At 40.8% G+C, this 57,991-nt stretch overlaps 1 protein-coding gene and 1 long non-coding RNA gene across 5 annotated transcripts; both read left to right on the top strand.

Moving 5' to 3' along the window:
• The first annotated feature begins 769 nt into the window (after positions 1-769).
• Positions 770-32,955, top strand: lgi2a (leucine-rich repeat LGI family, member 2a). The gene is made up of 8 exons (XM_023969937.2): positions 770-1,128; positions 6,648-6,719; positions 16,821-16,892; positions 17,096-17,167; positions 20,508-20,579; positions 27,764-27,933; positions 29,715-29,879; positions 31,332-32,955. Exons 1-8 carry the CDS (start codon positions 872-874, stop codon positions 32,147-32,149), a joined length of 1,698 nt encoding a protein of 565 aa, XP_023825705.1. The 5' UTR covers positions 770-871; the 3' UTR covers positions 32,150-32,955.
• A 14,417-nt stretch (positions 32,956-47,372) lies between these two features.
• LOC111981224 (uncharacterized) lies at positions 47,373-50,309 on the top strand. Of its 4 annotated transcripts, none has more exons than XR_002879570.2 (9): positions 47,376-47,492; positions 47,602-47,699; positions 47,956-48,034; positions 48,164-48,539; positions 49,293-49,399; positions 49,497-49,682; positions 49,789-49,883; positions 49,985-50,060; positions 50,222-50,309. It is a non-coding gene; the product is annotated as an uncharacterized lncRNA (long non-coding RNA). The 4 variants fall into 4 exon arrangements; XR_002879568.2 differs by having other exon boundaries at positions 47,381-47,492; positions 47,956-48,268; positions 48,414-48,539; XR_002879569.2 differs by having other exon boundaries at positions 47,373-47,492; positions 47,956-48,552.
• Positions 50,310-57,991: the final 7,682 nt, after the last annotated feature.

Genomic DNA, 57,991 nt, shown 5'->3' on the forward strand with positions numbered 1-57,991 from the left:
TCCAACTTGTGAAATGTAGATGTCTATGATCGGTTCAGATTTGGTCCGGTCCAGACCAACCAAACGTGGTCATGTTTGGAGCGGGGCTTATTAGAACCATACCAGGTAAATTTTACATTTACATTTTGATCATTTAGAGATCTACAGTCAGTGCATTCAATTAAAGTATATAAACAACCACATATCACAGTCATAGCAAGACAAAAACGTTTCTGTAACCTTTACTGAGAATGTTGTAGTTGAAGTGTTCCGTTGTTGTTTTCTCTTGGTCAGCTTTTGAAAAATAAACATAAGTGCATGTGACAGATGGGAGAAATAATACATATTCCACACAGCAATCTTCAGTTGGCTCCATTTTCTCTTTTAAATTGTAATTCAATGTCCAGAAAATACGTATTTTCACATTTAATTTAGAACCCGAAAATTAACCTGATTTCAATGTCCGGAAAACGTTATTTGGCTCAATGGGTAGCAGTTGATCAAATATTGTATTGGCTCTAAGCATGATGTATCTAGTAATATGCATTATTGAAATAAGCACTTCAATGTTTCATCAACTGACTTTTGGCCTGTAAGGTGATGTGAGTAGAACGAACGCTTCATAGGCTAGGAGTATGACATGTTGCCTTCAGTCAATGCTAGACTATAATTGCAATTAGCCTACAAAAATCATACCGGTATTCATTGAAGTTTATTAACAAGCGCACCCTAAATGCAAGCTAAACCTATGCGGCTACACTCGAAAGTCCGCTGTGGAGATAACCGCTCTTTAACCAAACTATCAACAGAGTACTGGGTATAATAAATAATTAAATTGCGCGAAGGGAGCTGCAGCTGAATTGCTGATGTAAGGGGTTCAGTGCAGCATTTCATGTCGCAGAGTGGAAGGAAGCCTTGCAATCTGCCCGGGGTTTATTGCTATCTCACACATGCAAGTCCGACAAAAAATATGCTGTCAATAGTTAAAAACTGCGTGTTATTTTCAGTTGTGTGCTTGTACATAGCTACGCCGATTTCTTTAAAAAGGGTTTCCAGATGTCCTTCAGCATGCAGCTGTTCCAAGGAGTCCATCATTTGTTTTGGATCTTCCTATGTCCCAAGGATCATCCCGAACGACATTAATTCACTGTAAGTAACTTCAGTCATACCTGATTTAGTCTAGGCTACTAATAATTATGTCTTTGCCGCTAATGCAAGTTATGACATATGAACGAACGAGTTATAGTAGGCCTACATATCTGATATTGTATAGGCTAAGATATGTTTGTGGTGACACTCGCACAAGCTTGTTATAAAAAAAAAAATATATATATATATATATATATATATATATATATATATATATATACACATGCAATGACATAGGGGAGACCGGGGCTAACACTTTTGCTTATTTCTGAAAAAACTGAGTTAGATTAATAATATTTTTAAAGGCTACATGTCTCAGCTACCATTGCCCACTGTCACTACGTTTCTAGGACATACCATTCATGTACAATTTAAACCGAAAGTGGTGGAGGTAAAATGTTACATTTAACCCTACAGACTGGGTTAAATGTAACACTGTCTTCAATTGTAAAAATGAAGGGTTATAGAAAAATGTTACGATTGGAAACTGATATTAACATAAAAATACACTAAATGGACAAAAAATGTTTTTTACAGGTTAAGAATGCCATATTGACCAAAAACGGTGTAGCCAGAATTTATTAGCATTCAAATGTATGAATTAGACTTAATATATATTTTTTTATTATCTTATTTGTAGTTGATGTAAAGACGTGACATTTTATACAATTATGTAAATATGTCTAAATACCATAATAAAATATGATGTAGTTTTTGGTAACCTGCGTTTACAACTAACCCTGTTAAAACTAGCTCCCATTTACTAATCTGAGTCTAATCTGAGTTTTGTGAGGAAATACAACAATAATGAACGTCATCAACTATACCAATCAAAATACCTCTTAATACTGATCAAAATTAGGCCATGGCTACGGATATGGTATTTTTGCGTCTGGAAAGCTCTTTTTTAAATGAGGATTCGAATCACGTTCTGCGCATGTGTTATTTTACGTTTTTTCTAATTTAGCTGCTGCTCATACTCCCCCCCCCCCCCCCCCCTTCACGTTTCGCTCTTCTGAACCAAGATGTAGCCTTTGTCTTTGCCTCCTATTTTTCTGAATATCTGAAATAAAAACCCTGCAGCGATTTGAATGAACATTCCAAAACATATATATTATGAACCTTCTCTGTCTGTCTGTCTGTCTGTCTGTTGTAACGGATATTGCAGTTGCACAAGCAGGACGCAGTCCTTACACTTTGGACACATTTTGTATGATTATGTAGGCTAATCTTTATAGTTGCTGCCATATCATGGTTCCTGAAAAATGTGTGTATAAGGACCGGTAAAAAATAATCTGACATTGGGCGAGTTCGTTTTGCATCGCCCATATATACTGATATCGTGTCGATAATAAATAGCTGAATGCATGTCAGCAGCTAAGAAGAGCATGGAACCGCTAGACGGCCTGTTTGTGTCGTATTTACAGTATGCTTGCAATACTGACAACACACTGTACAAACATGTCGATATTGTATTTTGTGTAAAACATTTAAATAGCTGCATGTAGCCTACTCCCCTCCTGAAAAAAATTACATGAAATCGCGCTTATGCCTACTGAGGAACGGAATACAATAGTTTGAACAGTTTTGTGTACAACATGAAATGTGTAAACTACCCCAGTGACCAGACAAAGGCGATCAAGGAGGGGTGAGTGGCGCCAGGGCACTCAGCACAGCAGCTAAGTAATCACCGGAGTGGGCACAAAAAATATCCTGCACATGTACAGCAATATCCGTATTTTGCGGCAAATTGGGATACAGAAACTCTGTATCAGTAACCACTCCAGAGGGTTCCCGAGTGGCGCAGCGGTCTAATGCACTACATATCAGTGCTAGAGGGGTCACTACAGACCCTGGTTCGATTCTAGGCTGTATCACAATCGGCCGTGATTGGGAATCACATAAGGCAGCGCACAATTGGCTCAGTGTCATCCGGAGTAGGCCTTCATTGTAAATAAGAATTTGTTCTTAATTAACTAACTAGTTAAGTAAAGGTTAAATAATCAAAAAACAGGCAGGCAAGAATATTTATTTTAGGGCTCAAATTCTTTTTTTGTCAATACAAAAAGGAAACTGATGGATTTAAATAACACAGTGCCTTCAGAAAGTAGTCATACCCCTTGACTTATTCCACATTTTGTGGACAAAGTGAAAACATGTTTTTAGAAATGTTAGCACATTTATTGAAAGTGAAATATAGAAATATCTAAATTACATATGTATTCACACCCCAGGCTCAATACATCTTAGAATTACCTTCGGCAATGATTACAGCTCAAATCAAATTTTATTTATTTGTCACATACACATGTTTAGCAGATGTTATTGCGGGTGTAGCGAAATGCTTGTGTTTCTAGATACAACAGTGCAGTAATATCTTAAAATTCACAACAATACAGACAAGGCACACAACCTAAAAGTAAAAGAATGGAATTAAGGAATATATAAATATTAGGATGAGCATCTAAAAATAGGTGCCCTTTTTTGCGATGCATTGGAAAACATCCCTGGTCTTTGTGGTTGAATCTGTTTGACACCTCCAGGCTGTGTAAGGGCTATTTGACCAATAAATAAAGTTATTGAGTGCTGCATCAGATGACCTGGCCTCCACAATCACCCGACCTCAACTCAACTGAGATGGTTTGGGATGAGTTGGACCGCAGAGTGACGGAAAAGCAGCCAATAAGTGCTCAGAATATGTGGGAACTCCTTCAAGACTGTTGGAAAAGCATTCCAGGTGAAGCTGGTTGAGAGAATGCCAAGAGTGTGCAAAGCTGTCATCAAGGTGAAGGGTGGCTACTTTGAAGATTGTCAAATATAAAATATGTTTTGATTTGTTAAACACTTTTTTGGTTAATACATGATTCCATGTGTGTTATTTCATAGTTTTGATGTCTTCACTAGTCTTGAAGGAGTTCCCATGTATGCTGAGAACGTGATGGCTGCTTTTCCTTCACTCTACGGTCCAACTCATCCCAAACCATCTCAATTATGATGAGGTCGGGTGATTGTGGAGGCCAGGTCATCTAATGCAGCACTCCATCACTCTCATTCTTGGTCAAATAGCCCTTACACAGCCTGGAGGTGTGTTGGGTCATTGTCCTGTTGAAAAACAAATGATAGTCCCACTAATGCCAAGAGTGTGCAAAGGTGACATCAAGGCAAAGGGTGGCTACTTTGAAAAATCTAAAATATACAATACATTTCGACTTGACACTTTTTTGGTTACTACATGGTTCCACATGTGTTATTTTATAGTTTGATGTCTTCACTATTATTCTACAATGTAGAAAATAGTAAAAATAAAGAAAAACCGTTGAATGAGTAGGTGTGTCCAAACTTTTGACTGGTACTGTATTTATTCAACAGTTTTTAAAATACAAGTACCCCTCAATTAGATCTTTATTTTTTAATTGTACAATGGACATTTCACACAATAAGCTAGGAGTAGCACAAGGTCAGCCTCAGAGTTAAAGGTCTAAATGGCAGTAGGGGATGCAACCAGACCTGGGTGTAAATAGTATTATTCTTGCCTGCCACAATGGAAATCAATGGAATAGTCCCAAAAGTCCCTGTCCATCTAGCACTCCAGTCTCATGTAAACGCTCAAAGTATTGAAAGATTTAAAATACAAGTTAAAGCCAGGTCTGGGTAGGACATAAGCAATTTATGCCATTGTAACGTGTTAAGTAACCTTGCCTGAGACAGTGAGACCTAATCTCGGCAACCCAGAACCAAATCTCAAAAACCAGTGCACCCATACGATTTTTCCTCATACTGTATGCCACAGCCAATCAATCTTCTGTTCCCAAAAACACACTCACAAAGCAGCGTAATCTTCACTCCACAAATGCCATGTGTGTGAAATCGTTGTTAGCGCCAACGGAGAATGCAGTAGCCTAAAGTTGCACACTTCTGTACTGTTCACAGGTTCTGTGAAACCCATGAATAGTCAGGATTCAGGATTTAGCAACAATTTGCCGCATATTATGCAGGGCTTGCAAATTTGACCAATCACGCACTAGTCCTATTATAACATAAAACAGTCAAATCATCCCAATATTACCGTCAGATCACTGCACTACAAAAACAGGGCTCTCAATTTTAACCAATCAACGTACTTTTGCCGCATAAAATGGTTCAATCAGAAGTTTACATACACTAAGTTGACTGTGCCTTTAACTTTATGGCTTTAGAAGCTTCTGATAGGCTAATTGACATAATTTGAGTCAATTGGAGGTGTACCTGTGGATGTATTTCAAGGCCTACCTTCAAACTCAGTGCCTCTTTGCTTGACATCATAGGTAAATCAAAAGAAATAAGCCAAGACCTCAGAAAATAATTGTAGACCTCCACAAGTCTGGTTCATCCTTGGGAGCAATTTCCAAACACCTGAAGGTACCACGTTCATCTGTACAAACAATAGTATGCAAGTATAAACACCATGGGGCCACGCAGCCGTCATACCGCTCAGGAAGGAGACGCGCTCTGACTCCTAGAGATGAACATACTATGGTGCGAAAAGTGCAAATCAATCCCAGAACAACAGCAAAGAACCTCGTGAAGATGCTGGAGGAAACAGGTACAAAAGTTTCTATATCCACAATAAAACGAGTCCTATATCGACATAACCTGAAAGGCCGCTCAGCAAGGTAGAAGCCAGTGCTCCAAAACCGCCATAAAAAAGCCAGACTACGGTTTAAAACTGCACATGGGGACAAAGAATGTACTTTTTGGAGAAATGTTCTCTCGTCTGATGAAACAAAAATAGAACTGTTTGGCCATAATGACCATCGTTATGTTTGGAGGAAAAAGGGGGAGGCTTGCAAGCCGAAGAACACCATCCCAACCGTGAAGCACAGGGGTGGCATCATCATGTTGTGGGGATGCTTTGCTGCAGGAGGGACTGGTGCACTTCACAAAATAGATGGCATCATGAGGGAAGAAAATTATGTGGATATATTGAAGAAACATCTCAAGACATCAGTCAGGAAGTTAAAGATTGGTTGCAAATGGGTTTTCCAAATGGACAACGACCACCAAGCATACTTCCAAAGTTGTGACAAAATGGCTTCAGGACAACAAAGTCAAGGTATTGGAGTGGCCATTACTCTCCTGCACTGTAAAAAAAATATATAAAAAAAATCAGCCCACTGATCATTGCACTGCTACAACTGGTCTGCCTCCTCAGTTTCTCTGAAACTGTACCCTATTTATATATATATATATATATATTTACCTTTATTTAAGTTATGAAAAAATTCTTACTTACAATGACGGCCTACCCCAGCCAAACCCTCCCCTAACCCGGACGACGCTGGGCCAATTGTGCGCCGCCCAATGGGACTCCTTGATCGCAGCCGGTTGTGATACAGCCCGGGATCAAACCCGGGTCGGTAGTGATTCCTCTACCACTGCAATGCAGTGCCTTAGACCCCTGTGCCACTCYGTTCCCTAAACTTAATCTTTTCTACTTTTAATTTGCTCTGTGCTTACTCCATAATCTTACTATCTTTCAGGAGCATTGTCAACGGGTCCTTCTCCGAGATCAAGGAGACCATGTTTGCTCACATGCCATCTCTCCAACTCCTGTGAGTCAATGACACTTGTACTATACATGAATATACAAATGAGACATGACTTCCAGTATGTGTGTCCATGGGAATGGGTAGGGGTTTAACCAGTTGGGAAATTAAGTTGAACTCAACAACAGATGGTCATAAAAAGTCAATTTTAGAAGTGAAAACTCGGAATGTAAACAGTGTCGTTCTTTWAAAAAATTGATGTTTGACCTACAACAACAACGTGTCTGTACACATGACAGTAAGTCACTTTGGATAAAAGCGTCTGCTAAATGGCATATATTATTATATATTATTATAATATTTAAGTTTGCGACTGTAGTTACATTTATTCACATCATAGTTAAGCCCCTGCTAGTGTTGCTGCAGGTAGAAAAGCCTAGGAAATGTTCTGTACTTGACACACGCTTTCTCCAATTAATCAATCAATGTCTGGTTGTGTGTGTGTGTGTTTTGTGGCGGCAGGAGAATCTTTGTTGCATTTCTGAAGATAACTATTTATTTCATGCGATTTAGTGATTCATTTAAGTTTGCTCCTCATTTTAAGCTCAACCCTGTTACGTGAACTGAACTCTTGTTTTAATATAGTAAAACTATACCTTTTTTTATCAAAAGAAAAAATTTAACATTTAGTCAAATCATAGTGTAAAAGCAGGTGATACTCTTTTTGGCCATTTTATTGTGTTTTGTGGTAGAAAACTGAGCACGTTGAGCATAACACATCAACCCTTTTACCCATAGATAGATGGGCTACAGATGTTTTAACAAGTTCAAATGTTTTGTTAAGTTTGCATTTAATTGCACACAACATGCTGCCATTCCTCCTGTCACAAGGGGAGTTATAGCTGATTTTAAGATTAAATTGTCAACCCTGTTACTTTAATTGGCATTTTTCTTAACTTGATCTCTTGAGATGATAAAACATTATTTTTTATTAAGTTGAACATGTGCTCTTATGACAGAATATAAACATTTGGTTAAAAAAATGTTATTTTAACTATAAAATAGTTATTTTTGACAGAATTACACTACCCAAAAAGCACTCTATTTATGGAACGACGCATATCTATTTAGCCGAAACTAAGACATGAATGTTGTTCTTACCATATTCTACCTTACACATGACTTGATATTCACATAGTTTTTGTGTGTTTTTTAATTACCTTAACGTTTGACTTGTCTATTTGAGCATGTAGAGAATGTAAGCTTAGTGGAGTGCTCAGTTCTGAATTTGATGATGAGCTTACCTAGCAAACAGAGGACGTCCTGAGCACATTCGGCGACATTCCCATTAGGTCCCTTAAGAGTTTCGAACGTTGTGTGATGGTCCAAAGGGGAGGTTCTCTGGGGGACCTTTGTCTAGTCCCCTGTAAGTTCCTAGGATGTCACTGAGGACCATATCAGGACCTTTTTAGGACATTRTRAGGATGTTAATTTTACTAGTCCTTAGACATTGCGTGATGGTCCCAAGGGAACTTTCTCTAGGACTTTTCTTGGGGCATTGTGTCTTTGTTCCCTGGAGGTTTTGTCTAGTTCCTGGTTTGTCCCGGGGATGTCCCCGAGAACATTTTTAGAACATTCTTGGGAAGTTGTGCCCGGTTTGTCCCAGGGACCCAGGGATGTTTTTTAAGACGTTCTTAGTACGTTGTGTCATGGTCCCCTGAAGCTCCCCTGATTGTCCTAGGTGTCCCAAACCATGATACACTATATATACAGAAGTATGTGGACACACCTTGAAATTAGTGGATTCGGCTACTTCAGCCACACCCGTTGCTGACAGGTATATAAAATCGAGCACACAGCAATGCAATCTCCATAGACAAACATTGGCAGTAGAATTGCCCATACTGAAGAGCTCAGTGACTTTCAACTTGGCACCGTCATAAGATGCAACCTGTCCAACAGTGCATCAAATTTCTGCCCTGCTAGAGCTGCCCCAGTCAACTGTAAGTGCTGTTATTGTGAAACGTCTAGGAGCAACAACGACTCAGCCGCAAAGTGMCAGGCCACACAAGCACACATAATGGGACTGCCAAATCTGTCCTTGGTTGCAACACACTCTACAGAGTTCCAAACTGCCCCTGGAAGAACTGGTCGTCGGGAGCTTCGGCCGAGCAGCCGCACACAAGCCTTAGATCACCATGCACAATGTCAAGCGTCGGCTGGAGTGGTGTAAAGCTTGCCGCCATTGGACTCTGGAGCAGTGGAAATGTGTTCTTTGGAGTGATGAATCACACTTCACCATCTGGAAGTCTGACGGACAAATCTGGGTTTGGCGGATGCCAGGAGAACGCTACCTGCCCAAATGCATAGTGTCAACTGTAAAGTTTGGTGGAGGAGGAATAATGGTCTGGGGCTGTCTTTCATGGTTCGGGCTAGGCTCCTTAGTTCCAGTGAAGGGAAATCTTAACGCTACAGCATACAATGACATTCTAGATGATTCTGTGCTTCCAACTTTGTGGCAAATGTTTCGGGAAGGCCCTTTCCTGTTTCAGCATGACAATGCCCCCGTGCACAAAACGAGGTCCATACAGAAATGGTTTGTCGAGATCGGTGTGGAAGAGCTTGACTGGCCTTCACAGAGCCCTGAACTCAACTCCATCGAACACTTTTGGGATGAATTGGGACGCCGACTGCGAGCCAGGTCTAATCACCCAAAATCAGTGCCTGACCTCACTAATGGTATTGTGGCTGAATGGAAGCAAGTCCCTGCAGCAATTTCCCAACATCTAGTGGAAAGCCTTCCCAGAAGAGTGGAGGCTGTTGCAGCAGCAAAGGGGGGACCAACTCCATAATAACGCCCATGATTTTGGTATGAGGTGTTCGACAAGCAGTTGTCCACATACTAGATACATACATGTAGTGTAAATAAAGTAAAGAAAAATGTATCAGGGTTTTAAGGTAAGTTGTATGCTATTCAGCTAAAATAGTGTAAATTCTTTAAACAATGACAATGTATTGCATTTGACATGATCATTTAGTACTGACTTTCCAATGTGACCCCACCTGTGATTTGAATTCACAACCTCTGGATTTGGAGTATGCTTTTTCTTTCTGCTGTGCCACAGTTTGTAGAATTTCAGAAGTGCCCTACACATGTGTTACCTATAGTGCCATCTGCACTGCTATTTTAATTATCAGTTAATCTGACTATTCTTTCATTGATTTAATTTATTTGAGGTTGGTTTTTTAGTATAGTTGTCTAATGTTGGTGGGGCATATTATTCTGTTTTAATGTTACTCCTGAATCACTATGATAAATATAATGGGTTTTGTTGAGTGTTATTTATAATTTTTTTTACCCCCTTTTTCTCCCCAATTGCCATCTTCTCTCATCGCTGCAACTCCCCAACGGGCTCGTGAGAGGCGAAGGTCAAGTCATGAATCCTCCGAAACATGACCCGCCAAAACCTTCTTAACACCTGCTCGCTTAACCCAGAAGCCAGCTGCAACAATGTGTCGGAGGAAACACTGTTCAACTGACTACCGAAGTCAGCCTGCTAGGCGCCTGGGCCGCCACAAGGACTCGCGAGATGAGCCAAGTAATGCCCCCCCCCCCGGCAAAACCCTGCCCTAACCCGGTCACGGCCTGTTGTGGGATCGAACCCCAGGTTGTAATGTCGCCGCAACACTGTGATGCAGTGCCTTAGACTGCTGCGCCACTCAGGAGGCTGTTGAGTGTATTTGTAATTGAGCTTAGATTTAATTTGAAGTGAAAAGTGTAGGAATAGGCCTACAGGCAATGTTCTCTCAAAATTTTTGGGGCACTGAGAAAATGCCAGGTCTGCTGAGCGCAAACTTGAACATTGTAGAAATTCTGTGCAACTTCCAGCGCGCGTTTACTATGAGCACTGTACCCGCTTTAAGTTACAGTTTCAACAGTGGCCAAGTAGGCTACTGTGGCCATTTGATCATAATGTAGGCCTGCCAGAGTGGCCTACTGTCAAAAACAATGGAGAAAATTGCATCCCATTACATTTTAACATGAAAATAGCTGTTAGATCATTCAACCTACAGTAGCAGCAAATGTGTGGTGTTCAATGTAGGTCTACATTCCATGAAACTTTAGAAAAAAAACATGCAGGGCTTGACATTAACCTGTTTATCCACTTGTCTTTAAGACAAAAAGATGACTGAAAATGTTGTGCAAGAAACAACTTTACAAAATACAGTTAATTATTATTCCCATACCATTATTACAGAGAATCAGACAAATTATGCTACCCTCTGCCTACTGGCTACTTAGATTATTCAAGGCTGTCTCAAAATACAACATTGCCATTTTAAGACATAAAGAAAAGCTCTTTACCTTACTCGCTTTTCAAAGATATCTAGAAATGCACACATTTTGTGCTCTTGTAGGAAGCAACCACTACCCATTGTTGACTAGAAATGAGCTATGACTGTGCTAATGAATCACTAACTAGCAAAGAATATGAACAAATGTGCACAAGTGACAACATGCAGCTCTTGCTTTGATCTCAAAACAAGCGCATCTACAAGTGACCGTCAAAGTGAATGGCACAGATCCATATATGGCAATGGCTATTTGCATATACAGTGCATTCGGAAAGTATTCAGACCGCTTCACCTTTTCCACATTTTGTTACGTTACAGCCTTATTCTAAAATAGATTAAAACACTTTTTTTCTTCATCAATCTACACTATAATGACAAAGCAAAAACAGATTTTTTGAAGTTTATAAAAATATATTTAAAAAAATAACAGATTTACATAAGTATTCAGACCCTTTACTCAGTACTTTGTTGGCGAAGCACCTTTGGCAGCAATTACAGCTTTGAGTCTTCTTGGGTTTGACGATACACTTGGCACACCTGTATTTGGGGAATTTCTCCCACTCTTCTCTGCAGATCCTCTCAAGCTCAGCAGAGGGAGCACCCCCCTATCCACATCGACAGGACAGTAATGGAGAAGGTGGAAAGTTTTAACTTACATTTAACATTTACATGTAAGTCATTTAGCAGACGCTCTTATCCAGAGCGACTTACAAATTGGAAAGTTCATACATATTCATCCTGGTCCCCCCGTGGGAATTGAACCCACAACCCTGACGTTGCAAGCGCCATGCTCTACCAACTGAGCCACACGGGACCACTTCCTCCGCGTACACATCACGGACAAACTGGAATGGTCCACCCACACAGACAGCGTGGTGAAGAAGGCGCAACAGCGCCTCTTCAACCTCAGGAGGCTGAAGAAATTCGGCTTGTCACCAAAATCACTGACAAACCTTTACAGATGCACAATCGAGAGCATCCTGTCGGGCTGTATCACCGCCTGGTACGGCAACTGCTCCGCCCACAACTGTAAGGCTCTCCAGAGGGTAGTGAGGTCTGCACAACGCATCACCGGGGACAAACTACCTGCTCTCCAGGACACCTACACCACCTGATGTCACATGAAGGCCAAAAAGATCATCAAGGACAACAACCACCCGAGCCACTGCCTGTTCACCCCTCTATCATCCAGAAGGCGAGGTCAGTACAGGTGCATCAAAGCTGGGACCGAGAGACTGAAAAACAGCTTCTATCTCAAGGCCATCAGACTGTTAAACAGCCATCACTAACATTGAGTGGCTGCTGCCAACACTCAATCTCTAGCCACTTTAATAATTAAAAATTGGATGTAATAACTGTATCACTAGTCACTTTAAACTATGCCACTTTATATAATGCTTACATACCCTGCACTACTCATCTCATATGTATATACTGTACTCTATGCCATCTACTGCATCTTGCCTATGCCGTTCGGCCATCGCTCATCCATATATATTTTTATGTACATATTCTTATTCATTCCTTTACACTTGTGTGTATAAGGTAGTTGTTGTGAAATTGTTAGATTACTTGTTAGATATTACTGCATGGTCGGAACTAGAAGCACAAGCATTTCACTGCACTCGCATTAACATCTGCTAACCATGTGTATGTGACAAATAACATTTGATTTGATTTGAAGTAGGATGGGGGGGCGTAGCTGCACAGCTATTTTCAGCTCTCTCCAGAGATGTTTGATCAGGTTTAAGTTCGGACTCTGGCTGTGCCACTCAAGGACCTTCAGAGACTTGTCCCAAAGCCAAAACCTGCGTTGTCTTTGCTGTGTGCTTAGGATCGTTTTCCTGTTGGAAGGTGAACCTTCGCCCCAGTCTTAGGTCCTGAGAGCTCTAGAGCAGGATTTCATCAAGGATCTCTCTGTACTTTGCACAGCTCATCTTTCCCTTGATCCTGACTATTGTCCCAGTCACTGCTGTTGAAAAATATCCCCACAGCATGATGCTGCCACCATCATGCTTCACCATAGGGATGGCCAGGTGATGAATGATGCTTGGTTTCCTCCAGACGTGACGCTTAGCATTCAGGCCAAAGAGATCAATCTTGGTTTCATCAGACCAGAGAATCTTGTTTCTCATGGTCTGAGAGTCCTAAAAGTGCCTTTTGGCAGACTCTAAAAGGGCTTTAATGTGCCCTTTACTGAGGAGTTGCTTCCATCTGGCCACTCTACCATAAGGGCCTATTTGGTGGAGTGCTGCAGAGATGTTTGTCCTTCTGGAGGATTCTCCCATCCCCACAGAGGAACTCTGTATGAGTGACCATCAGATTCTTCGTTTTCTCCCTGACCAAAGCCCTTCTCCACTGATTGCTCATTTTGGCCAGGTTGGCAAGCTCTAGGAAGAGTTTTGGTGTTTACAAACTTCTTCCATTTAATAATGATGGAGGCCACTGTGTTGTTGGGGACCTTCAATGCTGCAGAAATGTTTTGTTACCCTTCCCCTGATATGTGCCTTAACACAATCCTGTCTCAGAGCTCTACGGACAATTCCTTCAACCTCATAGCTTAGTTTTTGCTCTGACATGCACTGTCAACTGTGGGACCTTATCAAGACAGGAGTGTGCCTTCCCAAATCATGTCCAATCAATTTAATTTACCACACGTGGACTCCAATAAAGRTGTAGAAACATCAAGTATTATCAATGGAAACAGGACACCTGAGCTCAATTTCAAGTCTCATAGCAAATGGTCTGAAAACTTACAGTTGAAGTCGGAAGTTTACATACACCTTAGCCGAATACGAACCATCAAACAGGCAAAGCGTCAATACAGGACTAAGATTGAGTCGTACTACACCAGCTCTGACACTTGTTGGAGGTGGCAGGGCTTGCAAACCATCACAGACTACAAAGGGAAGCACAGCCGAGAGCTACCCAGTGACACGAGCCTACCAGACGAGCTAAACTACTTCTATGCTCGCTTTGAGGCAAATAACACTGAAACATGTATGAGAGCACCAGCTGTACCGGAGGACTGTGTGATCACGCTCTCCGCAGCCGATGTGAGTAAGACAGGTCAACATTCACAAGGCCGTAGGGCCAGACGGATTACCAGGACGTGTACTGTGAGCACGCGCTAACCAAGTAGCAAGTGTCTTCACTGAAATGTTCAACCTCTCCCTGTCCGAGTCTGTAATACCAACATGTTTTAAGCAGACCACCATAGTACCTGTGCCCAAGAACACTAAGGTAACCTGCCTAAATGACTACTGACCTGTAGCACTCACGTCTGTAGCCATGAAGTGCTTTGAAAGGCTGGTCATGGCTCACATCAACACCATCATCCAATAAACCCTAGACCCACCCCAATTTGCATACCGCCCCAACAGATCCACAGATGATGCAATCTCTATTGCAGTCCACACTGCCCATTCCCACCTGAACAAAAGGAACACTTATGTGAGAATGCTATTCATTGACTACAGCTCAGSGTTCAACACCATAGTGCCCTCAAAGCTCATCAATAAACTATGGACACTGGGACTAAACACATCCCTCTGCAACTGGATCCTGGACTTCCTGACGGGCCGCCCCCAGGTGGTAAGGGTAGGTAACAACACATCCGCCACGCTGATCCTCAACACAGGGGCCACTCAGGTGTGCATGCTTAGCCCCCTCCTGTACTCCCAATTCACTCATGACTGCACAGCCAGGCACGACTCCAACACCATCATTAAGTTTGCCGATAACACAACAGTGGTAGGCCTGATCACCGACAACAATGAGACAGCCTATAGGGAGGAGGTCAGAGACCTGGCCGTGTGGTGCCAGGACAACAACCTCTCCCTCAACGTGATCAAGACAAAGGAGATGATTGTGGACTACAGGAAAAAGAGGACCAAGCATGCCRCCATTCTCATGACGGGGCTGCAGTGGAGCAGGTTGAGAGCTTCAAGATCCTTGGTGTCCACATCACCAACAAACTAACATGGTCCAAGCACACCAAGACAGTCGTGAAGCGGGCACGACAAAACCCATTCCCCCACAGGAGACTGAAAAGATTTGGCATGGGTCCTCAGATCCTCAAAAGGCTCTCCTGCTGCACCATCGAGAGCATCCTGACTGGTTGCATCACTGCCTGGTATGGCAAATGCTTGGCCTCCGACCGCAAGGCACTACAGAGGGTAGTGTGAATGGCCCAGTATATCACTGGGGCCAAGCTTCCTCCCATCCAGGACCTCTATACCAGGCGGTGTCAGAGCCACCCTAGTCATAGACTTCTCTCTGCTACCACATGGCAAGCGGTACCAGACCGCCCAAGTCTAGGTCCAAGAGGCTTCTAAACAGCTTCTACCCCCAAGCCATAAGGCTCCTGAACATCTAGTCAAATGGATACCCAGACTATTTGCATTGCCCCTCCCCCCTTTCCACACCACTGCCACTCTCTGTTGTCATCTATGCATAACTCTACCTACTCTACTGTTGTATGTACATGTACATAGTACCTCAACTAACCGGTGTAACCAGACATTGACTCTGTCCCGGCACCCCCTTGTATATACTGTTATTTTTTACTGCTGCTCTTTAATTACTTATTATTTTCATCTCTTATTCCTATCTGTATTTTTTTGAAACTGCACTGTTGTTTTGGGGCTCGTAAGTAAGCATTTCACTGTAAGGTTGTTGTATGCGGAGCATGTGACTAATAAAATTGTATTTTATTTGATATTGCGTTGATTCGAGCACAATTCACACAGTAGAACTAAACATTGATAGTGTTAACTAAAGGGGAAAACTAGAGAGTTGAGGGAAGTTCAACCTCATGCTTCTCTGCGCGGGCTGATATTTCTTCTGTGCGGCACTCAGAGGGAACATTACCTACAGGTGTAATCAGTCGTTGGTACAGACATGTTGGCGTAGCAGGAAAATTGGAATGTCGTGAACCTAGAGGTTGTGAGTTCAAATCCCAGGTGAGCACGTGTTCAATAATAATTGCTGTATAAATAAACATARACAATGTATGTCAAATTGTGTTAAATACAAAACCTCCAGGGGACCATGACATAACATCCCAAGAATGTCCTCAGGGACGTCCCAGGGAACTAGACAAAACCTCTGGGGTACAATGACAGAATGTCCTGCTGACTTCAGGTGGCCGTTTTATGACGTCCCGTGGACATACTAACGGCTCATTATTGTTAGCAGGGTATATCCTTATTATGAAAGTGAGGAATACATAATATGGCCACACTACCAGTCTGTACTCAGTAGGCAATTTTAAGGACAGATGCCTTCTTCCAGTGTAAGGTACAGTTGTCCATCAGCAATTTACATTTTAGTGCAAGCATGACATTGATTGTGACCCTCATGTTTATTAAAAAGCTTATCATAGGAAAACTGTACTTTTGAGCTCATCTCAGATTACAAGGTCACAGAAAGGGAACATGGAGATAATGTATTGGCAGTGATATACTGGAGGACAGAGGTAGATTTATCCTCAAACCTAAACATCCCCAAGCTGGGTAACACTATGATATCACTATGGTGAGATGACCATCATTTGAGGATACAATTTTGACTTATTTTTTMATTGCTATTCTTAGAAATGAACTTAACCTTTTAGTTGTATAGTATATATCATGTTAAAATATCAGTGATTCTACATGTGAATGTTTGTCAATGATGTGTGACATTAAATGTTATGATATAATGAATTATAATAAATCATAATTAGACATTTACTTTTTAAACTACAATGTCTTTCTATATTTGCACTTGTGTTCAAAGTAACTAACTCTTTGTATATTTTTATCATAGACTTCTTAATTCAAATTCAGTGATGACAATAAGGGACGATGCATTTTCTGGCCTTCCACACCTGGAGTACCTGTAAGTGCCTTTCCCTTCATTCACTCATCTTTAAAATAATGATATACTGAAGCTAATGTTGTTGTTCAAGAAATGAGTTACAGAGATACTGAGTAACTGTATCCCTTTTATTATAGTCGGGATTAATTCTACTATACATTAGCCCCATGTGATCACACAATCCATTTTCTCTTTTGAAGTGCTGTATATCCTTTGTTCTTTAGGTTCATTGAGAGTAATAAGATAGAGACTGTCTCCAAATATTCCTTCAGAGGACTCAGGGACCTGACTCACCTGTAAGTTCAAATAATCATCATTGTCATTAGAGGAAGTTAGATTTAACAACTTGATGTTAGATGGTTCCTCACTTTGAAAGTAATCTATGGGCCAAAATAAACTATAATCCATGGTTTGGTTTAACTAAGAATTTCAGATAACTTTAGCCACCACTAGCTAACAAGCAATAGAAGTGATAAGAGCAATCAACAACAACAAAAAATCATGGCCAAATCAACTGAAATCAACTACATTTACATTTACATTTAAGTCATTTAGCAGACGCTCTTATCCAGAGCGACTTACAAATTGGTGCATTCACCTTATGATATCCAGTGGAGCAAACACTTTACAATAGTGCATCTAACTCTTTTAAGGGGGGAAGGGGGGGTTAGAAGGATTACTTTATCCTATCCTAGGTATTCCTTAAAGAGGTGGGGTTTCAGGTGTCTCCGGAAGGTGGTGATTGACTCCGCTGACCTGGCGTCGTGAGGGAGTTTGTTCCACCATTGGGGTGCCAGAGCAGCGAACAGTTTTGACTGGGCTGAGCGGGAACTGTACTTCCTCAGAGGTAGGGAGGCGAGCAGGCCAGAGGTGGATGAACGCAGTGCCCTTGTTTGGGTGTAGGGCCTGATCAGAGCCTGAAGGTACGGAGGTGCCGTTCCCCTCACAGCTCCGTAGGCAAGCACCATGGTCTTGTAGCGGATGCGAGGTTCAACTGGAAGCCAGTGGAGAGAGCGGAGGAGCGGGGTGACGTGAACTATTTGTGGTTTGACATTACGTAACCTGACAGAATTCAGATAGAAATTTGAGTTATAGATCTGTCATTCTAATTGAAGGTAAGTATGATAAGTGTGTGTGTTATTGTGTGCTGTTATACAGTATGTGTGCTATTTCCTCCTWAAGTTTTGTTTTTGTTTCTTTTTGTACACCAGATTCTACAATATTGTTGGTTATTGAAAATGTTTTTCACAACGGTATAGTTTGTACAATGATCTCTACAAAATACATTGCTTGTTTTGTCACATAAACTGAAATTAGGTGAACATTTTAGAATTTTAGCAACCAGTTAATGGCAGAGCAATTTCTACATAATGCAGCTTTAGAAGTGATTAGGCCATTTACAATCACTTCCATTGATTGTTAGCTAGCGGTGGCTAAAATTAGCTGAAGTTTATAGTGGCTGTTTAAAGAAAACTGAACTATGGATTATAGTATCTCCTGGCTCATAGACTACTTTAATAAGGGTGAGGAACCATCTAACTTCAAGTTGTTGTATCCTGAACTTCTCATTTTATTCCAGTGAAGAAAATGTATGTTTGGGGATAATGCAGTAGTATTTTAGCCCACATTGTCTTCTTACCAGGGAATTACCAGGGCTACAAGGGCTTATCAGAGCTACAATGATATTCTACCCGAAATGCAACCTAATGGGTTCCCACTTATTTTCCACTTGCGTTTTGGTAGTAGTGATGTATTAATGTCAATTGGAGGCTAAGGGGTCTACTTTTAGCTTGTCACAAGGCAGTGCTATTGTCAAATGCAAGTAGGTTGGCCATTTTGGCTTGTTAATACTGGTGCTGTTATTTTCTAACCATATCGCCAGGTTTGGCAATTTACCGGTCTAACATCAGCTCGCCTGCACTGAGGTGAAAACTCAAATGGTAACATTTAATGACCTAGTGCCGTCAAAAACATGATTTCCTGTGTTTCAGATCTTTTTCCACACTATGAGGTTGGAATAATACTGTGAAATTTAGAAAATTATGATAATGCCCTTTTAGTGTAAGAGCTGTTTGAAAAGACCGCCTGAAATATCAGCCTGTTTTGGTGGTGTCACGCCCTGGCCTTAGTTATCTTTGTTTTCTGTAATATTTTGGTTAGGTCAGGGTGTGACAGGGGGGATGTGTGTGTGTATTTGTCTCGTCTTGGGTGGTTGTATGGTATAGGGGGGTTTAGTAGAGTGTATGGGTTTGTGTTGAGTGTAGGTGTCTAGGTATGTCTATGGTTGCCTGAATGGTTCTCAATCAGAGACAGCTGTCATTCATTGTCTCTGATTGGGAGCCATATTTAAGGCAGCCATAAGCATTAGGTTAATGTGGGTAATTGTCTATGTCTATGTCTATGTGTAGTGTTTAGTGTCAGCACTATTTGTTTGAATAGCTTCACGGTCGTCTGTTTGTTGTTTTTGTTCGTTTGTTCGTCTTAATAAAAAGAAGATGTCGTTCTATCACGCTGCGCCTTGGTCCACTCTGCCTCATTTCAACGATCGTGACAGGTGGGATGGAGTTTTAGTCTGCCTGGTGATATCACCAGGTGGTAAATTAGTTAATAGACCAATAAGAGAGAGTTCCAAACCTCTCTGCCAATAACATCTAGTTTTCAGTTTTCCCCTCCCCACTCAGAAATTGCTTGAGGAATTGCTTTTAGCTAAGCTATTTTTGTTTAATTTTGACAATTTTAATTGATAACAATCACAGTAAGGTACTTAATTGTTAACCAGAAATTATTTGATATTGAATAAAAAAAATAAATGTCTGCATTGGACCTTTAAGACCAACCAGCACGTCTTAGTGGTAATACAGTTTTTTTATGTCAATGATTTTGTCAGTGGGTGGGGCAGAGTAGTATATTATAGCCTAATCGGTAGTTTATCACCAATGCTCTTTTAAAAGATCACCTTAGGGAGCAGCAAAACAGCGGACATCCCTCTTTTCTTTTTATATTGGATATTCTTTTTGGTCAGCTCCTGTGAAAAGTTTGGATGAGCATCATGTGCATTATACCCTCTACTTTCTATAGCCTACAATGCTATTATGCCAATACAGTCTGTAAAATTGTGGAGATTCGACCGTTGTCCATGTTGCTGAATTCTCCGCTATTGCCAATATTTGCCTGTTTGTTTGTTTACTCTTTCTTCGGATGACAAAGTTTGGCATAACAACAAATGTAGGCTAATCTTATTAAAATGCTTGGCTTACACATGCAATGTAATTTACTATGGTGTAGTGCAAATGCGATGTGTAGACTGATAGACTTCCATGTTGAAGCTTAACAAAAATGTGAACTGCAAACATTTCTGTAGAAACATGGATGGATACCTATTGTTGTTAGTACTGCTGCACTGGACATTGCGTTTGGAAATAGAGCTGTTAAAGTGTGTGAAAACACAGACTACTACTGAATTTTTTTTATTTTTATGTATGAACATACAATATTGCTATGTGAAATATATATTTTACAATCTTTGTGGGTATATTTTTTTCTGTAAAATCTTGCCCTTTGGCCCTCTGTATTTCCATGATGACTAATTGACAGGAATATCTGCTGAATTAATCTGACAATGCTGTTTTCCCTCAGGTCTTTGGCAAACAATAAATTAAAAGCGTTACCCAGGGATTCCTTCATCGACCTGGACTCATTGATAGAGCTGTGAGTTGTTATGCATGTGCATTCGATGTGTAGTGATTCTTTCTTTAACTGTATAAAACATGTATGATTACTTTCAGGATGACTTCAACAAAGGCAGTTTTCAAAGAAAGACTTGAAGGACAAGTTCTTATTTTTCAACCAAATCTCTATTTTTTATGTAAATGGCATGTTATAGAAGAGTTCAGACACTTTTTGGGCGATTTTAGTTGGTTATTAGAAACTGTTTTGAGAAACTTGTTCTGCAATTCCAGGGTAGGAATGAAATATGTCATTTTACACTCTCTGTATAGTGATGCAGGTCTTTAGATGTTGTAAAAAAAAATTGACAACGTTATATTTCATTGTGTTCGACTCGAGCAATACTTTTCTGGCTAGCCAGCGCATGCGCACTCTTCTTTAACATGCCATTTACATAAGAAATAATAATTTGGTTGAAAAAAAGATGAACTTGTCTTTTAAATGTTTTCTTTAATGCTGAGCACAGCTCCCAGACTGTCTGCAAATGAACAGCAATGGCAAACATTGCATGTGTTGCAGCTGTATTATACATACTGAATTGCTCATTTCTCTGGTTAATTTAACCTATCCTAATATTCATGCAGGGAAAGTAATCTAAAAGACATTATTTTGAGTAATCCGATGGATTACATTACTGATGACAAATTTAAACAGGTAATCTGATCTATAATGTAATACAAACCATCAAAATCACAATTGGAAAAATGTTCATCAGCATAACACTGAAAGTAATTTTGTGTTTCTCCTAAAGGTAACACATACAATGAGTTTATTTGGATGAGTTCTTGAAAGAAACATGTTCTCGTAAGGATGAGTTGGAGGAGGAAATGAAGAAGGATTCTTACACCCCTAACCACTATTTGAATGCCATTCTTACTCTAGAGAAGGTCAGAAAGGTTGAGCGGTCTAAACCAAAGAAAGCCACAGGAATTGATGACTTATCTAATTCAGTTATGAAATCACCTAAATTGTTGCGAACACTTTTTGGACTTCCGGGCTTGTTTTGAGAAATGCATTATTCCATCTGTATCGTAAAAATCTACAATCAAGCCTATTCCAAAATTCTTTAAAAAATGACCCTAAAATCCCATTGAACTACAGAGGGATTACTCTCATTAGCACTGTATATAAATTGTATTCCTTCATTCTAAATACAAGGCTCTCCCACTAACTAGAACTGTCTGGTCAGCTTGCTGATGAATAGAATGGCTTTAGGAAAGTCAGAGCCTGTATAGACCACGTACATGTACACTGAGTATACAAACATTKACTCAATTAATGCAACTCAATATTAGGAAGGTATTCCTAATGTTTGGTATACTCTGTGTATACAGTATACTGTCTCTAAAGTAATCCGAATGATAGAATGATAGAGAGAAAACCAACTTTTGCCTGTTTTATTGATTTTCAGAAGGCTTTCGATTTGGTTAATAGAAATCTTGCTTTTAGACAAAAATGGGAATTGATGTAAGGTTCTATGATGCAATTAAAGCCCTGTGTAGATGTCCAGTTGCCTGTGTACAGGTAAATGAACAGAGGACTGAATGGTTTCCCGCTCTGTTTGGGCTCAAACAAGGTGAGGTGCTCTCCCCAACGTTATTTGTCCTTTTTGTAAACAACTTGGCCCATCAAATCAAACATGAACATTTAGGAGTTAAACTAAATGACACGACTCGGAACACAGATTATATTGTCCTTGCAATCTCTGGTGTACGAAGTGGAGATAATGATCAAACAAGATAATACCCATATAATGCACTTCAGAAAAAAGTCTACAATAAGAAGTAATCATTACTTTTATTTTGGAGCAATATGCCTAAAGTACACTTGCTCATATAAATACCTTGGTTTCCTTTTTGATGAATACATGACATTTGAGAGGTGTATAAAGTCCATAACTGATTCTGCAGGTAGAGCGTTGGGGTCCATTGGTAGTAAATTGGAAATTTGTAAAGACCTTGGCTATTGTACATATTCACAAGTCTATAATTCATGTGTGTGTACTATATTGAACTATGCTGCTGAAATCTGGGGTTGTAAAGTAGCCAAAACAGCCAACTCTATTGAAAACAGAGCCATAAGATGCTTCCTTGGAGTGCATAAGCCTTGCTATTCAAGGAGACATGGGATGGGTGCCCAATGAAATAAGACAGAGGGGTGAAATTATTAGGTTATGGAACCGTTTTATCGATATGCCTGAGGACAGAGTAACAAAAAAGGGTTTTCAACTGGGATAAAACACACAATTACCCTTGGACAAAGGAACTCAATTACATATGTAAGGAAGCTGATCTACAACACATATTTAGAAACAAGTTACGATGCAATGTCATCCTGATCAAACACAAGTTAACCCTTAGCTACAAAGAAAAATTATCAACTGTTACAGTTGAAGTCGGAAGTTTACATTTACATTTACATTTAAGTCATTTAGCAGACGCTCTTATCCAGAGCGACTTACAAAGTTTACATACACTTAGGTTGGAGTCATTAAAACTCATTTTTGAACCACTCCACAAATTTCTTGTTCACAAACTATAGTTTTGGCAAGTCGGTTAAGACATCTATTTTGTTCATGACACAAGTAATTTTTCCAACAATTGTTTACAGACAGATTATTTCACTTATAATTCACTGTATCACAATTCTAGTGGGTCAGAAGTTTACATACACTAAGTTGACTGTGCCTTTAAACAGCTTGGAAAATTCCAGAAAATTATGTCATGGCTTTAGTAGCTTCTGATAGGCTAATTGACATAATTTGAGTCAATTGGAGGTGTACCTGTGGATGTATTTCAAGGCCTACCTTCAAACTCAGTGCCTCTTTGCTTGACATCATGGGGAAATCTAAAGAAATAAGCCAAGACCTCAGAACATTTTTTGTAGATCTCCACAAGTCTGGTTCATCCTTGAGAACAATTTCCAAATGGCTGAAGGTACCACGTTCATCTGTACAAACAATAGTATGCAAGTATAAACACCATGGGGCCATGCAGCCGTCATACCGCTCAGGAAGGAGACGCGTTCTGTCTCCTAGAGAAGAACGTACTTTGGTGCGAAAAGTGCAAATCAATCCCAGAACAACAGCAAAGGACCTTGTGAAGATGCTGGAGGAAACAGGTACAGAAGTATCTATATCCACAGTAAAACGAGTCCTATATCGACATAACCTGAAAGGCCACTCGGTAAGGTAGAAGCCACTACTCCAAACCGCCATAAAAAAGCCAGACTACGGTTTGCAACTGCGTAGTACATTTTGGAGAAATCGTACTATTTGGAGAAATGTCCTCTGGTCTGATGAAACAAAAACTGTTTGGACATAATGACCATCGATATGTTTGGAGGAAAAAGGGGGAGGCTTGCAAGCCGAAGAACACCATCCCAACCGTGAAGCACGGGGGTGGCATCATCATGTTGTGGGGGTGCTTTGCTGCAGGAGGGACTGGTGCACTTCACAAAATAGATGGCATCATGAGGGAGGAAAATTATGTGGATATATTGAAGCGACATCTCAAGACATCAGTCAAGAAGTTAAAGATTGGTTTTCCAAATGGACAATGACCCCAAGCATACTTCCAATGTTTTGTCAAAATGGCTTAAGGACAACAAAGTCAAGGTATTGGAGTGGCCATCACAAAGCCCTGACCTCAATCCTATCGAACATTTGTGGGCAGAACTGAAAAAGTGTGTGCAAGCAAGGAGGCCTTTAAACCTGACTCAGTTACACCAGCTCTGTCAGGAGGAATGGGCCAAAATTCACCCAACTTATTGTGAGAAGCTTGTGGAAGGCTACCCAAAACTTTTTACCCAAGTTAAACAATTTAAGGGCAATGCTACCAAATACTAATTGAGTGTATGTCAACTTCTGACCCACTGGGAATGTGATGAAAGAAATAAAAGCTGAAATAAATCATTCTCTCTCCTATTATACTGACATTTCACATTCTTAAAATAAAGTGGTGACCTAACTGACCTAAGACAGGGAATTTTTACTAGGATTAAATGTCAGGAATTGTGAAAAACTGAGTTTAAATGTATTTGGCTAAGGTGTTTGTAAACTTCTGACTTCAACTGTCATGTTTTGTATGTAATTACCAGTCAAAAGTTTGGACTCACCTACTCATTCAAGGGGTTTTCTTTATTTTTACTATTTTCTACATTGCAGAATAATAGTGAAGACATCAAAACTATGAAAAACACATATGGAATCATGTAGTAACAAAAAAAAGCATTAAAACAAATCAAACATATTTTAGATTCTTCAAAGTAGCCACCCTTTTCCTTTATGACAGCTTTGCACACTCTTTGGCATTATCTCACCAGATTCACCTGGAATGCTTTTCCAAGAGTCTTGAAGGCTTCCCACATATGATGAGCACTTATTGGCTGCTTTTCCTTCATTCTGCGGTCCGAACTCATCCCAAACATCTTATTTGGATTGAGGTCGGGTGATTGTGGAGGCCAGTTCATCTGATGCAGGACTCCATCACTCCCCTTCCTTGTCAAATAGCCCTTACACAGCCTGGAAGTGTGCTGGGTCATTATCTGTTAAAAAACAAATGATGTCCCACTAAGCCAAACCAGATGGGATGGCGTATCGCTGCAGAATGCTGTGGTAGCATGCTCATTAACAGTGGCGTGCCGTGGGCCTGGGGCCTAGGCCTTCAGTGAGGTACTACCAAGTCCCACCCGAATTAATCCATCTTATTATCATCAATTATGCATGGCTCTAGACACTATACATTTAGACAGAAACGCAGTATAACCAGGCGTTGCGTCACCTTGAAATTGACAAATTGAAATTTTTGGGTAAACAGTGTTTAACAGACAACTCAAGTTGCAAAGCCAGTGTGGCTCCAAACACCAAATCGATCACTTGCAAATAATAGGCATTCCCAGCAGTACAGTTTGCAGTGCTTCTCGGAGCCTTTGAGCATTGACAGCGCTCGTAGTTGAAACTTTGAAAGTGGCGAGCGAACGAACCCTTTCCCGCCTGTGACAGGCTTTTGTGGCGTCGGGCGACCTCTCCTTACAATGTCTAACTTTTCTTGAAAAGTTCGTCTTGAGAATGGCGTTATAATTATATCCTCGACGAAATCGATATCTTCTCCTCCTTCGCCATTGTGGGTTCAAAAAACAGCTTAGTAGAGTTTCCTAGATCTGCATAGACCTGCCATAGGACCTGCCTCTCAATATTGGTAATCCAATCAAAAGACGTGGACGCCCTACCGCTGCTAGCTGGCTCCTGTGTAACACTGGAGCCGCCAGCAGGCGTACAATAGCCAACTCTAAAGCTGATTGGTTGACACAAATTTTTAATTTCCATTCACTTTAAGCTACAAGCGCCGCACTGTTGATTCTGAAGGCCTGAGAGCAGATTTTAGACCCCTGGCAACACATGATGGCGAATATGATTGGATAAAAGATCTAACATAAAGACCAGCCCTCCAAATCTCAACCTGGGGCTGGAAGCAGTGCAACCAAGAGGAAAGCTATGAAATGAAGAGTATAACTCTTACTCTGGGGAATAATTTAATACATATTTGTGGGAAAATATATTTAAAAAAATATATATATTCTGATGATGTTTAGGCCAGCAGAGAAGGCCTTGCAGGCCCTGACGGCCCACCACTGTCATTAAGTGTGCCTTGATTTCTAAATAAATCAATCATCAACAGTGTAACCAGCAAAGCACCCTCATACCATCACACTACCTCCTCCATGCTTCATGGTGGGAACCACACACGCGGCGATCATCCGTTCACCTACTCTGCGTCTCAAAAAGACACGGCGGTTGGAACCAAAAATCTCAAATTTAGCGCCATGATGTACACCTCTTTGTACACTCATCAGACCAAAGGATAGATTTCCAGTGGTCTCATGTCCATTGCTCGTGTTTCTTGGCCCAAGCAAGTCTCTACTTATTATTGGTGTCCTTTAGTAGTGGTTTCTTTGCAGKAATTTGACCATGAAGGCCCGATTCACCCAGTCTCCTCTGAACAGTTGATGTTGAGATGTGTCTGTTACTTGAACTCTGAAGCATTTATTTGGGCTGCAATTTCTGAGGCTGGTAACTCTAATGAACTTTTCCTCTGTAACTCTGGGTCTTCATTTCCTGTTGCGGTCCTCATGAGAGCCAGTTTCATCATAGCGCTTGATGGTTTTTGCGACTACACTTGAAGAAACATTAAAAGTTCTTGACATTTTCCATCTTCATGTCTTAAAGTAATGATGGACTGTCATTTCTCTTTGCTCATTTGAGCTGTTCTTGCCATAATATGGACTTGGTATTTTACCAAATAGGGCTATATTCTGTATACCTCCCCTACCTTGTCATAACACAACTGATTAGCTCAAACACATTGACGAAAGAAATTCCACAAATTAACAAAACACACCTGTTAATTGAAATGCATTCCAAGTGACTACCTCATGAAGCTGGTTGAGAGAATGTCAAGAGTGTGCAAAGCTATCATCGAGTCAAAGGTTGGCTACTTTGAAGAATCTCAAATKTKAAATATATTTTTATTTGTTTAACACCTTGTTTGGTAACTACCTGATTCCATATGTGTTATTTCATAGTTTAGAAAAGTTCATAGTTTAGAAAATAGTAAAAATAAAGAAAACCCTGGAATGAGTAGGTATGTCCAAACTTTTCACTGGTACTGTATGTGCATTTATAATTATCATCATTTTATTTGGATACAGCCAATAAAGTGTCTTATAAGCCCATGTGGGCTGGGAATCAGAAAGATGCAAGACATTAATGTAAAATCAATCAAATCATACAATGAAAATAATAACAGACCCTTTAGTGACACCTAATTTGACACTAGTTAAGGGGGAGGAGTCATCATCTAATAGCACGAATTGGAGTCTGTCGAACAAGTAAGAGCGAAAGCAAGAGAGCGCCCGACCTCGAAGACCTACATTTGTCTCTAGGTGACTGAGAAGAATATGATGGTCAACAGTATCACATGCTGCACTTAGAGCGAGACGCATGAGTACAGAGAGAGATGTTCATTTGAATGTTTTATAAGTGCGGGTTCAGTGCTATGGCGACTGATAGGTTTCACTGACAGAATTGGAGTTTAGAAAATCTGTAAACTGCTGGGCTAGGGMATGGTTATGCTGTGACTGATATCTGGTTGTCTGTCCTTGCAAAGTGACCTGCGAGGAAATGCCTTTGAGTGTGACTGCCGTGCGAAGTGGCTGATGATATGGCTGAAGAGCACCAATGCCACGGTTTCCGATGTCATTTGTGCCGGACCCAAGGACATGAAGGACAAGCGGCTGAATGACATGGCCAGCCTGCACAATGAATGCATCTCCACTGGTGAGGGAGCTGACTAACTGCCAGTGGTAGAAAAAGTATCCAATTGTCATACTTGAGTAAAAGTAAAGATACCTTAATAGAAAATTGCTTATATTAAGCAAACCAAACAGCACCATTTTAATATATTTTTTTATTTACAGATAGGCAGGGGCATATTCCAACACGTGTGTTTAATGAATCCGCCAGATCAGAGGCAGTAGGGATGACCAGAGATGTTCTCTTGATAAGTGTGTGAATTGGACCATTTTCCTGTCCCACTAAGCYTTGAAAAGGACCATTTTCCTGTCCCGCRAAGCATTGAAAATGTAACGTGTACTTTTGGGTGTCAGGGAAAATGTATGGAGTAAAAAGTACATAATTTTCTTTAGGAATGTAGTGAAGTAAAAGTTGTTAAAAATATAAATGGTAAAGTACAGATACCACAAAAAAACTACTTAAGTATTACTTTAAAGAATTTTTACTTAAGTACTTTACACCACTGCTAATTGCCATGGTCTTACTTGAGCCCTACATCATAAGGCCTACTTAACATAAACTCATTACAATGATAGTATAATTTATAAGAGTTMCCATAAACTATGAGAAGCATATTATGCATAACCATAGTAGCACTTTGGAGGTTATGAGGAAATTCTCATCAGTTTACCTGACAAGACATTACCGTTTTGTTTTTATGTGCAATTTACTTTTATTGTGGCCTGACGACTGCATTTAATATAGCTGTTCTATCGATCGCTACATACAGGACATTGTCTGAATCTGCCATCCTAGAAGTCGTTTGTGTGACTTCAAAATGAGGGCCGTTCTACAAAACAAATTCATCAGTGATTGGATCGTCTCTAACAAATCTATCCAATCAGAGTATCAAAGTTGATAACATCATCGTGTAGGACCAACCCATCGGTTTCTGGGACCAATCAGAACAGTCAGAATGTGTTTACCTTCCAGAAGTTGRCTAGGATAGAGATAAATCGCGACTTATCATGGGCATGGCGTGGCGTTTGGCCGGACCGATGTGGATGGGTAGCCAGGCAACTTTTACTGTACTTTTCGCAAGCATTTGGCAATAACAGAATTTGGAACTACTCAGGATACATTCAGTAACATAACAAGAATATTAATGAACTCTTTAGGGATTGATACAACATACGACTTAAAAGGTTTGAGTGAGAGGTCTAACTGGTGTCTCCAAATGGCCACAACTTCCAAAGTGTGCACGGTTCCTAATTCCTTTCAATACACTTTAATGATTTACGGAAAGAGCCTATTTGGTGCTTTCTTTAGCTCTCCTGGCTGTACCTTGGAGCAACTGAAGCAACACCACTTGTGGTTTTTGTATAGATCGCACCCATGCGTCCTCAACATCTCACAATTACTGTTGTTGTCTACACTTAATCTCTCGTGGACAGATCTACATAAACATAACTGGTACTGTAGAATCTGTCATAAAGGAATGGGATGCATAGGATAACGAGCAGCAGTTGATCCAGTGTTTGGGTTTTTCATCACTGGTTATTTGGACAAATCACAATTTTGCAGGTGTTAGCATCTTTCAAATTTCAGAAGGGGAGGGGACATTCAGCCCGTAACTTGCAAAGAGAGAGGGTGTAGCTCCTCATTCCGGTTCCGCTTCTCATACTCGCATCTCTTAACACGTGTGGACCCAGAACTTAATTGAGCAGCTAACCAATTACGTGAAACTTTAGTTCAAGATCAGTTTACACTACACAACAGTTTTTATTACAAATCATACTAATGCTAAGATTGCCCACTCTCCACAGATTTTATCCACCATCAGTCGGTGCCATCAGAGTCTCTGTCTGTGGACACATTCTCTTATAAAAATGACGTCTATGTGGCCATCGCTGCACCCAACACAGAGAGTTGTATGGTTTTACAGTGGGACCACATTGAGATGAACTTCAGGACTTATGACAATATCACAGGTATTTGGTAACATGACATCTTATGTCACTGAGGCTGACATATTCCTCTCTCAAACACACTTGTTGTGGGCAAGCGCACAGTAACATTTCAAATAGACCGGATGAGTGAAATTATTATTTGCAGCACGATTTATGTTTTAACTTATTTTTTCAATGGGAAGGATGTTTAATTTAACCAGAGTGTTAGTATACATGCAGATACCTGCTAACACTGTACACACAAAGCTTTAGCGAGCTCCAGTATCATATTTCCCTTTTTTTTAATTACAGTGTGTTTACTGATAYCGTGTGTGTTGGCGAGAGGAAAATGCCGCCCTGAATGTCAAGTGACAAAATCACTGCTTAAATATTGGTGAGTATTTATATGGGGATGAGGTAGTTGGGTGGGCTATTTACAGATGGGCTGTGTACAGGTGCAGTGATCGGTAAGCTGCTCCGACAGCTGATGCTTAAAGTTAGTGAGGGAGATGTAAGTCTCCAGCTTATTTTTGCAGTTTGTTCCAGTCATTGGCAGTAGATAACTGTAAGGAAAGGTGGCCAAAGGTGGAGTTGGCTTTAGGGATGACCAGTGAAATATACCTACTGGAGCACGTGCTACGGGTGGGTGTTGCTATGGTGACCAGTGAGTTGAGATAAGGCAGGGCTTTACCTAGCAAAGTCGTATAGATGACCTGGAGCCAGTGGGTTTGGCGACGAATATGAAGCGAGGGCCAACCAACGAGAGCATACAGGCCGCAGTGGTGGGTAGTATATGGGGCTTTGGTGACAAAACGGATGGCACTGTGATAGACTACATCCAATTTGCTGAGTAGAGTGTTGGAGGCTATTTTGTAGATGACATCGCCAAAGTCAAGGATCGGTAGGATAGTCAGTTTTACGAGGGTATGTTTAACAGCATGAGTGAAGGAGGCTTTGTTGCGATTTAATTTTGGATTGGAAATGCTTAATGTGAGTCTGGAAGGAGAGTTTACAGTCTAACCAGACACCTAGGTATTTGTAGTTGTCCACATATTCTAAGTCAGAACCGTCCAGAGTAGTGATGCTAGTCAGACGGGCGGGTGCGGGCAGTGATCAGTTGAAGAGCATGCATTTAGTTTTACTAGCATTTAAGAGCAGTTGGAGGCCACGGAAGGAGTGTTGTATTGCATTGAAGCTCATCTGGAGGTTTGTTAACACAGTGTCCAAAGAAGGGCCAGAAGTATACAGAATGGTGTTGTCTGCGTAGAGGTGGATCAGAGAAGCACCAGCGACATCATTGATATATACAGAGAACATATACATAGAACATAAATCATATACATATACAGAGAACATAAATTGTGCTGCATTTTGTGGTTTATATCTAGTGCTGTTTCTCTTCCTTATTCTTAATTAATATATTTCCAGTATTTTAAAGCCAAAAAACTATCATTTGAATTTCTAAATGTGTCTATTCTGTGTCTCAAATCTCAGGCCAGTCAATCGTTGGGTGCAAATCGGTCATCATCCAGAACCAGGTCTTTGTCATAGTGGCCCAGCTCTTTGGTGGTTCTCACATATACAAGTTTGATGAAGACCAGAGCAGGTTCAGCAAGTTTCAGGATATCGAGGTATCCAAGATCTCCAAGCCCAACGACATTGAAGCCTTCCAGATTGCTGGCGAGTGGTTCTTTGTAATTGCCGATAGCTCAAAGGCGGGGCTCTCCACTCTCTACAAGTGGAACGACAAGGGCTTCTACTCCTATCAGTCCCTGCATGAGTGGTTCCGTGACACTGATGCTGAGTTTGTGGATCTGGATGGCAAGTCCCACCTCATCTTGGCCAGCCGCTCCCAGGTGCCTGTAATCTACCAGTGGAGCAGAAATGCCCAGACGTTTGCCCTGCAGGGAGAGATCCCCAACATGGAGGATGTGGTGGCCGTCAAGACCTTCCGAGTCAAGGAGGACCTCTACCTGGCCATGACGCGCTATATAGGTGACTCTAAGGTACTTCGCTGGAGTGGCAAACAGTTTATGGAGATCCAATCCCTGCCCTCACGAGGTGCTATGATTCTCCAGCCATTCTCCTTCAAAGAGCGCCACTATCTGGCCCTGGGCAGCGACTATACCTTCTCACAGATCTACCTGTGGGACGCTGATAAGAAACTCTTTGAGCGCTTCAAAGAGGTGTACATCATGGCGCCACGCTCCTTTACCGTGGTATCCACCGACCGCCGGGACTTCATTTTCTCCTCCAGCTTCAAGGGCAATACGCAGATCTTTGAGCATATCATCATCGACTTGAGCTTATGAGATAGCCAGGGCTTCAGCCCCTGCATCTTATGTCTTCCATTATAAACGTTGACATTTTTGTGGGGGAAAGGAGGGAGAAGGGGCCAAGAGAGGGAGAGGTAACTCAAGCAGCATTATCAAATATTTTTTCCTATTAAGCACCTCTTGTGTTTGTATACCATTTTTAAATCTGTCATGTCCCTACTGTTCTATTGACTTTTATACGCACAGGTAATCTCGGTTAACCCAGAACTAAAATCTCAAGTCATTTGGTCACCTCGGTGATTAAGTTGTGGATCTATACGTGGTAGTTCCGGTTTGCAAAGTCTTTCAAAAGGTAACTCTCAGCCAACTCCTTTCCTTTTCCACAATGTACATTGCCTTATCAGCACAGGCATTTTAGTGTTTTGTTTGTCCTGCTGCTGCGCCACCTAGCTATGAACAGTGATCACTCCCAACTGCTTTGTACATACAGGGAAAAGTCGCAGCAGCACAAACCTTTAATAACAATATTATGTGACACAGAACCCATGTGACACAGAACCAGAACTCTAAAACAATCATTAGCAGAACACATGTATGTTTGTATTTTGTTTATATCGTTCATATAAGCAGTTTCACAAATACAGTGGGGAGAACAAGTATTTGATACACTGCCGATTTTGCAGGTTTTCCTACTTACAAAGCATGTAGAGGTCTGTAATTTTTATCATAGGTACACTTCAACTGTGAGAGACGGAATCTAAAACAAAAATCCCGAAAATCACATTGTATGATTTTTAAGTAATTAATTAGCATTTTATTGCAAGACATAAGTATTTGATATATCAGAAAAGCAAACTTAATATTTGGTACTGAATCCTTTGTTTGCAATTACAGAGATCATACGTTCCTGTAGTTCTTGACCAGGTTTGCACACACTGCAGCAGGGATTTTGGCCCACTCCTCCATACAGACCTTCTCCAGATCCTTCAGGTTTCGGGGCTGTCGCTGGGCAATACGGACTTTCAGCTCCCTCCAAAGATTTTTTATTGGGTTCAGGTCTGGAGACTGGCTAGGCCACTCCAGGACCTTGAGATACTTTCTACGGCACTCCTTAGTTGCCCTGGCTGTGTGTTTCGGGTCGTTGTCATGCTGGAAGACCCAGCCACGACCCATCATCAATGCTCTACTGAGGGAAGGAGGTTGTTGGCTAAGATCTCGCAATACATGCCCCATCCATCCTCCCTCAATACGGTGCAGTCGTCCTGTCCCCTTTGCAGAAAAGCATCCCAAAGAATGATGTTTCCACCTCCATGCTTCACGGTTGGGATGGTGTTCTTGGGGTTGTACTCATCCTTCTTCTTCCTCCAAACACGGCGAGTGGAGTTTAGACCAAAAGCTCTATTTTTGAATCATCAGACCACATGACCTTCTCCATTCCCCTCTGGATCATCCAGATGGTCATTGACAAACTTCGGACGGCCCTGGACATGCGCCTGCTTGAGCAGGGGGACCTTGTGTGCGCTGCAGGATTTAATCCATGACGGCGTAGTGTGTTACTAATGGTTTTCTTTGAGACTGTGGTCCCAGCTCTCTTCCAGGTCATTGACCAGGTCCTGCGTGTAGTTCTGGCTGATCCCTCACCTTCCTCATGATCATTGATGCCCCACGAGGTGAGATCTTGCATGGGCCCCAGACCGAGGGTGATTGACCATCATCTTGAACTTCTTCTATTTTCTTCTATTTTCTAATAATTGCGCCAACAGTTGTTGCCTTCTCACCAAAGCTGCTTGCCTATTGTCCTGTAGCCCATCCCAGCCTTGTGCAGGTCTACAATTTTATCCTTGATGTCCTACACAGCTCTCTGGTCTTGCCATTGTGGAGAGGTTGGAGTCTGTTTGATTGAGTGTGTGGACAGGTGTCTTTTATACAGGTAACGAGTTCAAACAGGTGCAGTTAATACAGGTAATGAGTGGAAACAGGAGGGCTTCTTAAAGAAAAAACTAACAGGTCTGTGAGAGCCGGAATTCTTACTGGTTGGTAGGTGATCAAATACTTTATGTCATGCAATAAAATGCAAATGAATTACTTAAAAATCATACAATGTGATTTTCTGGATTTTTGTTTTAGATTCCGTCTCTCACAGTTGAAGTGTACCTATGATAAAAATTACAGACCTCTACATGCTTTGTAAGTAGGAAAACCTGCAAAATCGGCAGTGTATAAAATACTTGTTCTCCCCACTGTATTTGGGGATTTACAAAGGTTTTCGTTGCTCAGATTTGTTCTTTATTACACATAAATGTACAATTACTCAAGTTCCTAAACAAGTCCTTGCTGCAGAGTACAACTAGATATGTGTGTATTGATTGACTAAGGGCTATATTCAATCAGATCTGCTTTAGCCAACAACCGTATTTTTGGGGCTGTGTCAGAGGTGGAAATGCGTTAGAGCTGTCAAATCCACAAGCAGCACATGGCATTATACTGTACCTAAAGCAGACATTGCCATTGGCTGCATGGAGTCACATTACGAGAAATCCCATGCAGCCTTGATTACAAGTTCAAACCCTGGAATGTGAGATGTAATCTAGAGCTCAATTAGGCTGATAGACATTTTTTCGTTTTAATGATTTCATTTTGAGCATCATTATTTCTACATTGTATATATAGCCTACACTTTCTCGTTCTGAACTTCTAACGCAAGTAGGATGGTTGTGGCTTCGTAACAATGATCTGCTTATCTGCTCACCGATTTGACAGCTACAATGCAGTTACACCTCCGACACCTACAAAACATCAGTAATGCGGGTTTTGGCTATTGCCGGTTAACTCTTGATCTGATTGAGTCTTGGCCTAAGGCATCATCATAGATATTGACTATGCTAGTTTGATTATTAAAAACATTGACCAAATAAGTCAACATTAATGCTCTACAGATGTATTCTTTTGAACAATAATGATACATATTAACACATACTTGACAGAAAGTATGATCGCATTCTCCCTCCATATTGCACAGCTTGTGCTTTGCTGGTCAGTCTCATGTACTAACTCATTGTTATCAACTCTGTGAAATTGTCTTAAGTGGATCAAGCTCTGCCTCAAAACAGCAAAGTTAGAGTTAGTGATCAGAGTTCAAATGAAAATGTATCATTTGTTTTGAAGAGAACACAGACACAATAATTGTATTGTAGTTGTTTTTACATACATTTCCCGGCCTCAAATGTAACATTAGCATAGTATATAATTTTACTGGTAGCGTATTTAACCACCATATGCCAATATTTGAGCCATACCTCCAACAATTCCTCTTCTAAAGAAACACATGTGTATGCTGCGGGGAACTGTCCACTGTAAACTCCTGTCTTGAGGACTAGTAAAAATGGCTTTTCATAGAAACAAATATATGTATGTTCTCTGCATGTTGATAAATGAGGCCGACTAAGAGTATGAGTCTACTTTAGACTATAGGCTGCTAGAGGAAATTCCTGCACAGTCTGCAGGCTCCCAATGATAATTTTTTTCACTCGCAGGCTGAAATATCCAGTATTCAACTAGGCATAACCAGCTAGCATTAGTATGGTGGCTATGTGTGACATGTTTGCCTATGGGAAATCCTAACAGCTGCTTAAGTTGTTAGCTGAGTGTTAAACCAGACTTGTTCCTCTACATTAGCCACTAATATGCTACATTGTAAGCATGGCCCCAATGAGTTCAGACAAGTTCATGTACTGCATGCAGGCATTATTGATAGGGTTGAGTAATTATTTTAGCAAAACACTGACCCTTCCAGCYTCACAGCTCTGTAAATAACTAGATGTCTGCCTATTAGACAATGGCATGTTTTATGCTTTTTATAGATTTAGTCAACCTATAACCTGCATATAGTCAAAAGACCAGGCCAAATTAATTAGAAGTTCAACAGTCACCGACAGAGATTTAGCATTGTAAAGTATTTTTTTGCGTGATTTCCCACAGCAATTGTTTATGCCTAACGTTTTGATCTGTGATGTTCTTGCATGAACAGATGACTTGTGTAGGTAAATTATAATGATTAGATAGTAAATTAAAAAGTTGTACAGAATAATGCTGCCAATATTTTAACCAAAACTAGAAGGCATGAACACATCACTCCAATGTTATCCTAATTTCACTGGCTGCTTGTAAAGTATCAGTCTAATTTTCAGATTTTACTCTTAACTTTTAAATCATTGCACGGCCTTGCTCAGTCTTATCTGACATGCTCGTTCCATATAACCCAGGGAGAAAGCTCCGCTCCCAAGGTGGCCTGTTGACGATACCTAGGTGTAGAACCAAGGCCGGGAGCGGCGCATTCTCTATCAGAGACCCATAGCTATGGAGCGACTTACCCTATTAGGTAAGAGGGACAGAGACAATTGAGGTTTTTAAATCACACTTGAAAACCCACCTTTTTACTTTGCCTTTAAAATATGATTTTGTTGTTATTTTAACATCCTTTTTTGCTTCATTTTCTTTTCTTAATCTTTTATTGCCTCCTGTTTTAAAAAATCTCTTACCTCTTATTGTTTTTACTGTAATATGTGTTGTGATTTTAAATGCACTTTAAATAAAGTTTGATTTGATAAACGATGTTACTCTACAATGTATTCAACTTTCTTGACTGACACATGATCACAGAAAATTCAAAGCTGAGCAATGGGGGGTGACATGGGACTGACAGGTATTGGTAAAAAACATACCAAACATCGGTTTATTATTTGCCGTAATATTCATACGCTGACGACCTGGAAATTTCTAGCACATGCTTAATAACAAGGTAAAGCCCACACAATTGACAGCTCATTATTCTCAGAAGACTGGCTGGTCCGGACAGCTTTCTTCCTGTTTCATGATTGGTTAGTTTCGAAAGTAGTTTATGCTGGGTACAAAAAATAAACTCATGAAATAAAAAAAGCTACAGGGGATACAAATGAAAGTGATATTTGAGAGACCTCAATTATCACTTTTAGTTTGTGAGTGTGTGATATAGGGGTATAGAAAAGTTTATTTCGACATTTATAAAGAAAAACGTATAACCAATAGCAGCTATGGTGACACTGCCATGTTGATCTGAGCTTTGCTGTTGGAAAACCACTACAGTGTCCGACTTCCAGCTGTCGCAGATGTACCTCCCCCAWTCTCCCTCGTCAACTTTCGTCTACAGTTAGCTTCGTTAACCTTACTACTCAAACACACCCACTGGCTCCCAATCGACAAGGATGCTGCCTTCAAAATGGGCGTATTCCAATCCTAAGGTACCTTAAAGAACCACAACAGTGAAAATAACCTTTTTCAGCTGAAAGACGATGCCCAGAGCTTACTCGTGATGTTGCACAACAATTTAAGTTAATAAGTTCGCGAGTTGCGACTGAGCTGAGCCAAACAGCCTTTCGAAGTCCACTTGGGTGCCTGAGCCATGGAGCAAATAAAAATAGGGGGTGCAAACGTGTTTTTACACGTCCACTTTTTTACCAGATACAGTATTCATCCCCCTTGGATTTCTTCACATTTTGTCAGGATCTTTATAGGACAATGTCAGGACTTTCATTTTACTAGTCCTTAGGATGTTGCATGATGGCTGCTTGGGAACGTTCTCTGGGGGACGTTTGGTAGTTCCTTTGGTAGATCCATCCAGGATGTTACTGAGGACCATGTTAGGACCATGTCAGGATTTTTTTAGGACGTTCTCAAGACTTTCATTTTACTAGTCCTTAGGATGTTATGTGATGGCCGCAAGGGAACGTTCTCTGGAGGACATTTGTCTAGTTCCCTGTATATTACCAGGACATCACTGAGGACCATGTCAGGACCTTTTTAGGATGTTCTCAGGTTTTTTATTTTACTAGTTATTAGGACATTGTGTGATGGTCCCAAGGAAAAGTTATTTCTGGGACCTTTGTCTAGTTCCCTGTAAGTTACCATGATGTCATTGAGGACCATCTTAGGACGTTTGTAAGATGTTCTCAAGACATTTGCTTTACCAGTCGTCAGGACATCACGTGATGGTCCCAGCTGTCCCAAACCCTTATAAGAAAGGCCGAGTGGGTAATTTGTTAAATATATACTATATATACATTTTTATTGGCCAAGTTTGTATTTGTTTTGTAATTTTTTATTGGGGGGGGTACATTATCCATTTCTATGTATACATTTATAAAATATGTACCTGTAGGCTGCCACTCAAAAGAAAAACAACAGTATGAAATACTTAGAGTTTAAGTAATAATAAATGTAATTTAAACAGGAAAAGAAAACAACAAAAGAAGTGAGCCTCCACCAACCTCCCATCCCATCCCATTCCCCCAACCCCAGCCCCACCCAGCCAACATGTCTCCAGCCCCCTGCCCCGGGGACCACGTTTCCTACCGCTTCCCATTCCCCCTAGCAACTAAGGTTGCTCGTCACCCCCCAGAACCCACACCCCATTTTTTGCCAGCAGTAATGCCTGTATGCAGTAATCGTCTCTGATTGATTGAGAGATTCAAGGAGCTATCATCATTAAGTAACATAACAGATGAAAAGCATTGAATATGTACATTCTGCACTTCAAAGTGAATTTTGTAACTTTGGCCCAGAAGCATTTAACTGCAGGGTACTCCCACATCATATGAAGAAATGTGCCTACCTGATTTAGGGGACACAGTCAACAGTTGGGAGTTGGGGCCATTTTAATCGTAAAACGTTTCCTTGGTGTTAAATACGGTCTGTGAACAAACTTAAAATTTATAAATTGATGGTTTGGATTACAGGATGCCAAGGCTATATTTTCTATATTTAACTTTTCCAGTTAAAGGGTTGTTCAGATTCAATTAGATCTGTGGACCATACTTTTTTAATGGCTAGCACAGAATATGAGCTTTCCAAAAGTTCAATATATATTATAGTGATCAGTCCTTTCGGGAGCCCAGATAATTTATTTATATATCCCATTATTGGATGGTTCAGCAGTTCGGTTTCCCAAGGGAATCCATAGGCCAGCATATCTGACTTACGTTAGAAAAAAAGATAGAAAAAAAGGAGTTGTCTGGTAATGTGTATGTATCTTTCAAATCTTGGAATGTTCTCAAACCATTACTGTCCATGATATCTGCAAGGGTACAGATTCCACATTTGGACCATTGGGGGATGCAACAGGCCTGGGTTCTGATGAATAAACAAGTTGTGGGTGTGTCGAGGCTTGGCCCCTCACTGGCCAATCAGAACATGCTCGATGGCTAAATATGTGGTTGCTTCAAGTTGTGTATTTACGGTCTTTTATCCTATTGCGTTCTCGGCAACTGAAATGTTAGTCCGTTATAGCCCTGCAGATTGTAAGGCATTATTGTGAAATATTGCAGTATATTCATGCCATTTTGATTCCCAGTTACTTTGTTAAAAATGTTGCGCCTAATAGAAATTGTGTGAGCACAAGGAAAGCACAAAGGACAATGTCCAAGGACTAGTCAGCCCCTCGGAGGGGCCAAAATGTATCTCTGTTACAGTATCCAGAGGACTGACTATTGAATGTGTGATAGAATAATACTATAGTATCCATGTTTGGTAGCTTGTTCACTGAGGATAACTCTGATGGCCACCATTGTTCCTGTACCCAAGGCAAAGGTAACTGAACTAAATGACTATCGCCTTGTAGTACTCACTTATGTCATCATGAAGTGCTTTGAGGGGATAGTCAAGGATCATATCCTCTCCACCTTACCTGTCACCCTAGACCCACTTCAATTTGCTTACTGCCCCAATAGGTCCACAGATGATGCAATCACTATTACACTGCACACTGCTCTATCACATCTGGACAAGAGGAATACCTATGTAAGAATGCTGTTCATTGACTATAGCTCAGAATTCAACACCATAGTACCCTCCAAGCTCATCATTAAGCTTGAGGCCCTGGGTCTCAAACCCGCCCTGTGCAATTGGATCCTGGACTGAAGTGCCACCCCCAGGTGTTGAAGGTAGGTAACAACATCTCCACTTTGCTGATCCTCAACACTGGGGCCCCACAAGGGTGCATGTCCAGCCCCCTCCTGTACTCCCTATTAACTCATGACTGCGTGACCATGCACGCCTCCAACTCAATCATAAAGTTTGCAGATGACACAACAGTAGTAGGCATGATTACCAACAACGACGAGACAGCCTACAGGGAGGAGGTGAGGGCACTCAGAGTGTGGTGTCAGCAAAACAACCACTCACTCAACATCAACAAAACAAAGGAGATGATCGTGGACTTCAGGAAACAGCAGAGGGAGCACCCCCTATCCACATCGACGAGGCAGCAGTGGAGAGAGTGGAAAGTTAAGTTCCTCGGCATAAACATCACGGACAAACTGAAATGGCCCACCCACACAGAGAGTGTGGTGAAGAAGGCGCAACAGCTCCTCTTCAACCTCAGGAGGCTGAAGAAATTTGTCTTGGCACCTAAAACCCTCAAACTTTTACAGATGCACAATTGAGAGCATCCTGTCGGGCTGTATCACAACCTGGTATGGCAACTGCACTGCCAAGAATTGCAAGGCTCTCCAGAGGCTCCAGAGGCTCCAGAGGTTTGCACAACGCATCACCGGTGGCAAACTACCTGCCCTCCAGGACACCTACAGCACCCGATGTCACAGGGAGGCCAAAAAGATCAAGGACAACAACCACCCGAGCCACTGCCTGTTCACCCCACTACCATCCAGAAGGCGAGATCAGTACAGATGCATCAAAGCTGGGACCGAGAGACTGAAAAACAGCTTCTATCTCAAGGCCATCAGACTGTTAAACAGCCATCACCAACATAGAGGCTGCTGCCTACATACAGACTTGAAATCATTGGCCACTTTAATAAATAATAATAATAAACTTGTKACTTTAATAATGCCACTTTAATAATGTTTACATAGCTTGCATTACACATCTCATATCTACACTACCGTTGAAAAGTTTGGGGTCACTTAGAAATGTCCTTGTTTTTGAAAGAAAAGCTACTTTTTTTGTCCATTAAAATAACATACAATTTATCAGAAATACAGTGTAGACATTGTTAATGTTGTAAATTACTATTGTAGCTGATTTTTTGGGAATATCTACATATGCGTACAGAGGCCCATTATCAGCAACCATCACTCCTGTGTTCCAATGGCACGTTGTGTTAGCTAATCCAAGTTTATCATTTTAAAAGGCTAATTGTGTCAGGACCCGGTGCGAGAAACAGTCACTAATAATTGGCAGAACCCAGAAGATGAGGCAGACACAGCAGTACTAGAGATGGTGGTTTAATAAAAAATAGATATCTTCCAAAATACAAAAGAAAATCCACAAAGTGGTAAAAACAGCAAGGGAAAAAACAAACCTCAAAAGACCAATCCAAAAATACACGAGAACAAAACCAGAGAACCTCTGGAAAATCCAACAAGAGAAAAATGTTCACAAAGGCTGGGGCTGGGTGCTAACATACAAACACTGAGCAAGGAACTAAGGAACACACAGGGTTTAAATACTAACAAGGGAATGACTTACAGGTGCAAACAATAATTAGGGCAAGAAAAACAAAAGGTACAAAAAAGGTGCAAGGGGGACATCTAGTGAACAAAACCAAACAGTCCTGGCCAAAACCTGACAAATTGATTATTAGAAAACCCTTTTGCAATTATGTTAGCACAGCTGAAAACTATTGTTCTGATTAAAGAAGCAATAAAACTGGCCTTCTTTAGACTAGTTGAGCATCTGGAGCATCAGCATTTGTGGGTTCGATTGCAGGCTAAAAATGGCCAGAAACAAATAACTTTCTTCTGAAACTGAAGATCTCGTACAACGCTGTGTACTACTCCCTTCACAGAACAGTGCAAACTGGCTCTTAACCTTCTTTAATGAATGATTATATTGAAGATTGAAGCCYGCTATAAAGGAGTTCCGAGATCCGATCAGTTACCCAACAAAATAACATCAATTTATTTAGACTATTTGTTTTTATGACTACAGACAGTAGGTTAATATTCCTCTTTTCCTGCATTAATTCATTTGTCTGCATGTCTATTCAACATTTGGCAAAAAAATTAACCATGCCATGAATTAAGAACGATCTATATATTTTTTTCTTCACAATGCAATGCGGCACATTGACAACTCAAATCGCTTTAAAGAGCCTTCTAATATGAGACAACAAATAAATAAACTAAAACAATAACTTCAAAAACAGTCCATTCATAACTGGATTTCTTCAAATTGCTGTGCAGGAAAAGGATGTCATCCACCGTGCCTGGTCGCAGGCGCGCTGCTGGCTTCTCTCTGAAACCACACATCCATCTATAGGTGATGCTTTATCCTTTGGAACCACGCAATTACCAGGTGGACAGTAGGCCTCTTGAAGCAGTAGAGGAAATCAACAAGATCCGCAAGTATTCTTTCACACTAGCTAGCCTTATGTTATCTGCAGTTTCGAGGTGCACTGTCACACTCTGTGGTGGATAACATCCACTCTTCGTTTATGTAATGGGCTGTAAGACACAGGTATCCTATTTTTCGAAAATCGTCAGTCCACATGTCAAGTGTAATTGCGCCATTGCATCAACCCCTAAAAAATATATTCTAATGTATTATAATGCACATAATAATTCAAATGAAATTAGCTGTAGCTATAGGAGAGAGACTGCATGCTAAAGACAAATAGAAATAATGTGTCTTTAAGCCTGCATTATAATATGACTTATTTTGAACAAAAAGCAAGGAATGAGTCACTCTGCCCTATGCTTCTGTTCCTGCTTCTGTTGCCTATTTGAGTGTTTGTTTAATATCCTACTGATTCTGTGATCACCAAGCCTCATGCAACCGCAAAATGTTGGATAAAGAAATTTCACATATCCGTCTGTTTTTAAACGTTGCTATGCTGGATTAAAGGCTTTACAATGTTTTTCATTAGAACAGACTCTCTGGTATTACTTCTACTTTATTTTGTGTTATTTACACTGTTCCAAACTGGCAGATAAATGATATTGTAATCTAACAGCACCTGCTTGTCATGCAACAGTATCTCTTGCACTTTTGACAATGATTTTACARGAGGCCTAATTCACATGATATGCCTAAAATACTTATATCCACTAYGCTAATAAATAAATCATATTTTTCCTTTCAATTGTTTAATTGATCTATATCATGATATTTCAAGTTATCCCTTTGGAGCACATGCAAAAGCGATTTGGAGTTGTTGAACAGGAATGACAAAATCTATTACAATTGAATTTGAATGAACTGAATGATGAGGATGAAGAAGACGAGAGATTGAATTTAAAACCTCTTAAGGGATCGTACCCTTTTTTTCAATTTTCGCCTAAAATGACATACCCATATTTAACTGCCTGTAGCTCAGGACCTGAAGTAAGGATATGCATATCCTTGATACCATTTGAAAGGAAACACTTTGAAGTTTGTGGAAATGTGAAATGAATGTAGGAGAATATAACACATTAGATCTAGTAAAAGATAATACAAAAAAAACATGCGTTTTCTATTATATATATTTTTTATTATCTTTCAAATGCAAGAGAAAGCCTATAATATAATATTACAGTTTAGGCAGTGTGTGTGTGCAAAGTTCCAGATTGATCCAGTGAAGCATTGCAATACTGGACAATATTTTGTATCAAGTCTGCCCAAATGTGCTGAATTGGTCAATTTATACATTTTCAAGTACATAACTATAGAGAACATACAAAAATTATATGGTAATACAACATTTTAGTTTACACACTCCCAGGAATGTCATACATGATGGGTCATTAGCTTATACACTAACTTTCTCACATCTAGATGGRCTGATTGGGTGGGTGTGGACAGCAGTGGACAGCAGGGGTTCAAACTGTAGAACCCAGTTCCTACATTTTAATATCAAAATGGATTTTATCAAACAAAAATATGCTACATTTTATCTATGGGACCCTCAGGATGACAAATCAGAGCAAGATTACTGAATGTAAGTACATTATTTACCTTCAGAGGTGAATGAATCAAACCAGTTGCCGTGATAAGTTTTTTGTTTTTGTGCACTCTCCTCAAACAATAGCATGGTCTTTTTTCACTGTAATAGCTAATGTAAGTTGGACAGGCAGTTAGATTAACAAGAATTTAAGCTTACTGCCCATATAAGACATGTCTATGTCCTGGAAAGTTTGCTGTTACTTAGAACTGTCATGCGAATCACATTAGCGCACGTTTGCTCAACCGTCCCGGTATAGGGACACCGATCCCGTAGAGGTTTTAAAACAATAGTATGAATTGCTCTTCCTCTGTCCCGTGCGCACACTCAAAAAATACTTTTTGTTGTTGTTTCTACTTAGTCAGAAGAAGCTGTAAATGTACCATGTAACACGCATATAGACGCATATACGATATTTGTTCATCAACATCTTTATGTTTTCGTTAATAGAATAATGATAAAAAAAGACATTCAAAATGTAGATGTTTATTTAAACTATTTCCCGCAAGCTCCACGACCACAGGTAAAACCTTGCTTAGATTATCAATAAATAAATGGTGAATTCTGACTTGTTGCATCTTACGGACAATTTGGAGTATTATTGATTACTGTGAAGGTCGGGTTTGGGTCAGTTTATGTAGATGTTTGTCGTCTCCTTCAGTGTTGCACCTGCAGGTCCATTGGAAGTTTTGACTATTTATTCCAGATTGATTCCCCGATATATAACAAACACGTAGCCTATGCAATGGATAAGGTGCAAGCTCCATAGACCTTTTTATGTTGAGGGAATCTCGTATTCATAAATTGGCTCCAAAGCTGATAAAAAAAGGCAAGAATGGTCTTAGTTTTAATTCGTCAAGCGATGAAATACCTGATTAATGGTAAACAGTTGGCTTGCATGAAAAGGAGGTGGAGAAAAAACTAATTCTAGAGGTTAGTGTGCATTTGCATAGCAAAGGGAAATATACGCATTTTGGAATTATTTTCTGTAATAATGCATTCAAAAAACATTTATTGGGAAAAGAAAGCAAAATGTGAAAAATGCCTCAGAGCAAGATGAGATGCTTTTTAAGAACCAATGTAAAGTGCTAGAAAAAGAGTGTCAAGACACTGGAGCACCGGGACAAATAGTGTGCCTCTCTGCGTCACAATGGGATTCGATGAGTTCTAGCTTCTGTMGCTAGGGCTGTAAGAACATATTGTTAAATAGGAATAAATCATTTAAGCTGTTTTTAGATTGACGTTGCTAGCTACTGTATTTATTTATCTCAGCCTGCCTAGTCAGCTAGCCAGCTAGCTAGCCAGACAGTTTTATTTAGCTAACGTTAGCTAGCTACTGTACCTGTTATTGTAGCTTTCTGTTTGTATGTAGCTTGCACTTTAATGACATCCCTCGAGGAGATTTTATTTTATCTTTCCAACCAGGTGAAGTACTCAGAAAACAGCACTGATCTCGAAAAGAGGCGTAACATTCTGAGAAATTCACAATTCAGGGTAACGTTAAGCAGTTTACTTCTATTAGATAACTGGACAGATTTAGCGATGTACAACCATTTTTCCACAACCATTTTCCATCTAACTTAGCTAATTGCTAGCTATACATATAGTTCAGTGGAGGTTGCTGAGGGGAGTTATATGTCTGTCATATTTAGGTGTCTAGCTATAAGTTAAACCTGATCAATCAAATGGATAGGTGTAAGCAATTATGGTAATTCCAAATGCCCTTAAATAGGTGTCTTCACTAGACAGACACAGAGAGGGAGGTGGTGGGAAGAAAGTGAGAAAGATGGGAAGAGAGTGGAAGACAGAGAGAGATGGAGAGAGAGAACCAGAGAGAGAAAGATATCAGTGCAAATGTTCTTAGGCTTGAGTATTTCAACAACTCTTCTCTTCCAACTTGTTAGGCAATCATATCTACCTACGGGGGAAGGATGGCCAGACACACAGGAGGGTGATTTTTACTAAGGAGGAGAGGAGGCCGTGCTAACCGAGATGCATGCTGGCCATTTCGGAGTGAAGCGCATGATTGCCAAAATCAACCTATGCTTCTTCTGACGGGGAATTGTCAAGAAGGTGGACAGCTGGGCAAGTGAAATAACCTTTTGTTTATCAATCACAGGGTTCAATTCTCGGGCCGACTCTCTTCTCTGTATAAATCAATGATGTCGCTCTTTCTGCTGGTGATTCTCTGATCCACCTCTACACAGACAACACCATTCTGTATACTTCTGGCTCTTCTTTGGACACTGTGTTAACTAACCTCCAGACGAGCTTCAATGCCATACAACTCTCCTTCCATGGCCTCCAACTGCTCTTGAATGCAAGTCAAACTAAATGCATACTCTTCAACCGATCGCTGCACGCACCTGCCCGCCCGTCCAGCATCACTACTCTGGACGGTTCTGAGTTAGAATATGTGGACAACTACAAATACCTAGGTGTCTAGTTAGACTGTAAACTCTCCTTCCAGACTCACATTAAGCATCTCCAATCCAAAATTAGATCTAGAATTGGCTTCCTATTTCACAAAAAAAGCATCCTTCACATGCTGCCAAACATACCCTCGTAAAACTGACCATCCTACCGATCCTGGATTTCGGCGATGACATCTACAAAATAGCCTCCAACACTCTACTCAACAAATTGGATGCAGTCTATCACAGTGCCATCCGTTTTGTCACCAAAGCCCCATATACTACCCACCACTGCGACCTGTACGCTCTCGTTGGCTGGCCCTCGCTTCATATTCGTCGCCAAACCCACTGGCTCCAGGTCATCTACAAGTCTTTGCTAGGTAAAGCCCCGCCTTATCTCAGCTCACTGTGCACCATAGCAGCACCCACCCGTAGCACGCGCTCCAGCAGGTATATTTCACTGGTCAGCCCCAAAGCCAATTCCTKCTTTGGCCGCCTTTCCTTCCAGTTCTCTGCTGCCAATGACTGGAACGTACTGCAAAAATCACTGAAGCTGGAGACTCATATCTCCCTCACTAACTTTAAGCACCAGCTGTCAGAGCAGCTCACAGATCACTGCACCTGTACATAGCCCATCTGTAAATAGCCCATCCAACTACCTCATCCCCATACTGTATTTATTTATTTATCTTGCTCCTTTGCACCCCAGTATCTCTACTTGTACATTCATCTTTTGCACATCTATCACTCCAGTGTTTAATTGCTATATTGTAATTACTTCGTCACCATGTCCTATTTATTGCCTTACCTCCCTTATCTTACCTCATTTGCACACAATGTATATAGACTTTTTCTACTGTGTTATTGACTGTATTTTTGTTAATTCCATGTGTTGTGTTGTTGTATGTGTCGAACTGCTTTGCTTTATCTTGGCCAGGTCGCAGTTGTAAATGAGAACTTGTTCTCAACTAGCCTACCTGGTTAAATGAAGGTGAAATATATATATTTTTATATATATTATATCTGAAATTATTATGATTTCAATGAATGTCATATCAGAGTGCAAACAATGTTTCAATTTGTCATTTTTTTGCTTAAAGGTCAGTACACTGTCTAGCCTGCCAGAAGTTTGAGAGGGCGAAGACTGTGGCGCCGGAGTTGAAGCCCATCAAAGTTGTTTCACCATGGCACATGATTAGTAAGTGTCCCAATTCAAAGTTAGCCCTGATAAGTTGGTTTGTAATGTTTGCTTTACATTTACATTTACATTTAAGTCATTTAGCAGACGCTCTTATCCAGAGCGACTTACAAATTCTTTATTTGACCACAGCAGAGTTCAATATTATAGAATGTGTGTGTGTGTCAGTATCCTTGCAAATATGAAAGCTGTATACTGTATGACACAGATACGGGTAAGAATAAAGTAATCTTCTCTCTAACACTTTGAATGTTAGGGGTGGACCTCATCGGACCCTTCACAAAATCCAGGAATGGCAACAGCTGGTGTCTGACGGTGACCGATCACTTTACCAAGTGGGTGGAGGCAATACCCATTAAGATCAGTAAAGGAAGAGTATGTGCTCGGAATTCCCTTCTGTAACCCATTAAAAAGGGTGGTTGGAACAAATAAATAGATTTTCGTTTTGTATGATACCTATCAAGAACGAGACTGGCAAGGCCACCTCCAAGGCGATGGTGGACATCTTCAACACACATGGTTCTCCTGAGGTCACCTTGAGTGACCAAGGTAATGAGCGCTGGAACAAGGTACGGATGTTGTAGGTTATATTCTGTCACCAATGGCGTGTTTTATTTTTTTACATTTTTTGTTTGTTTTTCCATGGTACATAATCAGATATATTTCAATATCTTACATTGTCAATAGATATCGCTTTCCTACCCCCTCCTCCAGGTTTGGTGAATGGACCAACCAGACCCTCAAGGCTGCCATGGACAAGTCCCTTGATTGGTACCAGGAAGAGTGGGAAAGTAATTCTCTTTGSACACAACAGCAGCATCCAGGCCTCCACAAACAAAGGTAAACAATTGAGGTAAACAATGCAATTGAATATACAATTATAGCATATTGTTACGAATCCCTTTGGCCCGACAGTCTAGGGGGATGGTAACGAGACCCGTAACATAACTCACGCAAATTATAATAGTGAAAACGTAACAGTGAGAACAAATAACCACGACAACTTAAATCTACCGTCAACCTCTCAGAGTTTATTAGTAAACACACGGTAATGGGGGGGGGGGGGGGGGAAGAAACCCAAGGAAAGAAACAAATATCCCAAAACACCCCTAAGCTAGATTAGCCTACTTCAACAACAGCTAACTAACTAACCAAAAATACAGAGGGTGGTCCGCCCAGTTCTAACTAGTGTATTTAGACAAAGTTCACCTACGGGTAGTGTATGCCCATGGGTGACCTGTCTGGTTACCCCCTTTTCCCACCATCAAACAAACACTCAAACACCATAACAAAAACAATACTCACAGGTGGGGACAAAGTGACATGTAGGTGCTAAACCACACAAGAGATCTACAGATATATGGCATTGACAGAGAGATTGAGCTCCAGAGAAAACAACTGACAGGGTTTTTAAACCAAGGGAAAGGGGATGTGATTGGGTACTTGTGAGAAGGGGAGAAGGAGAGAAAAGAAATACACACAGGATACACACAGAATAATTGTATCCGTAACACATATGCTGTAGTCTTTCAAATTTGTGATTGACTTAGTATTGTTGTTTGTCTGTTGTATTTTTGTATAACGTACTTTCAGATAACTGAAACCCCACTTGATGTGGTGGAAGTTGTCGAACCAAATCAGAATGCCTTCGYGGTCCAATTCAGGCATGGACTGAGAAGGATGTGGAGGTTTTTGACCAGGTAAAAATTATTGTAAGAAAATATGTAGATATGAGATATGTAAGAAATGTATTTGTAATATGAAATATAATTGCATTTATTCCTGTTATCAATAAAGGTGAGACTGAACATGGACAAGGCGCAAAAAAAAACAGAAGGAGAGCTACCGGAGCAGAATCAAGAAGGGGACCAAGTGCTACGACATCTGGGCGAATTACTTGGTTTGGAAGAAGGACGAAAGGAAGGCGAGACCTGGGAAACTTCGCTGTTTTTTCGCTCCTAGCTGGGGTCAGCATCTGTTAAAGTAAATATAAAACCTCTTAGATAATTACTATTTGCATTAGCCCACAAAATAACCTGAAGCTAGTTTTAGATTCCCTAACACTAATATTTTCTGTTTGTCTTCCTAGGGTTACCTCAGCGGAAGTCAACAATCTTCTACATTTGGAGCAGTTTGYCGGTCAAGCACTGACGCCCTACACTTCAGTGAAGCCCAATAGACTAAGTATGTTAAGCTTTGGTTGACATTTGAGAAAGCAAGAAATGGTAGTTATGCTGAGCTTATAAAAATGTACCTGATCAATTTACCTCTCCAAATGACATTAGGACCATCAACTGTCCGAGCCCCCCAGGAGGTATCCCATCCACCAGAACCAGTGAGTCGGAGGGGGACCAGCTTGAGGTAGGCTATACCTTCTAAAAGTGTTGAAAAGTACATATCTCTCATTTATAACACTGCACTAATCCATCAAATGTTTTCACAGTAAAGTGTAAACTGTGTGTTTGCTTGTTTATGTCTCTGTCTCCTACCTTGTTCCCTTTAACTCTGCTCTTGTTCCCCAGGAACTGGAGGTTCTGCCCAACACCCAGACATAGATCCACCTGATGTCCTCCATTACCAACCACCCTCCATCTTTTCATTAAATATTCTACAGCTACTGTTGTTGTCATGTTGTCATCATCTGCTAAGAAAGTGAGATAATATGTGAGATAAATCAAATCGTATTGGTCACATACACGTGTTTAGCAGATGTTATTGTGTAGTGAAATGCCTGAGTTTCTAGCTCTGACAGTGCAGTAATATCTAACAAGTAACATCTAACAATTTCACAATATATACCCAATACACACAAGTCTAAGTAAAGGAATGGAATTAAGAATATATAAATATATGGATGAGCAATGTCAGAGTGGCATAGACTAAGATACAGTGGAATAGTATAGAATACAGTATATATATATGTCATGACGTTGGCCTGGGGGTCGGTTTACGACAGTCATAAATACCTCTCCCCCCCTTTTTCCTCTCTCCACCCTACTGATGTGACATTAGAAAACCCCTTGGTTAACATAGAGATTCTGGGAACATCAGAAGGTGGGGGGAAATGAACTATATTCTGATAATCCGACCAACTGAACATATGCGGTGGTACTTAATGAATATGATGTCAGTTCGGTTGTCATCTGATACATTCTCATCAATGATAGAATGACATAAACTCTACAGTGGAAAGTCTACACATCAGAGTTATCGGATTCACATGGAATTGTTGTTCAATTTAAATGTTTGAATATGAAATTATTCGTGATGGGATGAAATGTGATTTTAGCTTCTAAAATGTGAGAATTGGGTTTTCATGAGTGAATTAGGCCCGACTCAGTGGCCCGCCCACGTGAAGAGACATAGGTTGTAAATTATGAAACACACCCCTTTTCTCCCTCCACTATATAAGCCCTTGACGAAAATGTAACCTCCTGTTCCAAGTACGTGAGGTCTGCAGCCTCTGTGTTAAAAAGGACTAACATGTCAACTACAGAACTAAGCCAACATCAGCGTGAGCTTTGGTTGCGAATGGTATGAACTTTGAACTCTTATTCACTACAGAAGTGATACCTCCTAGACGTTGAGTTAGCAACAGCAGCTGCAAACGTAAATTAGGAAAGGACAGACAGAGTAACCCGTCTACCACACCACGACGTTACTACAACGTATCCATTTTACCAACAGAGACATTCTTCAAAGGACAAAGYACTCAGTTGGACAACTCGGCCTCCCATCTACCACCAACCTACCGAAGCGCAGCTCAGAGTAAATATTTATTGCATTTTCCTTTTCCAAATGGAAAATGCATAAGATACTGTATTTACGATAGCACGGCTTCGCCCTTTGTTCCTCAGTCTTCCCGCTCTTTCACTCAAACCCAGCCCCTTTTATTTTGTGTAACCAGATGTCATATCTGTTCCGCCCGCTAGGGACGTTTTCCTTTATGATGTAATTTGTAATCAAGGTATGATTCATTCTGTGTATATGTAATTCTGTGTGATTAGTTAGGTATTTAGTAAATAAATAATTAAACCCAATTTTGTATTACTGATTCAACTTGTTAGCAGGGTTCGTGAAGAATTTACAACTTTCAGATGAGACTGAAATAAGGTGACGATTAATCTTGACTGCTATTGATGTAAAATATTACTAGGTCTTTAAGAGTTTATTCGGAAGATAACAGCTCTATAAATATTATTTCGTGGTGCCCCGACTCTCTAGTTAATTACATTTACATGATTAGCTCAATCAGGTAATATTAATTACGGAGAAAGAATTTTCTAGAATAGCATGTCATATCACTTAATCCGGCATTGCCAAAGACACGACACATATGAGATGGGTAATGCAAGATATGTAAACATTATTAAAGTGAATAATGTTCCATTTATTAAAGTGGTCAGTGATTTCAAGTCTATGTATATAGGCAGCAGCCTCTATGAGCTAGTGATGGCTATTAAACAGGCTGATGGCCTAGAAGATAGAAGCTGTTTTTCAGTCTCTCGGTCCCAGCTTTGATTCACCTGTACTGACCTCGCCTTCTGGGTGATAGCGGAGTGAACAGGCAGTGGCTCAGGTGGTTGTTGTCCTTGATTAACTTTTTGGCCTTCATGTGACATCGGGTGSTGTAGGTGTCCTGGAGGGCAGGTAGTTTGCCCTCAATGATGCGTTGGGCAGACCGCACCACCCTCTGGAGAGCCCTGTGGTTGCGGGTGGTACAGTTGCCATACCAAGCGGTGATACAGCCTGACAGGATGCTCTCAATTGTGCATCTGTAAAAGTTAGTGAGGGTTTTAGGTGCCAAGACAAATTTCTTCAGCCTCCTGAGGTTGAAGAGGCACTGTTGCGCCTTCTTCACATGTTGCGCCTTCTTCACCACAGTGTCTGTGTAGGTGGACCATTTCAGTTTGTCAGTGATGTGTACGCCGAGGAACTTGAATCTTTCCACATTCTCCACTGCTGTACCGTTGATGTGGATAGGGGGTGCTCCCTCTGCTGTTTCCTGAAGTCCACGATCATCTCCTTTGTTTTGTTGACGTTGAGTGAGTGGTTGTTTTGCTGACACCACACTCTGAGTGCCCTCACCTCCCTGTAGGCTGTCTCGTCGTTGTTGGTTATCAAGCCTACTATTGTTGTGTCATCTGCAAACTTGATGATTGAGTTGGAGGTGTGCATGGCCWRGCAGTCATGGGTTAACAGGGAGTACAGGAGGGGAATGAGCATGCACCCTTGTGGGGCCCCAGTGTTGAGGATCAGCGAAGTGGAGATGTTGTTACCTACCTTCACCACCTGGGTCTAGGACCCTATTGCACAGGGCGGGTTTGAGACCCAGGGCCTCAAGCTTAATGATGAGCTTGGAGGGTTCTATGGTGTTGAATGCTGAGCTATAGTCAATGAACAGCATTCTTACATAGGTATTCCTCTTGTCCAGATTGGATAGGGCAGTGTGCAGTGTGATGGCATCATCTGTGGATTTATTGGGGCGGCAAGCAAATGAAAGTGGGTCTAGGGTGACAGGTCTCTCAAAGCACTTCATGATGACAGAAGGGAGTGCTACGAGGCAATAGTCATTTAGTTCAGTTACCTTTGCTTTCTTGCGTACAGGAACAATGGTGACCATCTTGAAGCATGTGTGGACATAGACTGAGATAGGGAGAGATTGAATATGTCCGTAAATGCACTAGCCAGCTGGTCTGCGCATGCTCTGAGGACATGGTTAGGGATGCAGTCTTGGCCGGCAGACTTGCGAGGGTTAACATGCTTAAATGTCTTACTCACGTCAGCCACGGAGAAGGGGAGCCCACAGTCCTTGGTAGCGAGCCGCGCCGGTGGCACTGTCTTATCCTTAAAGCGGGCGAATAAGGCTGGTTTTCCTTTTGTAGGTCGTGATTGTCTGTAGACCATGCCACATACGTCTCATGTATGAGCCGTTAAATTGCGACTCCACTTTCTCTCAATACTGACGTTTTGCCTGTTTGATTGCATTGTGGAGGGAATAACTACACTGTTTGTATTCTGCCATATTTGGATAGAAAACACTGAAGTTTCTAAAACTGTTTGAATGATGTCTGTGAGTATAACAGAACTCACATGGCAGGCAAAAACCTGATAAAAAATCCAACCAGGAAGTGGGAAATCTGAGGTTTGTAGGTTTTCAAGTCTTTGCCTATCCAATATACAGTGTCTATGGGGTCATATTGCACTTCCTAAGGCTTCCACTAGATATCAACAGTCTTTAGAACTGTGTTTCAGGCTTCTACTGTGAAGGGGGAGCGAATAGGAGCTATTTGACTAAGAGGTCTGGCAGAATGCCATGAGCTAAGTCAGGCGTGCGGCTGTGAGAGCGAGCTGCGTTCCTTTTCATTTCTAACATTATTGAAGATTTATGATAAAACATCCTAAAGATTGATTCTATACATCGTTTGACATGTTTCTACGAACTGTAATATAACTTTTTTGACTTTTTGTCTGAACTAATTGCTTGCGTACTTGGATTACTGGACTAAACGCGCAACTAAAAAGAGGTATTTGGACATAAATGATGGACTTTATCGAACAAAACAAACATTTATTGTGGAACTGGGATTCCTGGGAGTGCATTCCGATGAAGATCATCAAAGGTAAGGGAATATTTATAACGCTACTTCTGAGTTTTGTGACACCTCTCCTTCTTTGGAAAATGGCTATGTTTTTCTGTGACTTGGCGCTGACCTAACATAATCGCAAGGTGTGCTTTCGCCGTAAAGCCTTTTTGAAATCTGACACAGCGGTTGCATTAAGGAGAAGTTTATCTTTAATTGTGTGTTTAACACTTGTATCTTTTATCAATGTTTATGATGAGTATTTCTGTAATTTGATGTGGCTCTCTGCACTTTCACAGTATGTTTGTTTGAGACAATGCATTTCTGAACATAACACACCAATTTCAAATGAGGTCTTTGGACATAAAGATTAACTTTATCGAACAAAACACACATTTATTGTCTAACATGGAGTCCTGGGAGTGCCATCCGGTGAAGCTCATCAAAGGTTAGTGATTAATTTTAACGCTATTTCCGTCTTTTGTGACACCTCTCCTTCTTTGGAAAATGGCAGTATGGTTTTCTGTGACTAGGCGCTGACCTAACATAATCGCAAGGTGTGCTTTCGCRGTAAAGCCTTGTTGAAATCAGACACTGTGGCTGGATTAACAAGAAGTTTATCTTTAAAATGTTGTATAATACTTGTATGTTTGAGGAATTTTAATTATGAGATTTCTGTTTGAATTTGGCGCCCTGCAATTTCACTGGCTGTTGGCGAGGTGGGACGCTAGCGTCCCACATATCCCAGTGAGGTTTAATGCATGAAAGAGATAATTGGACTGAACAGTGTGTGAACCTCAAAACCCTCGCTAACCGGCTGAAGAAAGAGCAACCAAGGTGTTCAATACAACAGTGACTTTTAACACTCCTATCTGAGTRCGAGCCATCACCTTGGTATAGGCGGCAGGAGTGCGCCATGAGTCCTGAGACCGTGCATGTGGAGTGAGCATGAAGAGAGATAACATTCAAACTTCTCTCATGCTGCTGGTGTACTGGTGGGAGAAATGGACCAGACAGAAMGGTGGTGGCGGCTCAGGTGAGAGACTCTGGGACATGGAAAAACAGATTTATTTATTTGGATATTGAAATCGGGACATTATCAAGGGCTATCAAATGTGACAGGCAAGAGTTACACATGTGCCGTTGGGAAGATGAACTGTAACGCTATCTGGAGAAGGACCAATGAAGACACGCTTGAAGTGCTGGGGTGGTAACCCGTGCCTGTAATTGTCTAGTTGTGTCACGACTTCTACCTAAGGTGGCTCCTCTCCCTGTTCGGGCGGCGCTCAGCGGTCAGCGTCTCCGGTCTACTAGCCATCACCGATCCCTTTTTCCTTTTCTGTTTGTTTTGTCTATGGTTCTTTTCACACCTGGTTTCATTTGCGTTAATTTCTGTGTGTATATATGTACCCTGTTGCCTGCCTAGGTTTGTGCGGGATTAGTCTTTCGTTGTAATGTGCTCGGTTGGATTTACCGTTATTTGTTTTCACAGTTAAGTAAGTGTATGAGTGTCGGAACTGTGTTCGTTCCTCCGTGCGTTTGCACGGGTTCTCTGTTACGAGGACGTCGTCCTTTTCAATTGTGCCATTCCAGTGTTGGTGGACTGTCTTATTAAAACACGCTTCTCAGACATCCCTGCTCTCCTGCGCCTGACTCCTACACCTATCACCTAGACGCACCTTATCACAAGTTGGAGTGTCAGGTTTATTGAGGAAGGTCTACACACTGCAAAATGTATAGCAGTTTGGACTAAGAATGCATTGAGATACTGATTTTTCATTACCATGCCACTCGCAACAGGAATCATTAGTTATGCTAGAGACATGAGAGGTGCCATAGTCAAGGGTCTACACCAGAAGTTTATGGTTATCTGTTGGAGGAATGTATATGGTGGGTGCATTTAAGCTTATACTGTATTGAGTGCAGGGAAAACGATCACATATGGCAGACACTTATAAGGGTGGAGAGCCGTGGATTAGTGATGAAGGGGGGAGTGATCAGATTAAGGGAGAAGGAACAGTTTTTTGCTCACTTAACTTCTAGCCTAGCAATAAATATGCAATGTTTAGATAGAAGGAGGAGACTCCACCCAAATTGTGGTATATATTAGAGGTCGACCGATTATGAATTTTCAACACCGATACCGATTATTGGAGGACCAATAAAAGCCAATACCGATTAATCAGATGATTTTTATATATATTTGTAATAATGACAATTACAATAATACTGAATGAACACTTTTATTGTAACTTAATATAATACATAAATAAAATATATTTAGTCTAAAATAAATCATGAAACATGTTCAAGTTGGTTGAAATAATGAAAAAACACAGTGTTGMAGAAGAAAGTAAAAGTTGATTATGTCATCAATATCATCAACCATGTGTAGTTAACTAGTGATTGATAAGTTTAATGCTAGCTAGCAACTTACCTTGGCTCCTGGCAGCCACAAGGTCCTTTTGACGCTGCACTCGCGTAACAGGTGGTCAGCCTGCCACGCAGTCTCTTCGTGGATTGCAATGTAATCGCCCATAATCGGCATCCAAAAAGGCTGATTACCGATTGTTATGAAAACTTGAATTCTGCCCTAATTAATSGTCCATGCCGATTAATCGGTCGACCTCTAGTATATATATTATCACTGGTGGAAATATGTTTTTGTCTGTTCAGCTGTTTGATCCTTTGGGGTGAATAAACTTGGTTGGAGCTTTTATAGAGTCCGTCAATTTCTTACTCTGATATTTAGAACCTAACACCAGGTATGGTGAATGTTTTGGGACCACTAATTAGGCAATATTTTGATAATGGTATGGGTTTCCCTGTTCATATAGACAGGGTTTGAAATCAAAAACAGTGCTAACCGGTTTTCCTCGTCTGTCTCATTCCCCTCTGTGTCATCACTAGCTTTAAGCACCAGCTGTCAGAGCAGCTCCTGTACATAGCCCATCTATAATTTAGCCCAAACAACTACCTCTTTCCCTACTGTATTTATTTATTTATTTATTTTTGCTCCTTTGCACCCCATTATTTCTATCTCTACTTTGCACATTCTTCCACTGCAAATCTACCATTCCAGTGTTTTACTTGCTATATTGTATTTACTTCGCCACCATGGCCTTTTTTTGCCTTCACCTCCTTATCTCACCTCACTTGCTCACATTGTATATAGACTTATTTTTCTACTGTATTATTGACTGTATGTTTGTTTAACTCCATGTGTAACTTTGTGTTGTTGTATGTGTCGAACTGCTTTGCTTTATCTTTGCCAGGTCGCAATTGTAAATGAGAACATGTTCTCAACTTGCCTACCTGGTTAAATGAAGGTGAAATATATATATATTTTTTAATTGCTTGTGTTTTCTGTGAATGTGATACGAGAGTGTGTGAGGGTAGAAATAAGTGTTCATCTTAATTAGGATAATAATATATAGAAATTTGCATCATAAGATGATTCAAATTTGGATAATAAGTTTTAATTTAACGTTATCTTGGGGTTCCGTTCATCACTGCCCATCATAGAATATCACGGGGTGGTACTGAGCACGGGATGTTATTTTAGAAAGTAGAGGCAAGTCTATAATTTCTGGAAGTCTAGAGAACCATTGAGGATCCCATGACCGGTCAGGGTAGTGTCTGGGAAACTTCTGCTTTTTTTCCACTGGGAAAATGTTTGCTGAGCCAATGGATTGGTTGATGTGAGTA

Source organism: Salvelinus sp. IW2-2015, linkage group LG3 (genome assembly GCF_002910315.2).
Source record: "Salvelinus sp. IW2-2015 linkage group LG3, ASM291031v2, whole genome shotgun sequence".
In the NCBI taxonomy this organism is placed as follows: Eukaryota; Metazoa; Chordata; class Actinopteri; order Salmoniformes; family Salmonidae; genus Salvelinus; species Salvelinus sp. IW2-2015.

Excerpts from the sequence above, each read along its gene's own strand:
- lgi2a (XM_023969937.2), top strand. The coding sequence starts at position 872 with ATGTCGCAGAGTGGAAGGAAGCCTTGCAATCTGCCCGGGGTTTATTGC. Across the intron at positions 16,893-17,095 it reads CTTCCACACCTGGAGTACCT|GTTCATTGAGAGTAATAAGA; the intron begins GTAAGTGCCTTT and ends TTTGTTCTTTAG. Across the intron at positions 17,168-20,507 it reads CTCAGGGACCTGACTCACCT|GTCTTTGGCAAACAATAAAT; the intron begins GTAAGTTCAAAT and ends GTTTTCCCTCAG.